Genomic DNA, 71,378 nt, shown 5'->3' with positions numbered 1-71,378 from the left:
GGAGAGAAAATGTATCAAAGGGGCCACATTGCTGTCTGAAGTGACCACTTCCATCCATTAGTTTCACCAAGGATGGTACAGAGTCCACATTTCTACACATCATCACCAACCCTTGTCCTAACATGAGGAGTTCGTGATTGTATCGCATTGTTGCTTCATTCTATACCTTTCGTTCCTGGCTATACCCTGATACCTGGACCCTGTGAAGGCACTACTCCACATGGCCAAAGAGATTTGCCAGTGTGATTCAGAAGATACAAGAGGAATCAGTCAGGGAAGACCATACCAAAAACAGCAGACAAAGGTGTCAAGATACTAGAAGCTGCCTTTGAAAGCAGCCAGGAATCACAGAATGCAAGAAATGCAGCTCTAGAAACAGAGAGGAAGGATGGATCTGCCAGCCATTCCGTTCCAGCCCAAGTCTCCCATTGTGGATTCCTGACCTCCACAAGTGTATGAGGCTTGTGCTGTTTGGAACCACCAAGCACATTGCTACTCACCACCACAACAATGGAAAGCAAAGTTGAATGCCAAGCATGCCATGTATCTGATGATCTGATACAACCTGAGCTCAAAAGTGGTGTCGTTATCACCAGGAGGGACATGCAAAGCCCTGGGGACCAGGGGATGACACCAGGATCCACGAACAGATGACCCACCAGGTAGGGCTGGACTTGGAGGACAGCGGAGAGACATGAAGTCTTGAGGGAGGATGCTGGAACCCTTCAAAAGTCAACCGGGAGTGCCAAGGGGTTGGTTTCCCCTCCTTTTCCCCACTGTTTACTAAATCCTCCTTTCTCAATGGCAAAGGAACCTATCAGCAACCTATCTCTAGGCTCAAGCCATAGAGACAGGAAGTAGATCAGTGTTTTTCGGGGCCTGGGGGAAGGACAGGGAAGTGCAGTGCCTACAACCATCAACAGATTCTGGAATTCAATGCCAACTGTGTACAGCTTTGTGAATATACTGACAGTTCAGCGGATTTTACGATATGTACATTGTATTTCAATAAAACAAAAATGATAGATGGTAGGTAGGTAGGCAGGTAAGTAGACAGCCAGACAGATAGCTAGATGACAAGAGCCCATTGCTTGAGTGGTTTTCATTCAATACAGCAGAGCTAAAATCACCAGGAGCGTCAAGCCCTTGGTGCCCTTTCCAACGAAGTATCTTTTAGCCATCTGAGTTCCCTGGCTTCCTGAGAGCTCCCTCTTTGACAGTTCCTGCGTGGAGGAGCAGCGGATGACAATAAAAAGCAGGATGGGGTATCTATGTTGACTGGTGCACTCTTAGGAGGAGGAAGGTGTAGCTGCTCCTTTGCATGCAAGGGAACATGGCGTGGAGACAGAACAGCAGCCAGTTCCTCTGGGTTGGCTCCCAACGGCAGGTGGTGGCTCCTAATTAGAAAAGAAAGCACACTGCTGTGATTTCAGAAGCAAAAAATGCAAAGCCTAACGCTGGCTGATAATCATCCATCAGAAGGAACAGATGGTACAGGTTGAACATCCCAGAGGGCCTATGCCGTGGGCAGCAGGAGTTTACATCCAGAACCTTCGGAATATGTCAGATGAGAACTCTGAGGCTGAGTAAGAGACAATTCTGCTTCTGTCTAGTTTCCATCCGCACGTTTGTGAGGCACTGAGCACCTCAGTTTCTTTTGTCTGTGGAATGGGAATCTTGGTTTCCATGAGCCAGACCAATGATGTTTGGAGTAGAGACACTGTCTCTTTGGACTGGGCTGCTAGCAGCATAGAAGAGGGCACCCATTTCTAGGTAAAATATTTGCAATTCCTGTAAATCTTATTCTGTACCTAAAGAGTTGAAATAATACTTCTCTTCTGAGGAGAAGAGGCACAGAAGAACAGAATCACTGCCTTCTGGAGCACCCGGGGAATGCTGGGATTCTGGGCCCTCACACCCCCCGCCCCAAGAGGAGATGGTTATCAGTTCCCGGGTCTCCTCTGTCTAGCAGGTCTTATGTAGAGACACTACATCCCATGAACCCCAGACAGAAGTCCAGAATTGAGGGGGTTCCCCAAGTGCTAGGAAAAATGGGGCGGTAAAAGGCCGAGATAAAACAGATGACGGAAAGTAAAAACTCCTCAAAGGCCAAAGCAATGGGAGAAAGGTGGTGGAAAGCGGATTGAAAAACCAGCCCTGGAGAGGCCTCCAGGGCCCCTCTAGCACTCCAAAGGCCACCTCAACTCTATGGTCTGCATCTCCACAGCCATTTCTGGCCTGTACTCAGCACAAGGTACCCATGGGATTGGGTTATAGCACACAGCTCACCGCACTGTCAAGTCTGCCATCTGTAAACAGAAGGGAGTGAGTCTCAGCCAAGGAGAGGAAGAACTCAGGACGTGTGGCTAGGAAAAATGGAACGCAGTGGAGGAGAAAACTCCATTACAGACTCTCAGAGGCGCCAGCCTCATCCATCTTCCTCCTCTAGCTGTCAGTGCGCTGCTCTCTGCCCACCATGGCCCCCATCAATCTCTGACGGAAAGAGAGATCCGCATCATGATTATTGCCACTTTTAACTGCAGAATTAGGGGGATTGGTGATGATGCTTTATGTCACCTTTAGCCCACTTATTCACTTGATCATGTCCTCTAAACTGGGGAAGCCCACTCCTTTAAGAGAGTTTACCCTTCATCATAACCTCTTGATCATTCATGAGTCTGTTCTGTCCACTACTGCTCTCTACATGGTCATGCTTGACATCTCTGCTGCCCAAATTCTCTACTCGTATCTTCCTAAAGCCCTGGGGATTTTATTTTTTGAGTTTCAAAGAGGACAAACTTCAAACCTCAGATCTAAGCCTCCTGAATGAAAGCCTCAGCCCAGAAAAACCACGCGGATACCAAGTCACGCACAGCAAAGCTCAACGTCAGCAAGCTGACAGGCTGCCGCTGTCCTCATGGCTACAGCAGCCTGTCTGCATGTAGGGAAGTGGCCAGGGCCCGGGGCAGGGGGGGTTGGGGGGGTGAAGGTGGGGGGGGTGTAGAGTACTCTGCAGATTCATGCTGCAGATAGCGTGTAGCCCAGGCTGGTCAGCAGTTGCGATCAGGCCTGGGTGGACAGCATTCTGCTGAGGGAGCTAACAATTGTGGCCGGGCCTGGCCACTTGATTTTGGAGGAAGGGCTGAGAACCTAACATGGAGGGTGTCAAGCCAAAATGGAGGAGGACATGCTAACACTGAATAGCTAGGATTACAGGCACCAGCCATTAGCACCTGGCTATAATGGCACCTTCTTTATCTCCCCTGCACATGATTAGTGAAGTTGGTTCCTCTGGTAAATTTTCTTGGGTGGGTACAGTTTAAGGCAAAAGATTCAAAACTGAGATCCAAGTTAAGTTCCCAGTTGGCACAGGTGTATAGAATTAGCCCCCTAAAGCAAAAGAGGGGCAGGATTGGCATCCTGGTGACCCTGAGCCCACCAGAGACTGTGATAACTGTGTGAAAGGAATTAGATGAGAATGCCAGGAGCACCTTATCTAGACCACGAGGAAAGGTGAGGCCCCACCTACCTTCACCAGTCACCTGTCACCCACCTCTCATTGCTGCCTTCACAGTTGTGCATGTCTACAGACAACAGAGATTCCTGAGAATGAATTATCCTTAGCAGGGACATGATCTTCTGAAGGACAAACGGACCCTCTCCAAGGCAGGGGAGGAACCCAGGAAGAGGAAGGCCTGTGTGCTGGGCATGAAGGGTGATTCAGTTTAAAGTCTATGGGGATCAGGGCCATAATTTGGCCCTGTACTCTCCATACAGTTCTTCAGCCCTGATCTACTTGACAACCTGTGAGGTCAATAGACTCTTATTGAACAGGTACAGATCTCTAGCCACATCTCACATGTTTATTTAAATGTTTCCCAGAATTCTTTTAGTCAGGTATCAACTCTGGCATACTACAATGTGTCAATGTGTCAACATTTTCAGCTTAATTAGACTTGTGTACTAAATGATAAGAGGAAAATCCATATTAATTTGCCATGAGTAACAAGTATCTATAAAATAGCAGGCAGATTGTGCTGTCTGCTGATCTGCATCCTAGATCCACTTTCTCCAGACAACCAGGATGCAGACAACCATCAGAGTCCCTGCTTATACAAAACGGAAATCTCTCTGTGTGTGTGTGTGTGTGTGTGTGTGTGTGTGTGTGTGTACTTAGGCTTGAACTCAGGGCCTAGGTGCTGTTCTTTAGCTATTTTTCCCCACTCAAGGCTGGGACTCTTACCCCTTGAGCCATAGTTCCACTTCTAGCTTTTTGGTAGTTAATTAGATATGAGTCACACAGACTTTCCTGCCTGGACTGGCTTGGAACTGTGATCCTCTGATCTCAGCTTCCTGTGAGCCATCGGCACCCAGCTTCAGATTCATTCTAAAAGGATGCAAAAGTAAATTGAAAAAGATTACCTTCACACTGAAATGCAACATTATCCAGTAATGCGTGTGCATCAATTAGAATAATTCCAGCTAAACTCACCTGTGGCATATGCCCTATATTTTAGAAATAACCCCTTACCTAATCCTCAATAGACTAAGAAATTGTTTTTTATCTCAGTTTTTCAGATTTAAAAAATTCAATTAGTTTTAATGATTAATCAGAGACTAATAAGTTCAAACAAAGTTTGAGTTCAGGCAGCCTAGGGTCAAGACCATTGCTCCCCGAATGACCTTGAACAGCATGAAAGAAGGACATGTCACTGATGCTGTTTGTTGTGACTTAGCTCAGCACTGAGTGTTTTTCAGTTGACTTTCCTCAATAGTTGTCTCTTTCTGCATTGAAATGATCATTTAGTGGATATTTACTTGGTTGAAGAGGCAGAAAATTTATCTCAAGCTAGATTAGGCAAATGTAAATTTGTCGACTCACATAAAATCCCATCTAACATGCACCGTTATTATTTTATGCACCACTAAGGATGCTGCCAATTAAGTTATATCAAACTATCCATTGCAATACATTCAATTTTAGAAATGTTAAAGATATCAAAACAAAATGTGGGAGATGCCAGCACAATAAAAAAACCAATAAGATAAATTCAGGGTCTCTAGGAAATCTGCCCTCTAACAGCAAGGAAAAGCAAAGTTGTCTAAAGCAAGGTTTTTTCAGGCTTGTAGAAGCTAAGCAAAATCTTATGACAACTGGGCAATATTTATTGAAGCAAAACAGCTGAATTCAGTAAGAATGTGTGGCAGTCGATTTCCCTCGCTCTTTCTTCACTGTCTAGGTTCACAGTTTCCTTGAAAAATAGAAGCCCATGTTTCCAGTGCAGACTGACAGGCACCAGACACAGCAGAATGAAGACTGTACAGGTACAAAAAGAATGCTTGAGTCTTGATAGTTGGGGAAAACCAGAAAATAATTCCCTATGCTTCTGGTGGCTAGAAAGTTCAAGGTCAAGGTTGCCAGCATCTGGTAGAGGTGATTTTTTTTTTGCTGCATCCTTAAGTGATAAGAGGTGGAGGACAAGAGAAAGTGAACCATTTGCAGAAGCACCTGTGTGTGTGTGCGTGTGCATGTGCGTGGGTGCATGCGTGCAATCTTGTGCATGCGCATACCGGTATTGGGGCCTGAACTTAGGGCCTGTGTTGTTGAACTTTTTTGCTCAAGGCTAGTTATCTACCATTTAAGCCACAGCTCTATCTCCAGCTGTTTTTTTTTGTTTTTTGTTTTGGTAGTTTATTGGAGATAGAGTCTCATTGACTTTCCTGTCTGGACTGGCTTCAAATCGTGACCCCCCAGATCTCAGCCTCCTGAGTATCTAGTATTACAGGCATGGACCACTGGCACCCAGCCCCACAGTAGTTAATTTTTTATTGTTATTATAAAGGTAATGTACAAAGGGGTGATTGTTACCTAAGTCAGGTAAAAAGTACATGTCTTTTTAGAAGATATTCCTTTCCTGTCTTTCTCTCCCCGTTTTTCCCTCTCCATCCCCACCCACAAGTTGTATAGGTCATTTTCAACATAATGTCTAGTGAGTACCATTGCTGCATTTAGTTACCCTTTGTCCCTTCATTTCTGTGCTCCCCTTATCCTCTCAAAGACAGATAAATGAATAAACAAAAAGAGAAGGAAAAAAACCCTATTGTTTCCATTTCTTGGAGTTCATGTCAATACACATTATTTTATATGGTCAGATGCACTGCACTTTTGTGTTCCTCTCCTGAGTATCTTTTTTATACTCATGGAAGTGCGGTTCTCATGACATAAACCCCTTTTAACTCTACTGTATTAAGGGTTAAGATTCCAAACTTGAATCTTAGAGGATACTTCAGACCATACAGATGTGAAGCTCTTTCAAAGACCTATTTAAACATTAGTTATCTATTATGATTATATGTATCCATCATCTATCTCTATCTTATCTATTTAAATATCAATTATCTATCACTATGATGCAAGGCTGCATACCTTGCAAACACACACACACACACACTCACACACCTATCATTAAATTGAAACACTTAAAAAAAAAAAAAACACGAGACAAGTCCAGTGTGATGTTTGAGACTGGCCCACTCCAGGGTATCAGCTGTGTGCTCAGGCCAAACCTGCCTGCAGCTACAGCTCTGCTTTTCTCTAGGCAGTGCCACGTGAAGCTGCCTGCTGGACTTGGCGGGGGGTGGGGGGGGACATCGCCCCAGGCTTGCTGTCTCCTTGCTTTGAGAAGAGCCCAAACAGAACATGACAGTGTCTGTGGCCAACCCTGAAGGAGCCCTTGTGGCCAGAAGTGGGTGGGATACACTCATCAGGCTGGGCCTGAGTTACATAATCACTTGGGTAGTTCACGGGGTGAGCGGAGAGGGAGCTGGCAACAATGGACAAGCCAAGGGCTTAGGGCATTTTTACCAAATGCGGACATGGGCAGTGACTAGTTAGAAGCAACAGAGGCTACCTAACTAGCTGTGTGACTGGAAGTAAATCTTTGCCCTTGGCTTCCTCATTACAAGATAGAAAAATAATAGTAACTATCTCCTGAGGAAACTGACATAAGGAATTAAGTAATATGAACCACCTAGAACACAGTGAGCAGTATATAGTGTTGACTACTCTTATCGTTATCATTATTGTTTTTATGTTCAACTTCATCTCTTCCTAGATTTCTATAATTACCTAAGTTATTTACTCCCTCAACAGAATGAATCTCTAGTTGTCAGCAATTTCTAGACACTATTTAGCAAGAGTCAGCTCTTGTTTTTCTGTATAAAATGATGCTAAAGCATCATTGGACAAAGCAAATTTCAACAAAAGAAATTCAATCAATAATAATAGCAGAGAATTTTTGTCAAATGGCTGGGATAGTGCTGCTCTTCTAAATATGTTTTCTCCTAAGCCTAAATTCAAGGCTTTCTTACTTTTGTTCAGGTTCCAGGCCCGCGTGCCGTCCCTGGACTTTTTTGCTCAAGGCTATTACTCTACCTCTTGAACCTCAGATCCACGTCTTTTTTTTTTTCTTTTGGTAATTTATTGGAGATGAGAGTCTCATGGACTTGCCTACCTAGACTTGCTTCGTACGGTGATTCTCAGATCTCAACCACCTGAGTAGCTAGAATTATACATGTGAGCCTCCAGCACCTGGCAAAGCATTCTTATCTTTAAAGGGTTCCTATAAACAGAATCTAGAACCCCACAGGAAGGAATGTTCTGGATAAGTACCTTAGCAACAAGAATGTGCAGTCTAGCTCCTTCTTGCAGTTCCTTACAAGCTTACCATCTCTACATGAAAGAAGCTCCCTTACCAATTCCAGGACCCTTTGATTACTAGTTTGTTTCCTGTCCTATAGGAGGACAAAGGCAGGATTGCGTTCCACGGGTCGCCTTGCATTCATGCTTGTATCTCAAGACAAGACGGATGAATCCATTAAACAAGGGAAAAGCCATCTTACGCTTGGACAACCGGCTGAAAACACATAAATTGAATTTCACACTCAAAGCACAAATTCATCTTTACAACCTAGTCCTCAAAGTGTTTCTAGGGATTATGTGTGAATAGTTTCAGACCTATGATTTCAAGATAAGACTACTTTGGGGGACAGGCAATCAGGGGAAGAGTTATTATATTAGTTTTGTCATGGTGACCCGATGGAAGAAATCAGCAACTCCGCAAAATATAATCAAGGAAACAAACTATAGTCCCTATGTGCTATGAGACACGACTGGAGGTCAAACAAGGATGCCCTGGGCTGGCAGCTCAGTCCTGTAATCCTAGCTATGAAGGAGATTGACCATTGTCGTGGAAGCCAGCCTGAGAAGAAAAGTCCATGAGACTTTGATCCCCAATTAACCAGCAAAAAAAGCCAGAAATGAACCTGTGGCTTAAATGGTAGAGCACCAGCCTTGAGGAAACAAAGTTAAGTGAGAGTGTGGGGCCCTGAGTTCAAGTTAAAAAAATAGGTGATAGAGATGAAGAACAGAACCTAATTCCTGGTGCACAGGAGTTGCCCCCTCCTTCCCTTCTCCAAAGGAGTAGATCCTCAAATCCTGAGGAACTACAGTAGTCTACAGATTCCTGTATGTCACTGGGATTGTAATAAATGGAGACCCATTCTTTTTCTTCCTTCTTTTCATTTGAGGTGGTATGGCTTCTTATATTTTGCTAAACTTCCCGTTATGATGCTGTAAAATCCAGCTCAGGAAACATGTGAGCCTTTCAGTGAATTATCTCTGAACAATTCCAGGTTCAACAGACACATCTCTGTGAGAGTCCAGAAGAGAGAGACATGCCAGAGAGCAGGTCAACAGCAGTCTGGCAGGTGGGGGCCTAGGGGTGACTGGAGCCTCTCAGAATTCAGGCTTCCGGTTATTGTCTATTAGTGTGCAATCTATGACTTTCTGAGAAGTGAACGTGAATTCTTCCTCTGGCAAGTTTGAGTTCATTTAGGCAGAGTTAAAAAATATATAGTGACTCCAGGCTCTGAGGTTCTGCTTGCTAGCCTGGCAAGAGTGTTGTTACCCTGGCGGCTCGGCTCTAAGATGAAGCTCGGTGCTTTGTAAAGTACTCAAAACGATGTTTCTCAAAAAGTTTCAAGAAAAATCTGGTTGTCTAGGCAACAGCTTTTCACTTGTCTTCCAACTGGCTCCTGGGAAGTTCATCATGAATATAAATGAAAGCACTGAGCAGAAAAATGACCTTTACCCTGCCCTGCCCTGTTGGGCCAGCAGTGGAGAAGTCAGGAATGGATAAGGTCCTAAGCAACCGGTGAGGCAGCTCAAGGCTGAGGGCCCAGGCCGGAGCCCAGTGGTTGCAATGCCAGTCATCCTGGCTGGGGAAACACAGGGTGTCCTTGCAGCGAGCCCATGCTTCCGGGAGGAAGGCCATCTTCCACGGGTAGCATCCCTGACAGGAAGTGAGCTGCTCCCTGGCTATGTCAAAGCCGCCTTCAGACAACACATACATGAACACTTCCCGCCTCTCTGCTCTTCTGCCCAGAGTCACTGCATTCTGAAGCTACCCTTCCTCCCGGATACACGGTGACTTCTCACAACAGCCGGGGAGACACCACCTTGTGCTCACATCCCTGACGAAAGGAAAGCTGCCTCTGGAGGCCTGGCAAAGGGCAAGGAAGAAGGTTCCCTGCAAGACACTGCTGTTTCACCAGAAGCACAGCACATGACAATTCCTGCAGAACCCCAGAGTGAAGAGAGAGAGAGTCCCGTGCTTGCTTTGGCAGCGCCTATACTAAAAGAGAGAGGGCCCCCTTAGGCTGGGAGGCCCACTTCAGAGTCAAAGATGTATGGCAAAGACAGCATCTCCTAAGGTAGGTGGATTTGAGGAGGGGTGGATAACTGAGTCGAGTCTGGTTTCTACCACGCAGGAGGCACAGGCAACACATGGCTAGACAAGGCACTTCAGCAACATCAGCTAGCTTAGTTTGAATGGGCCCCTCTCCTTTTTTAGTGGAAAGGGTAAGGGTCACTTTGCTGAGCAGGGCTTTCATTTACAGTCATGGTGGACTTGCCAGGGGCCAGATGGAAGACAAAGGAAAGGCTGCTGAAGCTTCAACATAAATATGTTTTGCAGTTCAATCCCTCAATCCCCACCCCTCGCTATCCCTTCCCCATCAGAAGCATAAGGAACCTTTGCCATGAGGGGCAAAGTGAGCAAATTGCTCACTTAATCCCGAGAAGCTTTCTCTTATAGATGCAGTGAGGCACAGTATAGACTTCAGTCCTGAGATGCTTTCTCTTATAGACTCAGTGTGACACAGTATAGACTTCACCTGGACAGGGGCACCTTCAACATCTTGGCTTCAAGCATACACAGAACAGCAGAGGCAGTCACACTCCAGGGTGTAGGAAAGTGTTGGGATCAAAGACTGGCCTTGTTTACAATGTAGCTCTCAGAGCCTGGGGCCTGGAGATTTCAACTCAGTATGTCTGCGTGAGACTCAAGAACCTACGATGTGTGTGCAGTTCTTTCCTGGGTCACACTGAGAAACGATGGCCTTGGGCCACAGGTGATCTTAGCTTAGGGTTACAGAAGCAGACCCAGAGCTATGATGAGCTGGAAAGTATCTCTAAGGAAAGCAGTGGGAAATGGGAACTGGGACCAAGAGGGGAAGGAAATCACGTCAGAATGCAACGTCAGCCAAGTCCCCCAGAGACTAATCTTTGGATCAACCCCGCAGAGGAACTCTGCAGTCTGCAGGAAGAGCTCCCTGGACAGGTGATGAAGGCAGATGGGGCATTCATACCCCGCCCCACTGTGTGACTTCTACTGTTGGTTAAGGGTCAGGTCCAGAGTACTGGTAGCTGAGAGTAGAAACCCTACATCAAGAACCACTGGCCACTAAAATGGGAAAAGTGGGGGAAGGGTCATGGCCAAGATACTTATGTTGTCTCTTCTATAAGAAGCAGATGGGTGCAGGCCAGACAGAGGAGACCGTATGATGTTCAGCACCCAGTTCTGGACTGGACACTATCCCATGGCAATCAGTCTAGCAACCCAGCCATTCAACAGCCTTGGTCTAAAGGCAGAGGGAGCTAGATGTGGCACTGGTGACAGGGGTTGGGTAGGATTGTCAACCATTTCTGCTGCTGTGGGGCTTCATCTGCAGCTGGTATTCCATACGGCCCGGCCCTGTCCTTCCGGAAGCCGTGTCTAATCTCTGTGCTGCTTGGAACATGACAGTCTGATGACTCAAAGGGTTGGATTTCCTGTTCTCAAGGCTCACATGCCAAGTACTCTCAGAAACGCATCTCGTTCTTACAAGTAAATAGTTTTCTCAAAGTTATGATTCATGAATGGGCTCAAAGAGATCACGTGGCTTTCACAAGGTCACAAAATAAGTGGGAGAGACGAGCACCAAACCTAGTTCTGCCTGGCTCCAAAGCCCATATCCCTCACCATTATAACACAGGTTACTTGTTACAAAGTACAAGGCAGGTAGCACCAAGTCCTGCACACTTCAGATCATCTCTCAGCACAAGGATCTAGATTTCCATAGCCCTAGACCAGCCAAGTAGCTGCTACAAGGTGCTGTGGTAAGAATGCACAGCCTTGGCCTAAAAGAACTGAGGGAACAGGAAGTTGATGGAAAAGCACAGGCAGGGGAGGGTTTTAATTATGTAGAACTTTCTGGCAGCCCACTTGAATTCTGTAGGCTGTGCTTGCAGTGGGCTGTAAGTGAATACCATGAAGTCAGCGGTTTCTTTCAGCCGGACTGTATCACACGATTACATGGTAGACTCCAAGGATTCTAGGTCACCCCGGGAGACTGGAACTGAAGGCAAAAACTCGACTGTTGCCTTCCTTCAGTCCTTCTGATGACTCGATTCATGGCTGGGCTAGGTTGTGCAAGTATTCAAGAACAAAACAGAATGATAAATGTGTGTGTAACTCTATGTGCCACATTGAGGGTTTTCAGAACCAAGATCATAGACATTGCTGTGAGGAAGAAAGCTCCCTTTCTGAGAGAGAAATCACACAGAGACACGAATGGGTCCGTATGAGTCCTTTTCTCCCTGCAGCCAAGGCTCTACGGTCAGCTTCATTGTTTTTTTTTGTGTGTGTGTGTGTTTTTTTGGCCAGTCCTGGGCCTTGGACTCAGGGCCTGAGCTCTGTCCCTGGCTTCTTCCCGCTCAAGGCTAGCACTCTGCCACTTGAGCCACAGTGCCACTTCTGGCCGTTTTCTGTATATGTGGTGCTGGGGAATTGAACCCAGGGCCTCATGTACACAAGGCAAGCACTCTTGCCACTAGGCCATATCCCCAGCCCCTAGCTTCATTGTTTTTAAGCATTCTCTGAAGTGTGAGAAGTCTGTCATCCCTCTTTTTTTTTTGGCCAGTCCTGGGCCTTAGACTCAGGGCCTAAGCACTGTCCCTGGCTTCTTCCCGCTCAAGGCTAGCACTCTGCCACTTGAGCCACAGCGCCGCTTCTGGCCGTTTTCTGTATATGTGGTGCTGGGGAATCGAACCTAGGGCCTCGTGTATCCGAGGCAGGCACTCTTGCCACTAGGCTATATCCCCAGCCCTGTCATCCCTCTTTTTTAAAAAATGGTTATTGTAGGGCTGGGAATATGGCCTAGTGGCAAGAGTGCTTGCCTGGTATACACGAAGCCCTGGGTTCAATTCCCCAGCACCACATATATAGAAAACGGCCAGAAGTGGCTCTGTGGCTCAAGTGGTAGAGTGCTAGCCTTGAGTAAAAAGAAGCCAGGGACAGTGCTCAGGCCCTGAGTTCAAGGCCCAGGACTGGCAAAAAAAAGTGGTTATTATAAAGGTGATGTACAGAGGGGTTATAGTTACATAAGTCAGGTAATGCATACATTTCTTTTTGAACAGTGTCAGCTCTTTTTCTCTTAATTTTTCCCTCCCCAACTCCCTCCAAGTTGTATAGTTCATTTTTAACATAGCGTCTCGTGAGTGTCGCTGCTGCATTGGTTCACCCTTATTCCCACCATTCCTGTGCTCCCCCTTTCCCTCCCCAAACAGATGAACTTACATATAAGACAAAAGGTACAGATATCAAAAACAGTAGCAAAAGGAGAGAGAGAGAGAGAGAAAATAACAAAATGACAAAAAAACTCTTGTTTTCATCTCTTGGAATTCATTTCCATAAACATCATTTAAATGATCATATGCACATAGCTATTAAGCCTTCATGGTCCTCTCCTAAGAATATCCTCCTTTCGTCTCATTGTGTGAATGTTTACCATCCTGTGTAGTTTATCATGTCCGTGTGTGTGTGTGTGTGTGTGTGTGTGTGTGTGTGTGTGTGTAATTTTTACTATCCAGTGTGTTTACTTGTAGATTTATGGACACATTCTAAATACAACAACTGAGGGAGAGCATACAACATATGTATGTTTCTTTGGGTCTGGCTTATTTTGCTCAATATAATTTTTTCCAAGTCTTTCTATTTCCTTACATATGGTGCAGTAACATTCTTTCTGATGGAAGAATAGTATTCTCTGTGTGTGTGTGTGTGTGTGTGTGTGCCTGTGCTCCCATGTCCTGGAGCTTGAACTCAGGGTGTTGTCCCTGAGCTTCTTTTGCTCAAGGCTAGTGTTCTACAACTTGAGTAATTTCTGGCTCCACTTCTTTTTTATATATATATTTTTTATTATTAATTGAACATAAATTTTTTTACAAGGTGTTGTGCAAAGAGGGTGCAGTTACATAGTAGGGCAGTGTGTACATTTCTTGTGATATCTTACAACCTGTTTTTCCATCCCTTGTCTAGGTCAGGTAGACCCATATGCAATATACAATGTATCAAGCACATATACAGTGTTCACAGACTTGGTCTCTACTGTCTCTCCATCTCCCTTTGTTAACAGTCATATATCAGGGAGATCATGCCCCTTTGTTTTCTATGTTCTAGGCTTGTCTCACTCAACATTATTTGTTCGAGTTCTGACCATTTCCCTGCGAATAACAATATTTCACCATTCCTAATCGCTATGTAGTATTCCATTGTGTATAAGTACCATATTTTTTGGATCCATTCGTCTGTGGAGGGGTACTGGCTCCACTTCTGGCTTTTCAGTGATTTGGAGGCAAGAGTCTCACCGGCTTTTCTGCTCAGACTGTCCTCAAACCATAATCCTCAGATCTCAGCCTCTTGAGTAGCTAGGATTATAGGCATGAGCCACTGGAGCCTGGCTCAGTCTATTTATTGAATATGTATCCAGCACTGATAAACATCTGGATAGTGGACAATGCTCGGGCATAGAAGAGAGGGCAGCACAGGTCAGCATTTCCCTGTGGCTGGTACTGTCTCCCCTCCCTCCTTCATATAAGGATCTGCCTCTGAAAAACACTGGAACACCCAGCCTTTGTCAGCATCTGCTCCACGAAAATCCACATGGGGCGTGTAGGGAGGCTTCAAGAAGGCCTCTTGGACAAACTTGCAAGAAAGTCCGTGAGACTCTTATCTCCAACAAACTATTTTAAAAAAAAAGGCCAGAGTGGAGTTATGGCTTAAGTGGTAGAGTGCTTGCAAAAGCAGCTCAAGGACAGTGCCCAAGCCCAGAGTTCAAGCCTCAGGACTGGCAAAAAAAAGGATATATATTAGCAACATGAACAAAAGCTTGAAAATAAGCTATAATCCAATGCAGTGGTGCATGCCGATAATCTCAGCACTCTTGAGGCTAAGACAAGATTGGAAGTCTGAGGCCAGCATGGGCTAGTGAGACCATGCCTCAAAAACTAAGACAACAGCAATAAAAAAGATCCACTGCCACCAAGAAATTATGAGAAGTGGAGAAAGTCAGCCACAAAACTTCAGATGTTGCAAGATCCATTTCTACAAAATGTGCAGAATAGATAAAAGAACATCAGTCATTGTTGAGGGCTCAGACAGAGAAGGGGAAGTGAAAGACATGGTAATGAATACTAATGGGTACGCGCTGCTTAGAGAAATGGGGAAGTTTTTTAAAATGTGATGATGGCTGGAAAACGATTATAAAACCCACCCCACCACCTCGTATATATGAAAAGTACCGATTTTGTGCTGCACATGAATGTCACCTCGGTGGAGCTGTGGTCTTCTCAGTCTGGGTTTTCCAGGGAGCTGGCGTTTGCTCTCTGGGCTGTGGAGTAGAGAGCAGCACTGTGAGGTTCAGAATCACCGGGTGACTCCAGTTCCACTGCTGGTTTTCCCTTCTATGAGCCATCTGATCTTGTGCATCTCTGAGAGTCTGGTTTGGGGGATCCTTGTGGTTTTAAGCGCATTCAATGAGATGATATTGATAGGTTTATCACAGTGCCCAGCACTACACAAAATGTTCAACAGTAAGGTGCCCATCGTCACCCTCACCATCTCTACACACAAACTTATTTACCAGTCATGTGTCTGGTGTGACCTTGGCAAGTTTGCCTATGAAACGATTTATTTAGGTATATATTATTTTCTTTTGTCACCCCTTTTCCTGCTTCAATCACCCAATCAGAATAGAAATCAGAACACTTGTTTCCACCCACTTTAAAGGGGGTGGCAGATTATTCTAGTTTAGCAATGTAAATAATTTAGCAGTTGCAGGATGCCCAAACTTATGTCACCAGACTTTGGAGTTCATATCAGAAATGGTAGTTTTTCAGCCGCAGATCTAAAACACTTCAGTCCTACTAAAAAGATAACTGTCCATGGTTTCCAATACTCTTCCACACTGACCAAGGCGGCTGCTTCAGAAAAAGCCATAAGAAATCCACGGGTTGCACACACTTGTACCATGGCAGTCCTACTGCTACTCTATAGTCTTACCTAATCCTTGTTCTAAATAGTAATCACATCTTTGAGGAAGCTTATATATTTAAAATGATTGATTGCTCTTTCTCCAAGAAGCTTTTTTCTTACTAATGGGATGGGATGTCTGCCTACCTGCTGCCCACTTCCGTATGTGAGTACTGACTCCTGTCATTCTGTGACAGTTCATCCTTACCCATGAAGAGTATGTGGGACTCTGGCACCATCAATACATCACTAAGGACCAGCTCTGTGATAGGAAGAGTGTAAGGTACTGGCACAGATGGAATACTGGGATTTGGTTCCTTACTGAGAGGAGCTCTTAGTCTACTCGGGCATACTTATTCCCCAGTATTACTGAAACCTAAATATGCATCAAGCTCCTTTAGAAGACAGACATATTTACAGGTAACAACAATGTTGGGTAAAAAATACTGAAGTATCAGAAAACAAGATAGAGAAATGACTTTTCATGGTCGCTACACAAACATTCACTTAAATCTCATTTGGCAGAATCTGGTCTCAGGGGCTGGCCTAGTTATAGAAGAAGGGAGGAAATATACTCATTGGATGGAGTGACAATGTGCAATATATAGTTCTCTGTTCTTAGGAAAGAAAAGAAATAAATTGGCGGGGGGCGGGGAGATTAACAATCTTTGCCAGTGGAAACTTGTAAGGATTATTAATAAGAGAATAAAAAAAAATTAAATCTACGGTGGCCTCAAGCATCTCTGGTGGGCCTGAAAATATCAGTAAGGAAGAATGTGGGGGCTGGGAATATGGCCTAGTGGCAAGAGTGCTTGCCTCCTATACATGAAGCCCTGGGTTCGATTCCCCAGCACCACATATATAAAAAATGGCCAGAAGTGGTGCTGTGGCTCAAGTGGCAGAGTGCTAGCCTTGAGCAAAAAGAAGCCAGGGACAGTGCTCAGGCCCTGAGTCCAAGGCCCAGGACTGCCAAAAAAAAAAAATGTATTTCTGTGATAAAGTAAGGAAGAATGTGGAACAAGGGAGAGAAAGGAAAGGCAGCCACAGTGAGTGACTTGTTCCAAGGAAAGAGAACTAAGACAGCACTTCTGGTCAATCAAAGAGCTAACTATATTGTAGTGGGGAAAAAGAAGATATCTGCAAATAGCATTACTGGTAAGGAAAAAAAATGTGAACAGTTGTCAGAAGCAAAATGGAGTTGCTTCTGTCAACCCAACCCCTCCCCCCCCCATAAAGAACAGAAAGAAAATGAGAAGTATTAGAAAAAAATGGAAAAGCAAATGAAAAAGTTATGAAGGAAAGGTCTTGTGCGTGGTTATCTAACAGCAGCTACTACAAAAGACTCTTCTTGCACAAGTCCACTGAAACCTTGTTCGACATCAGACGAGTGCCCCACCTTTGTTATGGACATTGAAGCCAAGGATGACTGTTTCTAAATACCTGATTGTAATCTTCCTCCTTTTTTTTCTTTTTGGTCTTTTAACAACTTTCCTTCGCCTGGACTGCTTGGCACAGGCATGGTTTATAATGGAAATGCATGTTACTATAACCGCGGTCTGCTGTTCCCACATAACTACCAACATTTTTTGAATGCTCTGTCTCTCGTGGCTTTTATTTGGTTTACCACTGGAAAGAAACCATTGCCTTACAGGCAACTGTGTTGCAAACCAAGTACTGAGGAAAGGGTCCCAACTAGGAGAGTGGCAGGAGGGAGACTGCAAAGTGCTAGCTGCTTCCGCAAGGTCGGGGTTCTGTGGCGCGTCACTCCCTAAGTTCGAAGAGAGTGTGCATTTGTTTTCCACTCCAGATGTGGCGTGTCCTCTGCATATTTGTGGACTGCTTGCTTACCCGGGGCCCGTCCGTCCTTGCATGCTCTGCAAAGCCCCCTGGGGGCGGGGCAGTTGTGGCTTTCTCATCGGTGCATGGCCCCCCGTGTCCCAAATCGGCTGGGCCCAGGCCGGGGCGACGCCGTGGAACGCGCGCCCCCGGCGCTTCCCGCTCCCCAGCTCGCGGGTCCCCGGGGCGAGGCGGGCTGGAGTGCCCGCCTGGGCCGAGCGGCGGAACGGCTTCGCGGGCGGAACTCCGGGGAGGGCGGAACGCAGGAGCCGGGGGACCTGTTCGCCGCGGAACGTGGGAACGGCGGACCCCGCCCCCCCGCATCCGGCGGAAGCCGCGGGCGGGGGGGAAACCTCGGCTGCGGCGGAAGCTGAGCGCAGGACCGCGGGGTCGCGGGGCCGCCCGGACTCCCCCTGCCTCCCCCGAGCGCCGCGCCCCGCACGCCGCGCCCCGCACGCCGCGCCCCGCACGCCGCGCGGCGGTGGCGGGAGAGCGCGCCGTCGGAGCGCCGCCATGTTTCCCTTCACCGTGAACTTCAAGGTGTCGGCGCGCACCCTGACGGGCGCCCTCAACGCCCACAACAAGGCGGCGGTGGACTGGTGAGGGCGTCGGCCGGGCGTGTGCGGGCAGGGGAGGCCCGGCGGGGGTCGCCGTCCCCGGAACCGGGCGCCGCCCGCTCCGCCACGCCCGCCGCCGTCTCCTCCGGGAGCCCCGGCGCGCTGGCCTGAGGCGCGCTCGCCTCGGTTCCCGGCGTTCCTCCCCCCCACCCCCCGGCTCCGCCCGCCGCTGACCCCTCGACCTCGCGTGACCTCGCGTGACCTCTCCGCGGCCCTCCCCCTCCGCTCCCCACCTGTCCTCCTCTCCCTCACGTGGACTCGCCCCGCGGGTTCTGCACGGAGCCAGGGGTTCGAGCCTCCTGTCTGCCCCGTCCCCTGGCCCCGGCCTTGTCTGGGGGAGGCTTCTTTCCACGCCACGCCGGCCTTCTCCCCGTGAAACTGACCGTCGTATTAACCTAGAGCCGAGGTCCGTGGCGGCCCCCCATCCCCCGGGCGGGCTGTCACCACAACACCCAAACTGCTCACCTTGTCTAAGGAAAGACCAAGGGTAGTCGCACTTAGTTGGCGCCTGGTGAATGCTTCACTGTGGGAGTCAGCGTCGTTATTGGGAGCTGAAGAAAGTAATCTGGAGTAAAAGAATATAAAGAGTCAAACATTACGGGGAGGCTGTGCCTCCAGCGATGAGCAGACACGGCAGGGGCCGCCTTGTGCATCCCAGCAGCCCTGCCTACCGTGGGCACTCGTGTCCGAATGAGAGATGTGTCCAGCAAACAGTTGTAAGCTTAGCTACACCTTTTTAGATGGGGTATTACTATAGGCCTTTGCGTTTCGTTTGTTCTTGTCCGGGTCCTAGGGCTTGAACCCCGGGCCTCGCCACTGTCCCGCGAAGCTTTTATGCTCAAGGCTGGGGCTCTGTCACTTCAACCACGTCTAGCTTTTTGGTCGTTGGTTGGAGGTAAGTCTCACAAACTTTGCTGCCTAGGCTAGCTTTGAACCACAATCCTCAGATCTCAGCGTTCTGAGTAGCACGAATTAGAACCGTGAGCCACAGGCTCCCAGCAGGCCTTTTGTTTAAATAATAAAAACCTTATTCAGAGTCATACATATGAATTAGATTTATCGTTCACTTAGGATTGGCAAGAGAGAAGTTGAGACTTGCTTTGTATTCCAGTCATAATATTGTGGTTTCTCTAGGGGCTGGCAAGGATTAATTGCTTATGGATGTCACTCGCTTGTGGTGGTAATTGATTCCACTACTGCCCAGACTCTTCAAGTTTTAGAAAAACATAAAGCTGATGTTGTGAAGGTAAGTCAAGTCCCACCTTGACCCGGTAACACACTGTTAGTCTAAAGATTAATATATCATTAGCTTCTCATTAAGTCGTAGATATCAGTGTTGAATAGTTTTTAAATATAATTATGTGGGGTTGGTAGCATTTACATGTATAATGAATTGTCAATCAAGAGTAAGTTGTAAAACTAGACTACTCATTCATTCATTAGATTTTTGAGTATTTAGTGCTGCGGAGCAATTTATTATTTATTGGGTATTTAAAACCCTGGGGCAATTTATTATCTTGTGAGAAAGATTCTTAGGTAGGTAAGGCTTGCTTAATATGGGAAGGATAAGGAGCTATATGTCACCTAGATGTGGGGATGAGGGAGTCACAAAAGCCTTGAATTAGGCAAATGAAGAATGGGGGTGGGGGAAACATTTCAGAGAAAGGGGAAATGGAAGAATATCATATATATATACCATATATATATGGTGTGTGTTAACATGGCATAGAATGGATGAAAGAGGAGCAAATTGTACTATATCAAAATTCTATGTACGAAACATGACTTGTTTTAGAGAAAAATCATAGGTTTTGTGTGTATGTGTATTCTGGTACTGGGGATTGAACTCAGGGGCTTATATTCAGGATTAATTTTTCACTCAAGTCTGGTGCTCTACCACTTGAGACAGCTCCACTTCTGGGTCTTTGCAGGTGAGTTGGAGATGAGAATCTCATGGACTTTTCTGCCCTGGCTGGCTTCTGACTGATATCCTCAGATCTGAGCCTTCTGGGTGTCTAAGATAACCAGCCACTAGCATCCAGCATATGTAGCATGCTTGTGAGAGATACAGCCAGAGATTTGTGTGTGCCTTTGGTTTCCTTTGTTTAGGGATTTTTATTGTTGTTATTGTTTTGGGTTTTTTTTTTAAACTCCAGGTTGTTTCCTTTTAGTTAAAAAAATAAAATACAGAAAAAAGTCTGCTTGAGTTCATCATTTTAGATCTTTTGTTACAGTTAGATTTTAGGAAAACTGAATTCCAGGGTGTCTCTTTTTCTTCTTCTTGTCGTCTGTGGGACTTGAACTCAGGGCCTGGGCTCTGTCCCTGAGCTCTTTTTGCTCAAGGCTAGCACTCTGCCACTTTGAGCCACAGCTCCACTTGCAGTTTTCTGGTGGTTAATTGGAGATAAAAGTCTTACAGGCTTTCCTGCCTGTGCTGGCTTCAAACTGCAATCCTCAAATCTCAGCCTCCTGAACAGCAAGGATTACAGGTGTGAGCCCACGGCCCACAGGTGGGAGACCCCAGCCCCCAGCTGGGTTTTTGTTTCCTAACCTGAATTTACCAGAATATTAAAGCCATGTATCATTTTTCACAAACAGAGGCATAGTGGTATTTTCAGTGCAATGTTTTAAAATAATGAAAGTAAATAAATAGGAACACTAATAAGTATAAAAATGACTGAATAATGAAATACAGATATTAAGTAATGAAAATGTCTAAGTTCATAATGAAATCCAGCTTCCTATTTAGCCATGCAAACTTTTGGTTTTTTTTTCTAATACCAGTGTGTCATGAGTTCTGGTTGGCGTCTTGTGAAAGCGATGTTTCGTTCCTCTCGTGTGAGGATTAATGTGGTCTGATTTCTTCTTGGTACCAGGTGAAATGGGCCAGGGAGAACTACCACCACAACCTCGGCTCTCCGTATTGCCTGCGCTTGGCCTCCGCTGACGTCAATGGGAAGATCATCGTGTGGGACGTAGCCGCAGGCGCAGCTCTCTGTGAGATCCAGGAGCACGCCAAGCCTATCCAGGGTGAGGGGAGTGCACCGTGCACAGCCTGGGGTGTACGTGTCCTGGAGGGCTTTGCTTTTTTCTCGTTCATTTGAGTTCATCACTTCCAAGTCAGCCCCAAAAGGTGTGCAGCCTCTTCTGCTGATCTCAATCCATCTTTTCTTTTCCTTATCAATGCATAGTTCTGCAAGCCTCAAATACGTCACGCTTTGGTACAACTCATTAATTTTAATGTGGGCTTCAGTCAAGCATGATGAGAAAATTAAGTGCCTACAGTCTGGAAATCTAAGCCATCCCGGAGGTCATCTTGGCTGAGCTGCTGTTACCGAGTAGCCCTCGGTGTTTCCATCAGTAGAGAGGAGCAAAACGTCATTGTCATTTTCACGTGCACTGCTTGCTCATTCCTTTATAGTCCTCACCTAGAACCAAAACATTATTTACACACAAGTCTTTGAGATTCATTTTTTGTGTGTGTGCTGGTACTAGGGCTTGAACTCAGGGCCTCACGCTCTCACTTGGTCTTTTCTGGTCAAGGCTGGTACTCTATCACTTGAACCAAATCTCCACTTCCAGCGTTTGCTGGTTAATTAGAGATAAGAGTCTCACAGTTTTCCACCTGGGCTGGCTTAGAACTGTGATACTTAGGTCCCAGATTCTTGAGTAGCTAGTAGTATAGGTAGGAGCTTTTAGCACCTAGTGAGATTCATTTTTGACTGAGTAAATTTCTAAATGTGGATTTAAAAAATATCTTTACTAATTACTGTTCACTAAGCTGCATCTTCATTCTATTTTATCCCTTTTGGAAAATCATGAAAAACTGTAGTCTTACAGTAGTCTAATGTAATCTAATGTCTTTTATAGTCTATTGTAATGTTTATTGTATAAAAGACATTAGAGCTATGTAACATCTTGATCATGGCTGAGAGAGTCTCATGTCATGATTTCAAAGTAATGTTTAGCTCAAATTATCTTTCATTTCCTTTAATATTTCATGTTACTTGAGCTTTTAACCAAACACTCAGTTTTATATAATATTAGTTGGACAAGCATGCATGTATATCACATCTGGGAAAGGATGTTAAGATTTTTAATAATTATACTTAAAAAAAAGAAAACACTAAAATCCAGGACAGGTAGCCAAGTGAACAGAAGTGGACATTTCTGATTTTGCCTTTCTTTTTTCTGGTCTCCAAAGATGTTCAGTGGTTGTGGAATCAAGATGCTTCTCGAGACTTGCTGCTTGCTATCCACCCGCCAAATTACATTGTGCTTTGGAATGCAGACACTGGCACCAAGCTGTGGAAGAAGAGCTATGCGGATAACATCCTGTCTTTTTCTTTTGACCCTTTCGATCCCTCACATTTAACCTGTGAGTTAAACTCATTGAATGAGGCACTAATAACTTAATTAATGGCTTATACATATACCACAGATGATAGACATCTGCAGTGTTAAAATGTCTGAGCTAACTGAGGAAGCACATCTGTCGAAGTGCAGTGAACCTTTGTACTACCTGTACAAGGTTCTGAGGAGAGGATGGCTGTTGTTGAAGTGATAGATTTGTTCAGAGGTGGTGTTCTTTTTGCCTTGAGAGGATTCCCATCACTGGGCCCTTGCTCTGTGGGAGGCAGATTTGCACAAAGTTAAGGGCAGGGAAACATTCAGCAGGATCACACAAAGATTTAAATGCACAGCAACAATCAGCTGACTGGAAACATCTTGTCAGTTGAACTGTACAATATGTACACAAGAATTTAAAAGTTTTGATTTAAGGGGCTGGGGATATGGCCTAGTGGCAAGAGTGCCTGCCTCATATACATGAGGCCCTGGGTTCGATTCCCCAGCACCACATAAACAGAAAATGGCCAGAAGTGGCGCTGTGGCTCAAGTGGCAGAGTGCTAGCCTCGAGCAAAAAGAAGCCAGGGACAGTGCTCAGGCCCTGAGTCCAAGCCCCAGGACTGGCCAAAAAAAAAAAAAGTTTTGTTTTTGAAATTCTTTTAATTTTTATTTTTCTCTGATCACTCTTTTTTTTTTTTTTTTTTTGGCCAGTCCTGGGCCTTGGACTCAGGGCCTGAGCACTGTCCCTGGCTTCTTCCCGCTCAAGGCTAGCACTCTGCCACTTGAGCCACAGCGCCACTTCTGGCCATTTTCTATATATGTGGTGCTGGGGAATCGAACCTAGGGCCTCATGTATCCGAGGCAGGCACTCTTGCCACTAGGCTATATCCCCAGCCCCTCTCTGATCACTCTTGATCAAAAATCATATAATAAAGTCCTTGAACAGGTGAGTTTACTGTATCTTCAGGTTCCAATACACACACTAAATCTTTACCCAATATCATTTGCAAGTATGGCAAGAATTTGCCTGGAAGTCATACCTTTGCTTGAATTTGTGAATACCATTGGACTAACTAGGGGACGGAGTTATTGAGAAGTTCTAATTCAGACTTAAAGATTCCCTTTAGTCTATGGCCCTATTAGGTTCTTGTCTTCCTAATTAACGATATTTGTATCAAATGTCTTAAGCTGATGCATACAAAGAACAACAAACCCAAGGGAAAGTTTTCTTAGAGATACTTGATGTTTTGATGTTTGCCAATATTTGATATTTACTGATCATATGATCTTAAAATGAGAAATGTTTTAGGCAGATATTTATGGCACTGAATTATTTAGAAAACATATTCTTTGCTCAGTTATGCAAAAGATGTTTTGAGCTATTAGTACTGTTCCGGTATCCAAGACAAAGGTGTTTGTCTGTAGGCCTGCACAGAGAGGCATTCTAATGAGAGGCTGCCAGGCCATGAGCTGTGACCATAATGAATCTATAAATTCTAGTGTAAGAAGAGAAAATAAACCAGGTGATACAGAAAATAAACCAGGATAAAGGGGATGAGGAGAATTGAGGACTGAGAGTGTGGCTGAATTGTATTAAAGCGGTCCAAGTACCTTCCTCTTGGTAGTGGTCAGAAGGTTGAAGGAGATAAGGGACTTAGTATGGTCAGGAATGTCTTCCCTGGGTTGGAATGGCTGGTGCTTACATCTCCACCCACACTTATTGAGAGGTGGGGTCGAGGAAGGAAGAACAGATGAAATGGGAAGCGTGCAGCACTGTCTACAGGATGGCATGTCCCCGCCTTTGTGTCTCTGTGTGCACTCATTCTCCAGCCTGCAGACATAGAAGGTGGTGCTGTGGGAGCACAGTGGAAGGCTGGCTGGGCACAGCAGGAAAGGAAGGCACCTCCAACAAGGGAAGGAGAAGTTCTGGAACCTGGAGAGCAGACAAAGGTTTAGGCCAACTTGATAGTGTAACTCTGCCTCTTGGTGGTTTTGCTGGTGAAAACTATGTTTTGAAGAGCCAGCTGTCCTAACATTTTTATTTCCTTAACATGGAATGTGCTAGAGTTTTCAGAGCTCGAATGCCTCCTTGATCCTTGTGCCAAGGGCAGCTTCCCTCGCTGCAGGACTCCCATGGGGATGAGTTATCCTGCACAGCCAGTGTTGTTGATTATTTCTACATCAAAAAAAGGCCTAATTACAAAACATGATGCTAAAGCGTGTTTATGCTATGAGCACTTAGCCTTAGTTGGAAAGACTGTTTTTTTAATGTGAGGGAAAATATTCTCTCAACTTATTCCAAGGTTCATTCTGATGTTAGTGAGGTAAAAGGAAATACATTTAGATGGAGTAGCTCATAATAATCTGATAAAGTTAGCATTGTCAAGTCAGATATTTGAATTTAGCTAATTGTCATGTGCAGAGCCTGAGAAGTGTTTGAGGTTGAAGTTATGGGATATAATAAGGAAAGGTTTTTAATGAAAGTCTTCATGGAATTTATCTGAAGAACAAACATTTGTTCTTTGTGCCAATTACTTTCTAGAATCTTTTTTAATATAAGACATTTTTTAGGATGCTCAGCCAGAGGCCTCTGTGAACTGTAATGGGCCCTGTTTCTCTTCAATTTGGAGAATGTTTCTGGAATGTTATGACTGTATAAAATTGCCAGTTCTATATCATTCAAATGATCATTATCTTGTTCTCAAATTGTATTGGAACAAAAGTCTGTGCTAAACTTGATTAAACTTTAATCAAAGCATTACTTCTTTCTGTAGTACTCACCAGCGAGGGCATCGTGTTCATCTCCGACTTCTCTCCATCCAAGCCTCCCTCGGGCCCTGGGAAAAAAGTGTACATCTCCAGTCCCCACACCAGCCCGGCTCACAGCAAGCTGGCCGCGGCCACAGGAGCCAAGAAGGCACTGAATAAAGTCAAAGTTCTAATCACGCAGGAGAAGCCTAGGTCCGTTACAGGTGTTAGATAACGTCATTCATCAGGAATTGTGCTGTGATGGATTTTTTTTCTCCTGCGTGTCACCTCTTCTCATTCCTAATTTAAAGTTTATTACAGGGGAAAAAAAACCCTGTTTGTCACCTCCTCTGAGAGGAGCTCCAGCATTGCTGGTCTCTGCTTCTGCTGGCTAATCCTCTGATGGATGATTTTATTGATTAAAATTTTTTTTTTTTTTTTTTTTGGCCAGTCCTGGGCCTTGAACTCAGGGCCTGAGCACTGTCCCTGGCTTCCTTTTGCTCAAGGCTAGCACTCTGCCACTTGAGCCACAGCGCCACTTCTGGCCATTTTCTGTATATGTGGTGCTGGGGAATTGAACCCAGGGCCTCATGTATACGAGGCAAGCTCTCTTGCCACTAGGCCATATCCCCAGCCCAATTTTATTGATTAAAATTTTTACCTCTGATTTTTACTTCTCTTCTGTGAGATTAAGCTGGGTGCCAGTGGCTTAATCCTAGGAGGCTGTGTTTTGAAGCCAGCCCAAGTAGATTCTTACCTCCAGTAAACTACCAAAAGAGAAGAGCTTCAAGTGGAGGTGTTTCTCAAGTAGTAGAGCACCAGCCTTCAGCAAAAATGACCTGAGCAGAAAGAGCAGGAGGTGTAACTCGAGCAGTAGAGCACCTGCCTAGCAAGCTGGAAGCTGGAGTTTATACCCCAGTTTTTGCAAAACAAAATTAAGCTTTGTCATGATTTGGATTCTGGCTGTTAGTAGAGATATGAGTTTCAGATTCTAACTCGTGTTGGTCATTTCAGGAAGTTTTAGTACATTTCAAATGTTAACCTTTGCCAGCTCTGTGACTCCAGTTCCGATACTGGTGCTGAATCAGTTCTCTTGATACTTCTTCCAGTGCTGAATTTGTAACTCTGAATGACTGCCTCCAGTTGGCCTATCTGCCCTCCAAAAGGAATCACATGCTGCTGCTGTATCCTCGAGAGATTTTAATCCTTGACCTAGAGGTGAATCAGACAGTGGGTGTCATTGCAATAGAACGAACAGGAATCCCATTTCTGCAGGTATCCACAGTTTATCACTTACATTCCTGAAGCTATTATGATGCTATTTAGAAACAACATAATCTTGCAGACTCATTAGTTCCACCTTGTCTGTTTATTAAATAATCAATAGTGTTATTTTGCTTTCCTTATTTTTTGTACTTCTAGTTGGTTTGATTTACCTAGAAATTCTTCTGACTGATAATCACTGAATTACATAGATGAAGATGACTTTTGGCAGGATTACAAGTGGATTTTTTTAATGCACATTTAGCTTTAAAGGTTTGGGGTGAGATATATAAACTTTTTCTTCTTTTCCTGTATTCTCTTAAGTAGGAGTTTAGAGTTTTACAGTATATTCTTTTTTTTTTTTTTGGCCAGTCCTGGGCCTTGGACTCAGGGCCTGAGCACTGTCCCTGGCTTCTTCCCGCTCAAGGCTAGCACTCTGCCACTTGAGCCACAGCGCCGCTTCTGGCCGTTTTCTGTATATGTGGTGCTGGGGAATCGAACCTAGGGCCTCGTGTATCCGAGGCAGGCACTCTTGCCACTAGGCCATATCCCCAGCCCCCAGTATATTCTTTATTTGTAAACATTTATATATTTTTTATTTTACTTTATTGTAGAGGTGATGTACAGAGGGGTGACAGTTACATAAGTTACCTTTCTTTTTGAACAGTGTCACTCCCTCCCTCATTCTCACCACCCCCTCCAATGTCCCTCCCCTATAAGTTGTAAAGTTCATTTCCAACAGTGTCCAGTGACTGTCGCTGTTGCATTGGTTCACCCTTTGCCCCATTGCTTCTGTGATTCCCCTTCTCCAAATCAGATAAACTTATATACATGACAAAGGGTCCTGAAATCAAAACTAGTGACAACAGGGAGTAAACTAAAGGAAAAAACACAAGAAAGAAGAAATAACTGCAAACAGTACACTAAAAACAAACAAACTCTTGTTTCCATATCTTGGAGTTCATTTCGCTTAGCATCATTTTATGTGGTCATATGTACATAGCTATTGAGCTATTGTGATCCTCTGCTAGGACTGTCCTAGACATATACTAATTATGACAAATGAGGGAAACCATGGAGCCTATGTTTCTTTGGGTCTGCCTTACTTCACTTAAAGTGATTATTTTTCTAAGTCTTTCCATAGCCTTATAAGTGGGGCGATGTCATTTTTTATGATGGAAGCATAGCATTTCACTGTGTATATGTACCACATTTTCTTGATCCATTAATCTACTGAGGGGCATCTGGGTTGATTCCATATCCTGGTTATGGTAATTACTGCTGTCGTGCACATAGTTGTGCTGGTAGCTTTCGTGTGGCCTTGTTTGTGGTAGCATATAGTTTAATACTCTACTGTGTTCTTAAAAGCAAATGTGTCATGTGTTTACAGGTAATACCCTGCTTTCAGCGTGATGGTTTATTTTGCCTGCATGAAAATGGTTGTATAACTTTACGTGTTCGAAGATCTTATGATAGCATTTTCACCACTTCAAATGATGAAGCAGGTGAGTGTAGAGCTCACAGTAATGTTAACTATCTTTTTTTTTCAAAATGGTTTTCTAAAGCTTCATGTGACAAATGCCAGCCAAATGTTAATGCTAGTCCTCACCTGGAAAAAATGTTAGGATATAGTTATATCATGAGACATAAAAAACACAAGCAAAGATTAATCTTTAGAGACTATAACGCTGCCCCTCCTATGTACAACAGATGTTTATTGCAATTCCTTCTTGATTGGCCCAGGGACAGATTAGATGTTATCTTTCGTGAGTCCTTCAGTCTAAGTCTAAACTGTGTGCCTGTAGTGTTGGCATACACGGACTTCTTGGCTATCAAGAGTTTTCATTGTAAAATGGCAGAGTTCTTAAGAAGTTAGAAAGTCACTTGTCAGATGTGCCTTTTGGGGAGCTGAAATAACACTTTTGTGACATGATGTACTAGGAATAGGTGAGCGTGCTTTTCACACCTTTTAATAGACTACAGGCATTTTTAGACTTTGTAGACCACTGTGTATGTGGTAGAGTATTGCTCATGATCGAATCCGATGTCACTGATGACCCTTCTATGACCAGTTTATTTAGAAAACAAGGTACCTCGGTCACATTGTCTTTGCAGAAGTTAAGCCTGAGTGCACTCATTAAGTGATTACCGTTTTCTTCTGAAGAAGTTAGAAGTCATTGTAAACAGTGAAACTTGTCCTGATTGCACTAGTGATGGAACCATGTCTTCTTAGTAGAGGTTTTAGGAAGTTGACACAAATGCTGGTGATTTTGACCTGGTTGTTTCTGACATTGAAAGAAGACAATTCTGTGTTAAGATCCAGATCCTGTTCAAGAGCTTACGTATGATTTACGAAGCCAGTGTGATGCTATCCGGGTGACGAAAACAGTTCGTCCCTTCAGCATGGTGTGCTGTCCCGTCAATGAGAATGCAGCCGCCCTCGTTGTGAGCGATGGCCGGGTCATGATATGGGAGCTCAAGTCAGCCGTGTGTACTCGAAGTTCACGCCACAGGTGAGCGAGTCCGTGGATTCAGGCTTTCCTGGGTGCTTTCTATTTTCTTTTAAAAAGTTACCAGAATCATGTAAAATTAGCTGGGCCATGTTTCTATAGAGTATTTTAAAGAGATAATTAAGGCTTTAGACCATTACACAATTATGTAAAACTGACAGCCGTTCATTAACCTACGGATAAGAACAACAAACACTACTGTGAGAGTAGAATGCCATGCCTTTGAGTTGCTGAAGTGCAATTGTATGAAACCGTGTGGTGGTTGTGTCGTTGCAGCAGTTCTGGTGTGTCACCTTTGTACTCCCCAGTGTCATTCTGTGGAATTCCTGTAGGAGTGCTACAGAACAAGCTCCCAGACCTTTCTCTGGACAACATGATCGGTGAGCTTGGCTTTTTCCTTCTCACTTGCATCTTACACATTCCTATAGAAGGGCAACGGGAGAAAATTACCATCTAGGACCGTTTTGTCCTAAATCAAACAGAGGATTATGAACTGTTTAACTAGAAGTGCTGAAGTGGCAGAGATAGGAACTATCGTGGTTAGACTTATGGAATTCTGATCTCAACGGCAGCAATGCCAGCAGGCACCTGGATGCTGGACTCAGAGATTTAGGCCCTGGCTGGGTCACCCCTACCCTCCCAGAACCCGTGTGCTCGCTGGCCATGGCTTGAAATTCAGTTCATACTTTCATTCTCTGTCTTTCTGCTGTTCCTCATTCAAAATTCAAGTCAGATTTTGTGCTCCATAATCTCCCAAGGCCTGATTTAAATGTTCTTGTTTTGTGGGCCCTAATAGCTATCAGCTGTACTGTTATTGTGGTTCTATTTCTGTTTCCTCCAGTAAATTACAAGCTCCACAATGGTGGGACAATGTTTGAGTCAGTTTTGTATTTCATGGGCTCAAGCCTCGTAGATATGCAGTTAATATTGTTGAATGATAAAGTAACCAAGCAGTTTTAGAAAAAAAAGATTTCTACTTTTGTTACTAGGGATTAAACTCGGGACCTTTTGTTTGCTAGGGAAGCTCTCCTCCTTGAGCTGTGTACCCAGCCCGCTCCTCCTTTTTTAAAAAAGACTATATTGTTAACTTTGTCCAGGATGGCCTCAAGCTTGAAATCCTCCTGCCTCTGCCTCCCCAGTAGCTGGGATTACAGCCATGTGCTACTTTACCTGACTTTTCTTTTTGAAGAAACTTTGAATGGAATGAGTTGTGGTGACAAATATCATAAAACCTAAAATTTTAAGACTATGCCAAACAATTTTCACATTTCTTTAAAAAGTCTGAATGTGGCTTACACAGTTTTCCATACCTTAATTCTATATAAATGAGAATGGATATTATATCTTTTTGTTTAAATGGCATTTGTTGATGTCTTAATTCTTCATCAAGTGCTGTACTACTAAATGTGTATTAGTATAGCTCCACAACATGTGGCACTGAGGACTAGAGAACAGTACAGAGACTTGCCCCGAGCCATTCAGCAGTAGACGGAAGGGCCAGCCTGGGAGCCCAGGACTCCTGGTCCTGGAAGCCAGCTCCAGGCTACCAGTCCTGCCTGTTCCAAGGTCATGTAGGGCAAGACATTCAGTGTTCTCATGATTCCTTCCAGCAGTAGATCCTTTGACCAACGGGGCTAACTTCTGTACCTAAAGTTTTGTGTCCACCATTAGACATGAATCCACGCGAGGAAGTCTAGACACACGTAAGGGTTTTGCAGAATTTTGTTGGTAACACCGTTTTCTGAGTTAATTGACCTTGTCTGTTTGTAATATAAAATATTAACGTGAAAAGTGTTATAATCACATATGAAACAGAAGTAACCAGTAATATGAAGCCTGTAGGAGGTTGAAATTTTATGTTGTTAAGGTTGCTAAGTGATATAAATTACAGTATTTAAAAAGCAAAACAATACAGATTATATAGCAGTTCTTGACAAGGTAGTACAATTATGTGTTAAATAAATAAAGCTTTGTCACTTGAAAACATTTTAATTAAAACTTTTAATTTGAATTTCATTGTGTACTTAGTGATAATTGAAGGCAATTCAGTTAAATACAGAGGCTGATTTGTATTCATTGGATAAAGGCTTCTCCTGTTAGAGCTTAATCTGCTCTACCTTGCGCATTGCCTCTTATAGAAAATACTTGAAAGTAGTGCAGTTTCCGGAGTCAACCTCACACTAACTGATGGTGTCAGGAGGGTGTCAGGAGTGCCTAGCCGTTAAACTTCCCTTCCTTACTATCCCTTTTCTCTTACCAAAATAAGCAGAGACATTGCTATCAGTTTTGTGATCAATCCTAAGGGATCATCTAAGTAGATTACGTTGTTAGCTCATTTTTCTATATAATAAAATTAATACGTTGTTAATTAGCATTAATAAGTTATTAATAACATTATTGAAACAGCTTCATGTAGCGCCAAAAGATTGTAGTCATAGTCTTATCCCTGTGGAGCAGTTTACCTTTTGCCTTTCACTGTGTGTGTGTGTGTGTGTGTGTGTGTGTGTGTGTGTGTGTGTACGCATGTGGTCACTTACAGACTTTATTGTGTACTTTTGGCAAGTTCATCCCAATATTGAGTAGTGGTGCAGGGAGGAAGCTTTGTGCCTTTGCTAATGGACAGAATTGATTTCATTGTACTCTTATTCATGTTTTGTTAGAGTCATTTGTAAAGGAGACATTTTCTAGTTTGAGACGACTTATAACCAGTATTTATACATGAAAATAAAGCTATTTAAGATTTAGCTATGTACAGCAGCAGTTTCTATAATAGATTATTTGTTAGTATGTTTATACATTGTGTTACATAGAAAGTAATAATAAAAAAATTTCAAATTTTGTAACACATAAAGGTTCCTTACTAGACATCTTAAGTGGGTTCTTTGAACATGTTCTTTTGTGATTACCCATTTTGTGCCCCTTACAGAGGACCTAGGCTGCAGATAGCTCTGGAGCAGGAGGGTGGGGGTTGGGGAGGGGGGGCAGGGGGGCCGAGTAGGGAGGGTGGGAATGCTGCAAGCCTGTTCCTCTTGCTTTGTCTGCAGCTCAGGTTGGTGCTCTCGTACCAGGAACTTCAGGTGAAATAATTGTTTAGGAGACACAGGGCCCTGAATCCTGGGGATCCCAGTAAGCTATCCTTTGAGGTGTTGATGCTGCTGTGTGTGGAAGGGTGTGACCCCACTAGCCACAGCCACTGCAATGATACATCATACCTCTGCTTCTAGACCCCACACGTGTGTCCACGTAAAGCTACTTTCCGTGTCAAAGGTCAGCATGCCCTGATAACTCATGGGTTGTATATTTGATGGCAAATTAGGGCAAAGTGCAATCGCTGGGGAAGACCATCCCAAAGGCTCCATTCTGCAGGAGGTGCACCTCAAATTCCTGCTCACAGGACTGCTCTCAGGACTGCCCTGTCCTCAGTTTGCCATCCGCATGTGCCCTCCACTGACCACAAAAAACATCAAGATCTATCAGCCACTGCTGGCTGTGGGTACGTATTTGACCTGCTCTTTTAAACTCATTGTATAAAATGCTAATAACCCTTTTATCTCTGGAGATGGGTCAAGTGGCTCAGTGAACTTGTATGGATACTAGATACTAGTGTTTTCCAATAGTGTATTTATTTGGGGAGCATTTCCTCTTAAGATGCTTTTGGTGAACTTCTGGCTTTCTCTTCTAGTTTACAAACATATGACTTAAGATTCTTTTCTTTTTCTCCTTCCTAAATGAAAACCTGACCCATTCATTTATATTTAATGTTTTAGTAGGATAAATTCATTGTACAAAGGGCTTTCATTGTGATATTTATGATATGTATGCATATACTTTGATCAAACTCACCCTGCCCCTATCATTCCTGCCTAAATCCCATTCTCCTCTCTTTGAATGGTTTCTGATAGGTTTCTTGTGTTGTTGCTTGTTTGGGATTTTTTTTTTTACAGGTTTCATTATGCTATTTTCATGCACATTTAATATACTTCCACAATATTTATAACTCCTTTTCCTCTCCCATTGGTTCTCTTTTTCAGCCTTATTTTACATTCATGCCATTTTTTTAAAGTCTGTATTCCACATATGAGCAAAAGCACAGAGGATTTGCCTTTTTGAGCCTTTGTTACATCCTTTAACATGGTGATCTCCAGTTCCATCCATTTCCTTGCAAATGACATAATTTTGTTTTTCTTTATGGCTGAATAATACTCCATTGTATATAGGTAGAACATCTTCTTTATCTGATTATTGGCTATTGGGTACCTAGGCTGGCTCCATATTTTGGCTCTTATAAATAAGTAGTATTCATGGATTTTGTATGTTGATTTACATTTCTTTAGATATAGCCCCTAAAGTGGTATAGCGGAGTTATGTGGGAGTTTTATTTTCAGTTTTTTTTTTGTTATTACTTTTTTTTTTTTTTTTTTTTTTTTTGCCAGTGCTGGGGCTAGAACTCCAGGCCTGAGCACTGTCCCTGGCTTCTTTCTGCTCAAGGCTAGCAACTTGAGCCACAGCGCCACTTCTGGCCGTTTTCTATATACGTGGTGCTGAGGAATCAAACCCAGGACTTCATGTATCTCATGAGGCAAGCACTCTTGCCACTAGGCCATATTCCCAGCCCCTTATTTTCAGTTTCTTAAGGAATCTCCATCATAGCTGAACTAATTTACATTTCCAACAGCAGTGTATAAGGGTTCCTTCTCCCCCACATCCTCACTAGATCTGTTGTTGTTTGTGTTCTCCATGATGGCCACAATGGCTGTTTTGACATACTGCCTGAGATCACAGAAAGCTTTAGGAAGAGTAATGACTGCAGACTGTTCATGACTGTGATAACAAACACTAATTAACCAGTCAGTACTGGTAACCAAGTGCTTGCTTTGTGCCAAGTGTTGTGTTAAGTGTTTTACATGTGTTTTCTCATTTAATGTGTAGCAGATTTTCTATTAACCCTTCTTTTATAGAGGGAAAACTCATAGATTTATTTAGTACCAAGTAATTCACCCAAAATACTGAGCCAGGTCATGAACCCAGGCCGTTTCAACTGCAGAAGTCAATTAACTTCGATACTTTACTGTCTTGCCATGACTTACTTAGTGAGGCAACACAGAAGTAATTTTTAACAAATTGGTAAATAGAAACAGAAAAATGTGGTCTGTGAGAGCAAATCTATCAGTGATGTTGGGTTGCCTTTCCAAGGGACCACATATTCCAAATCTCCATTGTAGAAAAGCTCAGGAAAGTTACACGTACTGATTCAGGTTTCAAAGTCTTGTAGTTAAAAAAAAAAATCTAGCTATAAGCCATTTTTGTCTAGGAGAACCACAGAGGAATACATTTTTAAAGCACATAGTTTGGGTTTCTTTCATAAGAGATAAATGTAAAATGACTCACTCCAGAGAAGAGACTTTTGTTGGAAAGAATTGGTGCTCCCACTAACTTTGTGCTCTTCTTGCGCTTTGTCATTTGATAGGCACCAGCAGCGGCTCTGTCCTGGTGTACCACCTCACCAGTGGCCTGCTGCACAAGGAGCTGAGCATCCACTCGTGTGAGGTCAGGTGAGCGTGCCCCTGGGACGTCAACGCCCAGGACATAAAACGTAACATCCGCTTCGTATCCGCAGCCCTGGCTAGTCACTTGAACAATCTCCATCACAAGCATACACATCCGGCTATGGCCACATTAATTAAGAATAGTTCAGGGTGCTTGCTTTTGAAGTTCTTGAACAGCGAACATTTTGCCATTGCTTCATCTTGTTTATTTTTCCAAAAGTCTAGTCTATCTCTTGCTGCAGATCATTGTGCTGCCTTGCTCAGGTTTGGTTTTTTTTTCAGTTTGATCATGATTCATCAGTAACACTGCTCACAACAAAGTGGAATAGTCATCTTAGTTGTTAATTATCCATGTTTATTTCTTTAAATGTGAAGCACCTTTATTTCTTTAAAAATCTTTCTTTAAGATTATTTCTTTAAAAATCCTCATTTGTATCTTTAAAAATGTGAAGTACAAGCACATTGTCATGTTGTGTCTGAATACTGAAATCTTCAAGAACTGGTTTATTAGTCAAATGTTAGTGTTAAGTAAAATTTGCAACTGAATCAGGCAGGTGAGCATCCCCATTAGTTACACGACTTGCCTGTGCTGTGCTAGCAGCAATGGTTATGGAACACTGAAGTTACTCATAAAGTGCTAGCAGAATACTGAATGCTCAGAGATAGGCTACTCACACGGGCAAGCACTGGGAATACCGAATGCCTGGGGATAGGCTACTCACACGGGCAAGCACTGGGAATTACTGAATGCTCAGGGATAGGCTACTCACACAGACAAGCACTGGGAATACCGAATGCCCAGGGATAGGCTACTCACACAGACAAGCACTGGGAAAACCTAATGCTCCAAGGGGATAAACTACTCACAGAGGCAAGCACTGGGAATTACCAAGTGCTCAGGGATAAGCTGCTCACACAGGCAAGCACTGGGAATTACTGAATGCTCAGGGATAGGCTGCTCACACAGGCAAGCACTGGGAAATACTGAATGCTCAGGGATAGGCTGCTCACACAGGCAAGCATTGGGAATACCTAATGCTCCAAGGGGGTAGACTACTCACAGAGGCAAGCACTGGGAATACCTAATGCTCAGGGGATAGGCTGCTCACACAGGAAATCATTGGGAATGAGCAGATACAGATGCTCCAGTTTCATGAGTTTCCTTTTAATTGCCATTTTCAAGATAATTCATTTTATATTCATAGATGCCACCCAAGAGGATTCTAAAATCCTGTTATCTTTATGTTTCAATTAATGCAGTTTTAGTATTTCAATTAAAAGCTATTATAAAATCTTCACAGAGGCGTTATAAAAACTTCAGAACTGATTAGCAATAAACTCGGTGCATTCTAGTTTTTATTTGATAATAATGACTACCTTTTGGAAAGTTATTTTCCCTACACATGAAGCTTGTGCAGCCCTGTGTCCAGGGACGGTGTAACTGCAGACAGTTGCATGGGTGGGCTCCCTTAAAACTGTACAGGTTGTTTTTATTATTATTTTTGTAGGTTGTGGGGCTTGAGCTCTTTTGCTCAAGGCCAGTGCTTTACCACTTCCAGTCACCATGTCACTTCCAGTTTTTTAAGTAGATAATTGGAGATAAGAGTCTCCTTGGGACTCTGCTGCTCAGACTGGCTTTGAACCATGATCGTCAGATCTCAGCCTCCAGAGTAGCTAGGATTACCGACCTGAGCCACCAATGCCCAGCAAAACTGTACAGCTTTCACCAGGGATGCTGAAAAGCTTCTGTGTCACTGTAGACAGAGCTTTTGAGGCTTCTAATCTACTGAAAGATACCTGGAAACAAGTGTGAATACATGTGGCACTAAACAAAGATAAGGAGCGCTAAGCTTTTCTTGAAGCCTTCACAAAGAGGCTGCATCCCCCTCACCACAGACAGAAGCGCCGTGTGGCGCGGTATTTCTCTGCCACCCACACTATTGCCTCTGGTGGTCTGGCAGTCTTTTTGGGGGGGGTGTCTCAGCTTTAATGGTCCTTACCTTTAACAATCCCTGCCTGGCCTTGGAGATCCGATTGTGTGTGTCTTTTACACAGACAGCTCCTGTTCAACACAGCACCTATCTCTGTTACAATGGATAATACAAAATGCACTTGAATTCAACACAGCACCTGTCTCTATTACAGTAGATAATACAAAATGCACTTGAATAACGTCTCCTCTGCCAGATTCTAGGCTCCAGAAGGAGGGCAGCTATAGCTCTCTCATTTATAGCCGCTCTAAGGGTAGGGGTAAAGTCACTAGCACAAACTGGTGCTTAACATGTCTATTTAAAAATAATGAGTGAAGAGCAAGAGGCCAGATAGTGGCATCACTACACTATTGCTTCATTCATTTGGACTGCCTGCAGCAAGACTTGGAAGGCGGCCCTCAGGGTTTCTGTGGACAAACATGAAGCTACCAGACTTACAGAAACTTAAGTGCAAAAAGATTCCTTTCTTCTTTTGTTTACTGTAGTAAAAAAGCAAAACAACAACAAAACACATTATTACCTGCTAGGGGAAAGAAAAGCAAAGTGAAAAACAATGGGTTTTCTACAGAATAATTAACAAGATTGTATGGTTTTTCCCTGTGGGTGATTGAGTTTAGTGAATGGGGAGCTGATGAAGAAAATGAGCCTGAATGAACTCTTGGATTAGGAACTACTGGTGATGATAATTACCAGTACACACAGTGCTTACTCCACTATGTACCATTCCTGGTGCACTCGGTATTGTTATTTGTGCCAAGAACTCAGTTGCAGAGACTTGCACTGAGTTAGGCCTGGACTTAACTCTTCTGAAGACCAAAAGAGAGAGGTCATTCCAGGAATGGAAATTCCCAAGAGCCCTTAGTTTAAGCTACGTAGTTGGACTCAATTTTTCTTTCAGATGGTTAGAATCCTAGATAACTGGAGCAGTTGCCTTCTGTTGGAACTATTATTTTCAGTTCTCCTCAGATTATATTTGTTTTTCTGCCATAAGACAGAGATACATTGGTAAATAGGAATCACTGAGGAAAATTACGCTAATTAAAATAGCAAATGCTTACACCTGTTTCCTAGCTACTCAAGAGGCGGAAACCTGAGGATTGAAATTCAAAGCCAGCTTGGGCAGGAAAGTCCCTGAGAATCTTTATCTCCAGTTAACCACTAAAAAGCCAGAAGTAGAGCTGTGGCTTAAGTGGTAGGACACCAGCCTTGAGTGAAAAGGCTCAGGGAGAATACCCAGGCCCTGAGTTCAAGCCCCAGAGTCAGCACACATGCATGCACACACAGAGTAAATCAGGTGTACATGATGGAGTGGAAAGCTTAGGTGGGATGAGGCAGGTAGCTGGCCTGTCATAAAGGAATTTGGATATGATGTCGGACACAGTTGTGCTTCTCGGATAAACGAGAAAGACCGACAGTATTTCATGCCACATCTAGAAATTGCTTTCCAGTAGACACAGAAATGGGAAAATGAATTGAGGCGTCAGTGAACCTTTTCTGTGACGGGTCTAAAGTACATCGTAGGCTTAGATATTAGGCCCAAAACCTCTGTCACAGCGACTCAAAGCTGCCATTGTATTATTGGAGTGGCCATAGGCATTGTGCTGACGCATAAATGCTAATGAGCTGCGGGTGAGATTTCTCTCCTGTCACCTCGCCTGCAGCTGGCAGTGCAGATGAGTTGGTGGGGAAAATGTGCCATCGCCTCCATCAGGCCTGCACCACCCAGGCTCTGGGCTCCGCACGGGCGCCGTCTTTGGAGGCTTGTACTTTTCCCTAATTGATAAATGCCACTTGGAATGTTTGTCTACCTCCACATCTAACAACTCAGGTTGTAGCGTTGTAGGAATTTCTGCCTTCTCACCAACCGTTTACAACATTTGCCAGAATTCCTAAGGGGCCCAACTTTAAGGATTTTGCTCAAATTATTTCTATACCACTTATTTTTAAGAAGCTTCTCAGAAATATGCTAATGTGACTCTGGACAAATTTTAATAGTCACTTTTAATGATTGTATGAATCCTGGATAATTAAAATGTCACTTTTGGAAATAAAGTCTTAATTAGAAACAATCTGAGGTATGTTGCCATATATGATAGTGAACTCTCAAAAGGTACTAGTGATATTTTAATAGCCAGGTGGTGGTGGCGGCTTAGGCCTGTAATCCTAGTTACTCAGGGAGCTAAGATCTGAAGATTACAGTTTGAAGTCAGTGCAGGCAACAAAGTCTGCGACTCTTATGTGCAGTTAATCAGCAAAAAGCCAGAAACTTGAGCTGTGGCTCAAGTAGTAGAACACTGCTCTTGAATGAAAAAGCTAAGAGACAGTGCCCAGGCCTTGAGCTCAAGCCTCATTACCAGTGTGTGTGTGAACATGCACACACACACACACACACACACACACACACACACACACACACACACAGCTCAAGCCCCAGTATTGGCACACAAATAGGTCGTAGAAAAACCTATTTTTCAAATTCTTCAAACAGAAAAATGTATTTGGATATCTTTGTTTGATTTTAGGGGTATCGAATGGACAAGTTTGACCAGTTTTCTTTCTTTTGCTACCTCAATACCAAACAATATGGGATTAGTAAGAAATGAACTACAGCTGGTTGATCTTCCAACAGGTTCGTATATTTAGATTATCCCAAGCGCCAAAATAATTTGTCATATTGATCAAAGAGATGCTGCTTGTGGGGGAAAAACAAAACTTGTTCTAAAAGATTTCTTTTGACCTTGGTGTTTTTCCTGCCATTCTGTGTGAGTGTCCACTTTGGAATTGCCCTAGAAAAAAGTCTCATCCTTGTTTATATAAGTATTATTAACAAATGTACATAACATTAAACAGCTTGATTCATACAAAAAAAACAGTGCCTAGTTTGTTTTTAAGAACAGTGTTTCACACATAACCAAAAGATAATTTAAAATAACTCCTGTACTTAGACTTTTAGATTGTTTAAATGTTTTCTTTCCAGGAAACTCTTGAAAGCCATAAATGTTAAAGATAGTTTTTTTTAAAGAAATATTTATTGTAAAGGTGATGAACAAGGGGGTTACAGTTACCCAAGTAAGGTAATGAGTACATTTCTTTTTGAACACTTACCCCTCCCTCATTTTCTCCTGCTTACCTTCTCCCCTTCCCCCCCTCCCTTCCCCTCCCCTCCCCTCCCCTTCCCTCCAAGCTGTAAAGTTCATTTCAACAGTGTCTAGTGAGTAGCATTGTTGCATTTGTCCCGCTGTTTCTGTGATTCCTTTTCCCTTCCATGGATCAGATAGCTTATATTCAAGACAAATGGTACGGAAAACTGAAAACAGAATAAAAATGACTATAAACAACATAATCAGAACCTCTTGTTTCTAATTCTTGGTCTTCAGTGCTCTAATTTAAAACTTGTGATAGTTTTTAAATAGCAAAACTTAATTTAGGAGTTTGAAAATGACAATAGAAAATATTCTAGTAAAATAACTTGTTCATTGTTTGTGAACAACGAAATGAGTTTCACTAAAAAGTAAAATACTTGAAACTATAGCAGGGTGAGAGTTATATATTTTGTATAGAAAATACTATATATTATTAGATGTGATATATACTATATATTATAGACTACTTTATATGTTCTATATATTTTTCTATATGTGTTCTCTCTATATTTTTATTATATATATTCCTAAGTTATCTACACACACACACACACACACACACACACACACACGCACAACACATAACTGTATTTCTAAGCTCTGAAAGGTACTGTTGTTTTTAATTTAAAGCATCAGCTCTAGTCTCGGTAACTGATCTGCCCTGTGTCCCTGAGCCCGTTTTGCTTGCAAACACACTGGCACTGCTCTTGTGAAAGGCACTATCCCAGGTGAAGGGCTCTTTTGCTCTGTTATCCACGTTTGTTTTTCCCAATAGGCCCAAGACCAGGACAGCAGTCTTGACCTTTCACAGATTACTTTTACCTATAGTAATAGTATGGACTTCTTTAACCAATACAAACCAAAATGTCGTTATACAATAGATACTTGAATATGAGTGATGCATTGTTGATTGTTGCCTTGGAGTATTTTAATGTTTTTTTTTTTTAACTTAATTAGGAGTAGCTTAGAAACAAAACAGATGAATAAAGGAGGTGGGGACAGAGGGCAGGAAGGGGACGGAGCAGGGGTGGTCGTGTAACATTGGTCTGCCTTCTTCATACAGCTTGCACATGCCACCTTGCAATTTAATATTTACAATTACAGGTAGAAGCATTGCTTTTCGTGGTGAACGAGGCAACGATGAGTCTCCCATTGAAATGATTAAAGTGTCTCATTTGAAGTGAGTGTCAACCTCAAGAATTCTGTGCTGTCACTGTAATGGAATCTTTAATTTCCAGGAAAGTGAAAATTTTAATTTCTTAGTGATAGGAAATGGTAATATGCATGCAATCCATCAAAAAATTAGACTGCAAAATTAAGGAGCTACCTTTTTTTTTTTATTTTCCATGTCTAAAATGGTAATATAACCTTTTGAGTAAATTTTAACCTGCCCTGAGAATGGTAAAGCCAAAGTCTCAGTTTGTATTGTTGTAGCAGAATGGTTATAAGTAGACATTTATATCATAAATATTATTTTTTAATCTTTTGAGATGCTTTTGTATTTCCACTTAAGCATGGCATTATTAAATGAAAGATTACATTTTCCTCATAATTTAGACCCTTTCAACTTCCTGTACATTTTTTTTAAGTTTTTTTTTTCCTGCAACAGAAAATACTTGGTAAAGCAGTATTATTAGAAACAGTAACTGAATGAAAACCAAACAAAAAGAGTGAGTTTTCTAAAGTAGTTTGCAATATTGTTTTGCATTTGTTGGGTACTGTACATATGAATTTTTAAAATCAGCATAATAGGTTTACCACAGAATTGCCTAAATTTTGTTATTGTTGTTCTTGTTTGTTTTGAGGCAAAATTTTACTCTATAGACCAGGCTGGCTTTAAACTCAGTATCGTAGCTTAGGAGATCCTCTTGCCTCAGCCTCCTGAGTTCAGGGATTACAGGTGTGCACCACTATGCCTCTATAATTTTTTATAAGGCATGTTTTTGTTTTACTAAATAGTATTTTGATATTTACACCACAGGATATTCATAAAAGCATGTCTTAAACTCCAAACTATTTGGTTGTTTTCCAGATACACCTTGCTGAAGTTTCTGATTTATGTTGTCATCAGAGAATATATTTTATGTACTTCCGTCTTCTTAAGTTTAATGCAGTTTGTTTCATGGTCCAGCGTATGGTGTTTCTTGGTGCATGTCAGTTGTGTCTACTGATGTTGATTACAGTATTTCACAAAGGCCTGTTCTCTAGGGTTGGAATTATTATTTAAGTCTGTTCTTACTGATTATCTGCCTGTGTATTCTGACTTTCTGAGAAATGAGTGCTGACGTCTCAGCTTTAGTTGTGGATTTATTTATATTTGTTTTAAAGAACTTAAGCCCTTGCTTTAGGCTTTTTGAGGCCTTGTAATTAGAAATACACATATTTAGGATTGCTTGGCCTTTCGGTTAATTAACTTCTTAAGAGGGAAGATCCTCTTTCTCTTTATATTTGTCTAATACTAATAGCCACCCTGGCTTCATTTGGTTGGCATTTACCTGAAATATTTATCCTCAGGTATGTGTCATCTACTCTACTCATGTCTTTTTTTTTTTTTTTTTGGCCAGTCCTGGGCCTTGGACTCAGGGCCTGAGCACTGTCCCTTGCTCAAGGCTAGCACTCTGCCACTTGAGCCACAGCGCCACTTCTGGCCATTTTCTGTATATGTGGTGCTGGGGAATCGAACCCAGGGCTTCATGAATACGAGGCAGGCACTCTAGCCACTAGGCCATATCCCCAGCCCCTACTCATGTCTTTTGCTTAAAATTGTTTTCTTGCAGAGAGGCTGTTACTGGGCTTGTCTAGTCTGATAATCTCAACCTCATTATAGTGTTTTAAGTTATAATTAGTGTAACTTATAGTATGGCTGGGTTTAGATCTAACATCTTAGCTATATTCTACCTTTTTCATTTTATATGCATTAAGAACTTTAAATTTATTAGGTTTGGTTTCTAATATGCAAAATATTTACTACAATGTACATCACAAAAGCTCTTTGGAGAGCCTTCTTCATATCTTTTAAGAATGAAAAAGAGCTTGAGACCAGAATGCTTAAGAATTGCTCAGACATGTCCAAATCTTGATTGCTAACTCTGCACATTCCTACTAAACTCATAAACCTGAAACGACTGGTCCCATTTCTTTCACCTGACTTCAAACCCTTCAGTATAATTCACTGTTGTCTGTGGAGTGAGTCCCCAACCGACTAGGTAGTTTGCTGTCGGGCAGACGTTGTGGATCATACCTGTTTTTCGAGCTCTGTGGGAAGTAGAGATTGAAGTTCAAGGCCAGACTGGGTAAAAAGTTAGCAATACTCCGTGCCAGTTAATAAGCTGGTGCGATGGTGCATGCGTGGCAGTATGGCGGCACAGGAGGCCAGAGGCAGGAGGAGCTGAGTATGAGGCCAGTCCTGGACGGAAGTGTGAGATCCTACCTGAACAATCACTTAAAGCAGAGAGGAGCTACAGGTGTGGGTCACGTGTTTACAAAGCCTGGGGCCCTGAGTTCAAAACCCTGATAATGTCAAAAAGAAACACCACATGTTCCAAAATTTACATTTTAGTCACCCTGTCTTTTTCCACTTGTCATATTTGTAACTGGAATGCCATTTTTCTGTTGTCACAGTGTTTCACATATCTTCGACACAACTGTCACATCTACCTTACATTAGATATTTATAAGCCTGCCTTTATATTAGATGTAATAAACAGAATAATATATAATCTATCATAGCATATAATTTCCTTGCGCTGTCCTTTTAACATGTAGGGAGGTAAGTCTGGCAGCTTTTATTAGCCCAATTTTAAAGATGGAACAAATGTCAAACGGGAGTTCCCTGGCTTGTCAGAAGTCCCCCAACTGTGCAGACTGAGTCCCTTGGTGTTCTGGGTCCAGGATGCTCCTGCTCTGTCGCATGTCCTTGGCGTCAGCCCTCGCCCTTCTCAGTGCTTACTGAGAAATGGAGGCTCAGCTCCTGTCTATTGAATTGGACTTTGTTCCAGTGGCATTTCTGGCATGCTGGGGCAGGATGGTAAGAACCTTGCATTATTTTTATCTAATTTGTACCAAAACCTGCATCCCAGTTCATCAGTGTAGGTTGTCTATATTCCTCTATCAGCTGTGAGAAGTTGAGCGCATTAAGGCCAGTAGTGGCACAGGATTTGAATTCTCAGGCCCCTCTTTCCTCTAAGCTGGACTGTATGCTTCCATCCAAGGTCACCCCAGAGCTTTGGTGACAGGTAGCCATGGGCACTGAGTGTGTTAGTATACCCACCTACACTGCACTCAGGACTTGCCATCTGAACTTTCAATTTATGCTTATTTGAATACTCATTCAATTTATACTTGTTTGTACGGAAAGGACTTTTGGTAATTTTCTCTCTTGTTATTATTTAGGCAGTATTTGGCAGTTGTCTTCAAAGATAAACCCTTGGAGTTATGGGATGTTAGGACTTGCACCCTTCTTAGAGAAATGTCCAAGAATTTTCCTGCAATAACTGCTCTGGTAAGTTTTGCTTAAGAATTAATTTTTTTTTTGTATGTGTTGGTACTGGGTCTTCAACTGAGGCTCTTGACTCTGGGTTGTTTTATTTTCATTGAAGGCTGGTACTCTACCACTTGAGCCTTACATCTACTTTTAGCTTTTTGCTGGTTAATTAAGACCTGAGTCTGACAGACTTTTCTGCTTGAGCTGCCTGTTTAACTAGGATCCTCAAATCTCAGCTTTCTCAGTAGCTAGGATTACAGTTGTGAGCCACTAGTGCCTAGTATAGAATTAATTTATTTAAATGTGTATGTATGTAGATGTTTTTAGTTATTTGAATTGACATCATTTCTGTGTGCTTTCTTTTTCTTTTTTTGGCCAGTCCTGGGCCTTGGACTCAGGGCCCGAGCACCGTCCCTGGCTTCTTCCCGCTCAAGGCTAGCACTCTGCCACTTGAGCCACAGCGCCGCTTCTGGCCGTTTTCTGTATATGTGGTGCTGGGGAATTGAACCTAGGGCCTCGTGTATCCGAGGCAGGCACTCTTGCCACTAGGCTATATCCCCAGCCCCTCTGTGTGCTTTCTTGCTAAAAATGTGTGTTCAGACAAGATGGTGTAAATAAGCGGAGTTCACTTTCATTTTCTCAGATAGCCAATCTAGTATTGCATTGGTACATTTCCATTAGGATTTCATTTTGATACTTTGAGGAACACAGTGAACAAGTTTATAAAAGAAGGAAGGTTGAAAGGTGGATACCCCATTCTTGAAAGTATGAGTAACTAGGAAGTGTGGGACCCTTGCTACCTGATGTTAAGAGAGACCACAAACCAATGCCATATTGACACAAGAACAGGAGGAAATGGAGCCACCTAATGAGGAGCTCCAAACCAGAGCCGTGAGCATGTAGCACTTAATGTACAGTAAAACAAATCACGGTGGACAGAAACACTGATTGATAGACAGTGTCGGGAAAGCTGTCCCGTCTTGTTGGAGAAACATACTGGATTCTTCCCCGATACCGTTTTCAGAAATGGGGTTAAAGACCTAAATTTTAAAAAGAGGGAAAAAAAAACCAAAAACATTTACTATAACTGAATTCAGAAGAGTGGTTTTATAACCTGGAGATGAGAGGATAGCAGAAGCTCAAAACAAGAGGAATAAAAATAACAAATCTGAAGAGATTAATACTTTCTTATTGATGAAGGATGTGATCATCAAAGTTAAGTTGGTTTTGGAAAAGAAACTTTTCAATGTCTGAAATCAGCCAGGAGCTCCTGCAGTCACCAGTGAATAAACACACTTCAGTAGGGAAAAAGTGGACAGGGTTTGTCAACATTTAATAAACGCAGAGAAACCTAAAATACCAACAGCATGTGTAAAAGCTCAGGCTCATTGGGCATAGTAGCTCGCACCCGTAGTCCAGATGTTGGGAGACAGGGAATGGAAGGATTGTGATTTAAGGCCAGACAAGTGGAGGAGGGTGCTGCATATTTGTGATACCAACTACTCAGGACGCTGTAGGTGAGAGGATCACAGTCAGGCCAGCCCTATGCAAGACACTAGCTGAAAAATAACTGAAGCCAACATGGCTCAAGTGATAGAGCACCTACCTAGCGAGTCCAGGGCCCTGGTTTAAACAACTAGTGGGTACCCTTGTGGTGTGCTATAGATCCTGCAGAAACAAGGAGAGAACTCAGATACCTTAGACACAAAACCATAATAAGATGACACATAAGTCAGTAGTATTTATATAACTTAGGAATGCATGCATAAGCCAACTACGGTGAGAATGCGTGTAATCCCAGCACCCAGGAGGTTAGTGGAAGAAAAGCGTGAGTTTGAGGCCTACCTGAGCTTTGTAGTGAGTTCTGGCTACCCCAGGCTATGTAGTGAGATTCTTAGAAAGCAAAAGAAAATAAAATCTTAGAAATACATACATATGAACTATCTACAAGGATATTGGATGAGACTCACTGGAACAGGTGGAACCATAGAATAAGTAAATGAAGTGAGCAGGGTTGGGTGTACCCCTGCCTGATGTCAGGCTCTAACTCACTGTGTGCAGGCAAGGGGGCCGGGGGACCCAGGAGATACTGTAATTGAGTTCACTGTTTTCATTTTGTAAATGAGAAAGCATAGGAACTTTCTCTTGGAGGATTGCTGATACGCTTTTTCCCTTGAGCAGAGCAGCTTGCATGCAGGGGTAAGTGGCACCGGGCAGTGGCGAGTGTGCCAGCTGTTCCCAAAGGTGCTGTGGCACAAGAAAGCCTGCCACTTGTGGGTGTGTCTGCCTGTGCCTCACAGGAGTGGTCTCCATCTCACAACTTGAAGAGCCTAAGAAAGAAACAGCTGGCCACCCGAGAGGCCATGGCGCGCCAGACTGTGGTCTCGGACGCGGAGCTGAGCATCGCTGAGTCGTCTGTGATCAGGTAGTGTGCTGTGGCTTGTGCTACTAGTGTGCTGTGGCTTGTGCTACACCAGCACATTGTGTTGCACAATGTGAAGTTCCAGTATTGTGGCTTCAAGCTGAGAAGTGCCATCCGCAGGATTGGAGGTGGGGGGGGGGTGTGCGGTAAGCAGCAGACTCGGCTTTTGAGCACACCTGGTTTCATACGGAGGCCTATCCGGACACTAAGAGGTAAGGATTGCTTTGTTGTGCAGTGCTGTCAGTGACGTGCAGTGCTGTCCACCCACCAGCATCCATGGCTGAGTGTGACGGTTCCAGCACCTTTCCGCCCCGTTACCCCCAGCTTCTACACCTCCGATGAGTGCAGATAACCCTGGAGATGAGAGACGGCACCATGTGTTGGGAATTCTGGGTCGAGTGCCACCCCGACGACACCAAGTATACAAAGACAGGCCCCTGCTCCCCTCTCCTGTGGAGTTCTGCAGCAGCAGTGCTCGTGCTCAGTTCACATGGCTGCTTTTCCTTGGGCCAGTAAACTTTGTATTTAGGAGTGATGTATGTTTTTCCATTACTAGCTGGGCAGGATGAGTTTCGGACATTTTTTAGGTAGTTTTGGACTTTCTGTCAATGGATCTGTAGTGTGGGCAACTGAGTTATAGGCATTACCCCCAGAAAAAGAGGATGTCTTCATCTTGTTTCCCTCTGTCCCATAGCTTGTTGCAGGAGGCAGAAAGTAAATCTGAACTCAGCCAGAGCATCTCTGCTCGCGAGCATTTTGTCTTTACGGATAACGATGGCCAAGTCTATCATCTCACGGTGGAAGGAAACTCTGTGAAAGACAGCGCTCGGATTCCACCCGACGTAAGTCTGATTCCAGTCAGATCTCCATTAGGAGTTTCTGTCCTGGAGTTTGTTGCCTGTATCCAGGCATAGTTACATTGAAAAGCTCTAGAAAAACTTACCAATAAGTGCGATGTAAGGAGACATTAGCACTGATGGAACTGACTTCCTAGTGCTAGAGAATAACAAGGATTTTGGTTAAACATTTACCAGTGTTGCTCGCGTTTATTGCCATGAAAATCCAGGAGGAATGACCTCCATTTTATTTCTAAGGAAGCCAGAGGAGAATAAGTAACTTTCCCTGGGTTGCTGGCTTAGCAGTGTGGTTGAGGGGTGTTTGGGACTCAGCTCTAACTTCTGTGTCATCTTGTTTCCATCTCCTTTGTTTCCCTGAGAGATGGGATTTAGAGTCCAGGACTGTTCAGAGTCATTGTAATCTGCTAGAAGTTGTACTGTGGTCTGTGTCCTCCTTAAAGTTTTATATCAATAATTGGTGTCCGTATACATGCTGCAGGCTGTTTTTAATAGATAATGAAATGTTAACCTATGCAGACTCCTAGAATTGTTAAATAGAGATGAAGAGATTTTTAAAATGTGTGTTTGAAATTGCCATCTAAAATGAAATGTTCTAGTAGAAGGCTAACCCTTGTGTAGGTGGCCCAGGGTCTCCTGGGGTTGCAGGGGGGAGGCTGGTGCCCTGCAAGTAGGTCCGTGTCCAGCACGGTGCGTTCGTGTGGCAGCAGTGAGTTTAATGTAGGCTCGTGTGAGAGGCCTGTGCTCTTTCTCATAGGATCCCAGTGACTAAGGCCTTCACCTTTCTAATGTGCTAGCACTTACAGGAGCGCTTCACGAGCTTGACTTTGTAAATGAGAAATCCAAGATTAAATAACAGGATAGATAAACACCAGCAAGTCCTCTGCCAGTGTAAGTGGTAAAGCTCCGACTCTGCCCCGGCTGCTGAGATTCCTGATGCTTTGGCAGGACTGGGCTAGATTTCAGTGTAATCAACAGCACTTCCTTAGCATTGTATACTGCAGAACTCCCTGGAATTCATACTGCCAGTGTCCTTCAGAAACCTTATCTTTCACCTTCATTATGCCAGAAGCTCCCAAAAGACACCAGTAAAGCTCTGGTAGTTTTTTTCGGTTGAAAACTTGCTGCACAATTAATCTTGAAACTGAATGTCCCCTGGAATTCATTTTTGTTTTTTAGCAGTGAGAGATGAGGTACAGCGAATTCTCTGAACTTTCCATTGTTCTTTTCTTTCTTCTTTTAGATTTCTTTTTTCTGATTTATTCCTAAAATTCAACCCTTCTCCACAAATCTAGCTCCAATAACAATGTTTAGCAAATTGAAATCTTCTCTTCAGAGTTAAAATTGATATGCTGTGTAGCTTTCAGTGTCTGTATTTTATAATCTGATATCATTCATACTAAACTGAAAACCTTTATAATTAAGCTTAATTAAAACATCTTCATTATATCATCATGGTCATCGAACAAAAATATTCCTCTGTTCCGATGGCCTACCATTTGGCCTACCATTGATGGCCTACCGTTGATGTCTGTCGTTTTATTTTCTAGGGAAGCATGGGCAGTATTACCTGTATTGCTTGGAAAGGGGATACGTTGGTGCTTGGAGATATGGATGGAAATTTAAACTTTTGGGATTTAAAAGGCAGAGTATCCAGGTATGAGCAAGAATGAACTCTGAAAAGAGAAGTACCCTGTTGATTATGGCTCCATTGGAAGCTTTTGTCTTGTATGCAAGACCCATAAACATGGCCAAGCTTGGCCACAGCTTGGCTCCTTGGTCCCTTGTTACCTGAACTCGGGAGGAAGGGCCCTGAGCCAAGCTCCGGGTCCCTCACAGTAGGCCCCTGTTGGAGGGGGCCCACACAGGCGCCCCGGACAGTGTTCTAGCACACGTTAAAGAGCAGGTTCTTGTCTCAGATGCAGCCCCCACCATACAATGTAAGCAGCTCTCCCATCATCAGACCATACCAGGAATGGAGCCAGGGACACACTAGATACAGCTACATCCGTGCACCTCATGTGCATGTATTTTGTGTGCTTATCCTCAGAGGAATACCCACACACCGAAGCTGGGTGAGGAAGATTCGCTTTGCCCCTGGCAAAGGAAACCAGAAATTGATAGCAATGTACAACGATGGTGCCGAAGTTTGGGACACTAAAGAGGTAAGACACTGAGAAGACAAAACAGATGCTGCTGTCAGCACCAGAGCTGGTTTTGTTTCCCCCTTTTTTCCTAAGTTAGAAAAAGGAAACCATGAGGTAGAGAGGTCAAATTTCTTAAAACTTGTTATTTTTGTCAGTGGCTCTCACCTGTATTCCTAAATAATCAAGAAGCTGAGATCTGAGGATCATGGCTTGAAGCCAGTCTGGGCAGGAAAGCCCAGCCTCTTATCTCCAGTTAAGCACCACAAAACTCAGAAGCAGAGCTGTGGCTTACATGGTAGAGTGCTAGCCTTGAGCAAGACAGCTCAGAGGGAGCGCCTAGGCCTTGAGTTCAAGCCCAGGACCAACACACAAAACAACTGGTCTATAGATTTTTGCTTTTTAGGGCTGACAGCATGGCTTAAATGGTAAAGCAGTGGCCTATAAACATGAAGCCCTAAATCCACATCCCAGTACCAATAAAACAAAAACCAAGAAGGATTGCTTTTATAATACTTCTATTTAACTGACTGATATTTTCATTGATCTTGTAATTATGACCTTTAAAATATGGTCTACATACGCAGATAGGTTGGTTGGCAAAGATAGATTGTAGACGTGCTCTGGGCACTGTCTTCTTTGATTGTTACTTCACCATGTTAAACATGGTTCTTTTCGATGCATCCTTCCAGGTTCAGATGGTAAGCAGTTTAAGGAGTGGGAAAAATGTGACCTTCCGGGTATTGGACGTGGACTGGTGCACGTCAGATAAAGTGATCTTGGCCTCAGACGATGGCTGCATCAGGATCCTGGAGATGTCTATGAAGTCTACGTGCTTCAGAATGGATGAGCAGGAGTTAACGGGTAAGGTTACCCCCACTCTTCCTGAGTGGGTGTTTGGAGCTAGTGCTGCCGGCCCTACAATGCTACTTCCAGGCCGAGCTGCTGCCCTTTCATTCCAGCCTTATACAGTGAACTTTTGACTTTGGGCACGCAGCTTTTGTTCATCTTTGCAAGGTTCTTGTGGAGGGAATGGTGATTGATTCTAGTTGAGGCGGGACTATTCCCCCAGCTTACCTTTGGTGTACCAGCCCAGGCTGTATGATTTATAAAAAAATCCTCAAGAGACTCATGTAGTCATTTTATGGGAATCACCTGTCCCTTTATAGAGTCAGAAGTTGGCCCTTTGAGAGACAGTGAGGTGTTGAACCCTGCCCTGACTCTGGATGTTCCTGCTCTAAGCGCTGCTAGTTGGGCAGGTTGCCTGTGACTTAGGTGGTGTGGGCTTTGGCTTTTATCACCGCCCACTAGCGTTGGGTACCAACGCTTGTGACTCCGCAGAGGTCTGCCGTCAGAGGCAGCGAGCTGTGCCTGGCCTGACCTGGGCCGGACCTGGCCTGGGGAGTGCGGCCTCTGCAGGATGGCGAGTGAGGGCTCCCCCGGGGAAAGGCCAGCCGAGGGGCTCGCCCCAAAGCCAGGTGACCTGGGAGGCCGAGGGAACTGTGGGGTGATTTGCTCTTAATTCAGGTCTTAGTTCTAGGTGAAGAAGTATAGGAATGTAGTCTGAATGTTTAAAAAGCTTTTCTTTCACTGTATTTAAAAGTTGAATCATAAAAGTCCAAACCCATAGTAACTTATTCTTAAACTCAGTACAGAATCTAAGTTTCAAAGTAACCCATGTTTAACATCTCACCAGAACACTCATCCCACAGCCGATTAGATCGCATTTTCCTAGTAATCATGCTTAGAGAAGTAAAAGATGCAATTGATTTTATCTCAGCTGATATATTAAAAATTCAGCATTTCAGTGTATAATCAGTATTAATAATTATGAATGAAGTTTTTACCTCTTAATACTTAGTCTTCAAAATCTAGTAGGCATTTTACATTTATTACAAAGTAAATCACTTATCTTCTCAGTTCAGGGGACAGATTTTCAATGGAAATGCTTTTAGTTGTATTCAGATTTTTTTTTTAAATTTCACTTGAAAAAGAAGTTACGTATTCAAATTATTCCAAACATACTTGAAAACTACTTAATGACTGAATTGGGTATCAGATTTTTTATTTATTTATTTTTATTTTATTTTTTTGGCCAGTCCTGGCCTCGGACTCAGGGCCTGAGCACTATCCCTGGCTTCTTTTTGCTCAAGGCCAGCACTCTGCCACTTGAGCCACAGCGCCCCTTCTGGCCATTTTCCATATATGTGGTGCTGGGGAATCGAACTGAGAGCTTCATGTGTAGGAGGCAAGCACTCTTGCCACTAGGCCATATTCCCAGTCCCCAGATTTTGTATTTAAATAAAATAAACATTCACTCCCTTCTTTGTACTAGCTGCTTTTCAGGGGTTTAGTAGCCAGTAGTGGCTTTGTGTTAATAGCATAGTCTGCAGTCTGTATGAATCACTTAAGTAAGACAGCACCATTGAAAGACTCAGGCCACTTTAAGAACTGTATCTGAGCCAGGTGCTGGTGGCTCACTCCTGTAATCCGAGCTACACAGGAGGCTCAGATCTGGGGACTGCCGTGTGAATCCAACCTGGCCAGGAAGGTCCATGAGACTCTTAACCAGAAAATTGGAAGTGGTGCTGTGGCTCAGAGTGGTAGAGCGCTATCCTTTAGCAAAAAAAAAAAAAGCTCAGGGACAATGCCCAGGCCTTAAGTTCAAGCTCCATGACCAAGAAAAAAGAAAAAACGAACTACCTCTGTTCAAGGGTCATAGAAGAGAGGTCCTGCAGGAGCTGGTGGACTGTGAGGCTGTGTTGCGGGAACCTCGGGTGCTGGGCATGTTGAACCAAGGGCGGGAGTTCTGAGGAGGCACGGCACAGCTGCTGGGACTGGGCTTTGGTCTCCTCCGTGTCCATGCAGGCATGTTGCAAGGCAGACAGCTCTGCTTCCAGGAGTGCTGACTGAGCCAACCACAGGCTGTGGATGACACAGCACCCTGAGTTGACAAGCATGCTTGGAAGGCCAACATTCAAATCAGAGGCCACCCACCCCTTCAGTACTTGAGGCCGTGGGCCATGTTTAAAGTCTCAGAAAAGCAAAAACATGGAGTGGTACAAGTGATGCAAATCAAATTGTTTTAAGTTCAATTGGTATCTGTAAGGCCGTTACTATTCAAGAAGTACTAGAGTTTTATGTCACATGAGATACTTAAACTTTAAAAAGAGGAAAGAGAACGTATTCATCAGACCTGAATATAGAGAGCCTCTCTGCTCTTCACCCGTTTCCCACGTGGGCACGACCTCCCCCCCCACGGTACCTGGCTGCGCTCCCCAGCGGTGGCCTGGAGGTGGTCTCCAGCCAGAGCTCCTGCCAGAGGAATGAAAGCTCCTGTCTTTGTCGTCCAGAGCCCGTGTGGTGCCCGTACGTGCTCGCCCCCAGGGCCGCCCTCGCCCTGAAGGCCTTCTTACTGCACCAGCCGTGGAACGGGACGTACTCCTTGGACATTTCTCACATGTGAGTGATTGCACTTTTGTTTTCCTCCTGCATTTTACTGGAGGTTGAAAGGCACCTTGAAAATTGGCCACAGCCTGTTCCTGAGCTTAAAACAAATGGACCCTAAACACGAATCCGAGAAAAGCAGCTGCTCCCAGGGTCCCTCCTCAGCCGCTAGTGTTCCCTAGACCTTGGTGGAAATTGGAGGTCAGGCAGCATGGAGTTGCGAGTCGGTAAGCTTTCCCCAGGTGCGTGGGGAGCTTCAGGATGAGGGCTGCCGGAAGCCAGGGAGACTCCGGCCTTCTACAAATGTGATGAGATGTTTATTTCCTCAGAACTGCCTACTTAGAGAAACGAATGGCCGTTCTGCTGGGCAGAATCTGCAAATTCCAGTACTCAAAGTAGATTCTGAATTAAAAGAATGAGAAACCTGGTTTTTAGATCCTGCTAGTAAATTTCCCTGGTCTCTTAGAAGCCAAAGAGACTTTTTTTTTTAATGCATTTCTTTATTTTGACTCTGAAGGTAAGGCAGTTGGGAATGATGATTGGTGGGATCCTGGCATATCATTGTTACATTGGTCTGTAGCCAGCTTTTGAACCAAACTACAAAGAGGTTATTTCTTTACTGAAACAATGTTTTTCTGGCAAGAAGTAGGTATAAATGAAAAAGTAATTAACTCATTCCGAATCTTCTCTGTACAGTGATTATCCAGAAAATGAAGAAATAAAGAACCTCCTTCAAGAGCAGTTGAATTCATTGTCTAAGTAAGTACTCTATTTTATTAAAAACAAAGACTGTGAGGAAGATACACACATTGTCTTTACAAAGTCAAAATAATTCGTCTTAAAAGCACTAATGGCCCAAAGAGAAGCCATTGTAGTCACAGGAGTTTGTTTCCCTTCACAGTACTTGTCCTATTGGAAAATCATCTACTTGACAGTTGTAGGGACGTCCTGTTTACAGTGACTGGGCTACTCTGATCTGTGCTCTAAGTGTGTCCCTGTGCTTCAGCGCCCCTGCCGTCCCTTCCCCGGGAAGCCCTGGGCTGGAGAGCACACGAGGGAGGGTTCTCCATCTCCTCCCCTCTCCCAGGCTGAGCTCTACAGCAGGCGCTGCGTGCCTGTGGCTCTGGTGTCATCATTAATACGTTCCTTTAAGCCAAGGGCATTGGGAATAAGATAAAGGAAGGAGAAAAGTATGACTCTACATGGAGTTGGTAAAATATAACACATTTTTGCAATCCAGAGTACACCACCTGCAATCATAATACCTAACAAATTAAGCATAACAGCATGATGAAAAGTTCAGCATAATTACTGTTTTCTGTTAATCCAAAGATTTATATTCAAATGTGAAACCATTGACTTAGAGAATATCTTCCACTGACTTGTGAATATTCTACATATTCTACATTTATCCATCTTAGAAACACCAATATACACAGACTAGCCATTCTTCCTTAAATATCTTACTTTAGAAATGTTTTGAGAGTTGTGAATGCCATCTTTTTTTAAAGTATACACTGTTCTTAGGATTACCAAAATAACGTAACCAGCCCTGGCATCCTTGCTCCTGTAGTCAGGTCACTGGGGTACTTGAGAAGCAGGGGTGAGCCCCACACGCAGCCACCTGCTGGGTTCTGCTCATCGATGCCCAGTGCACCCCCAGTCCCTCCGCTTTTCTAATGCTGGGGCATACACAACCAAGTCGCTCGGCTTTTGTAAGTTCTGCAGCTGTACTTTTTGAGTGAGATCTTCCCTTTCAAGAATGTATTGGATATCTTGCTTTAGTGTTTAATTCAGAATGTTCATTTTACCTCTGTCTGGATTTCTGTCCACAGCGACATAAAGAAACTCTTGCTTGATCCAGAATTCTCTCTTCTGCAGAGGTGCCTGCTTGTTTCAAGGTAACACTGTGGAAGTATGTTGTAAGAGATGGGGAATTGAAGCTAACTTCTTTCTCTTATTAAGGGTTTATACCACTTAGGATCAAACTCTCCTACATCTTAGAAAACGAGTTTCTTCTTTCGATTTGACTTTCAAGTAATCTTAAGAATAGTAATACAGGGGCTGGGGATATGGCCTAGTGGCAAGAGTGCCTGCCTCGGATACACGAGGCCCTAGGTTCAATTCCCCAGCACCACATATACGGAAAACGGCCAGAAGCGGCGCTGTGGCTCAAGTGGCAGAGTGCTAGCCTTGAGCGGGAAGAAGCCAGGGACAGTGCTCAGGCCCTGAGTCCAAGGCCCAGGACTGGCGCAAAAAAATAAAAATAAAAAAAAATAGTAATACAAATAATGGGAACATCAGGTTATATTTCAAACATGAGATCTGGTATTGAAAGGACTTTCCCCCATAGCAGCTCTGTAAACTATGTTGTGAAATACCAGATAAAGCAGTATATAGTTAGAGCCATTAAATCACATTTAAAATCCTAACCTATGCTTTTCTCACTGGACTGCAGAGCTCTCATTTAGAAGAAAGACATTTCTTGCCATTCTCCAGAGAATAAACAGCAAATTACTTTTGCCCATTCTCTAGCCCACTTATCCCAGAGGCCCTTCTTCCTCCTGTGGAGCTGCTGCCTGAATCACGTGCCAATGGCAAACAAGCTAGCTAATGGATCTTGACAGAGCGAGGCTGTTGGGGTCTGCAGAGCAGTATCCCTGGAAACCAGTAATCAGGCTGGAGAACTTGCCACTTCCCCCTTTCCCTGGTGTCAGGCCCTGCACAAGTGTCCCCATGCACCGTGAGGTGCCCATACTGTGGCCAGTGCTTGAGGCCACTGTGACGCTGGCCGCGAGGGTGGTGGTGACTGTGTCTCAATCCCCCAGGCTGTATGGCGATGAGTCGGAGCTGCACTTCTGGACAGTGGCGGCCCACTACCTGCACAGTCTGTCCCAGGCCAAGTTGGGGAGCACAGCGGAGACTAAGGAAGCCGCTCCTCGGGACAAGTTGAACAACCCACTGGACATATGCTACGACATCCTCTGTGAAAACGCCTACTTCCAGGTGTGCTTCCATGGCTTTGCGGGTGTTATCAATATCATTCCTGTCTACTTCCAGGTGTGCTGCCATGGCTTTGCGGGTATTATCAATATCATTCCTGTCTACTTCCAGGTGTGCTGCCATGGCTTTGCGGGTATTATCAATAGCATTCCTGTCTACTTCCAGGTGTGCTGCCATGGCTTTGCGGGTATTATCAATAGCATTCCTGTCTACTTCCAGGTGTGCTGCCATGGCTTTGCGGGTATTATCAATAGCATTCCTGTCTACTTCTAGCTGTGCTGGTGTGGCTTTTCAGGTTTTGTCACCATTATTCTTGAATTTCCAAGTGTCTTCAACTCCATAGACTTTCCAGCCTAAGTTAAAGTCCCTATCAAAGCAAAAAGAGTCTTCTGGCACATTCGAGTAAGAAATGTCTGACTCGGGACTTGAAAAGATCACAAGCACTGTTTTGTTTTAATAAATAGACATTATATACTTATTTTTTCAATTAAGATTTCTGAACATAGAAGGTTCATTTTAATTCTCTCACTGAACTTTTCTACAAATGTGTTTTTTTTAAGTTGGTTTAAGTTTGCTATTTAAAGCCTAAAAGTAGTTTATTTTATTTTTTTAATTTAGTTATTTTTGATTCTTGGTTTTTTATTTGGGGACAGAGAGCCCAGGCTGGCCTGGACTCAGTCTCCTGCCCAGCCGCCCGAGTGCTGGGATTACAGTGTGTACTACCATGCCCAGCCTGGGAGCTTCATAGGCTAATCTCCAGCAGAAGGCTTGGGTGCACAGAGGACTTTCTCATTCGTTCTTCTAAGTGTCCATTTCTGTAAGCAGGCAAAGACATATATAAATGAGAGTATGCCTCAGCATGCTTTCTTCTGATGTTTGTGTGAAATTTGAGTTTCTATAAAGTTAACTAGTGAATTCTAAAGTCACAATAATGTTTCCTAAGATGACTTTATTAAATATAATCAAGTTTAAATAGTTCAAAAGTCTTACAATTCAGACTTAATTTTCCTTTGTGTTTTTTCCTTACTACAGAAATTTCAGCTGGAAAGGGTTAATCTACAGGAAGTAAAACGGTCAACTTACGATCACACCAGGAAATGTACTGACCAGCTCTTACTCTTGGGTCAAGTATGTCAGTGTTTGTGCTTCTCTTTATGCTTCATAGAATTGCTGGTTCGCATCTCATAAAGCATCATTATGTACACACAGATATCTGTATGTGTGCATATCTGCATATTGATGTGTGTATGTATCTACACACACATGTTTCATATGTGGTAGAGTTTCTCTCGAGTGTATGTACTTCTTGTACAGGCAGGCTTTCTTTAAAAATAATACCACTAGATTATTTTCAGCTCATCCAAGTAAGATGTACTGTTAATGTGTTTAGGAGTGGGCATTTTGCTTTGAGACCTACCAGAAGCCAGCTCTAAGGCTTTCGTAATGTCTGATGAAGGCCAGGTATTCATCTGGTTTCGCTTCTTTTGTGTTGGATGTGTTGAGCACTGTACACCGACCTGTTCACGGGCCAGGATTGATGTTGTCCTCGGAGAAGAGGTGGAGGACTCTGGGTTAAGTGTTATATATGCGAATAAAGCATTCGGCCATGTGTCTTTGAAAATGACTGTCTTTCTGAAGCTGTACACTTTGGTGTTATGCAGTATGAATTTTAAGAGGTTATGTTGCAGGGAAATGTTTTCCTCATTACAAGACTGTTTCTCTTACCAGACAGACAGAGCTGTGCAGTTGCTGTTGGAAACAAGTGCAGATAACCAGCATTATTACTGCGACTCTCTGAAAGCCTGTCTGGTCACCACTGTCACCTCCTCAGGCCCCTCTCAGAGCACCATCAAGCTGGTGGCAACTAACATGATTGCTAACGGCAAGCTGGCAGGTAAGGCACGCCGAGTGGCAGCGCACAGTGGTGTTAACGACTGAGGATACATCGTCTTTCCTTTTTATGTATGCTGAAGGAAAAAAAAACAGAAACAAATATTGCTAGCTTTTGTAAGATGATAATCATTTAGATCTAAACCAGAACCTTTGGTAAGCATGAAAGGGATGCTCTTGATTGTGAAGACAGTAGGTATACATTGGACAGGCCTGAGCAATTGAGAGCAGTAAAGCCCGTGAGTAAGGGAGGTGTCCCTCGCCTGTGTATGCACAGGACTGTGCTTCCTACGCTGCTTACTTGAATGCTAACACTATAGAGCTCTCTTTTCAAATCTAAGTCCACAACATCTCCTTTGTGTACAGATTGAGTGTCCTTATCTGAAATGCTGAGCCCAGAAGTGTTTAAGATTTGGGAATATTTGTGTGTGCATATAATGAGGCAGGTATTAGGAGTGGAACCCAAGCTTGAACATGCGACTCATTGTTTCGCATATATCTGACACACTGAGCCTGCAGTAGCTTCAGTAATTTTGTGCATATAACAAGGTTTCCTGATGTGGAATTTATTATTATATTATTATAATGTTCCTGTGATGTATTTTATTTATTATATTGGTGCTCAGAGTCTCAGAGCTTTTGGATTTTGGGATAAGGATGCTCGCCCAGTGTAAAATGCCCAAGACTAAGTAGAGTCGCATGGTGACTTTTCTTTTTAATGAGTTGTCAGCGAGTGCTGCTGTGGCATGTGATGGGCTTCTGTCTTCCAGAGGGAGTTCAGCTGCTCTGCCTGATTGACAAGGCCGCGGACGCCTGCCGCTACCTGCAGACCTACGGCGAGTGGAGCCGGGCAGCCTGGCTTGCAAAGGTGCACGATGCGCTCAGATGGTCGGCAGCATTTGGGATACAAAGATCAGTCTTGAACTCTGGTCCGTGATTTGGGATGCATTCTTGGGCTTGCAAAACTGCTTTGTAAATATTTTCTTGCAGCGTGCCTCCTCCTTCCTGTTCTTTGAATATGAGTTACATTTCTTCCAATGGGAAATGGAGCTTGCATTGGTAGTAATTAAGTAAAAGCAGCTGCCTGCTCTCAGCTACAGCCTGCTCAGCCTGCAGCCCAGGGGCACTACCGTGCCCCTAGTCCTGCAGGCCCAGGTCCTCCCCACTCGCGGTAATGGCTGCCTCCAGGTTGTGGTGTCCATGTTTGTCTAGGAGGGACAGCCCTCTCTTTCCGTCTTAGCATGCAGGATGATTTTGTTGGTGACACTGGCGTCTTTCTCAGGTCCGATTAAATCCTGAAGAGTGTGCAGATGTTCTCAAGCGCTGGGTTGACCACCTCTGTTCCCCACAAGTGAATCAGAAGTCCAAGGCCCTCCTGGTCCTTCTCTCTCTGGGCTGCTTCTCCAGCGTAGCAGAGACACTCCACAGGTATACCCATGCCGTGGGCTTCTTCACACGGGCTGCTCAGGATCGCAGTGGAGGGTCACGCGGGCCGCTCAGGATCGCAGTGGAGGGTCACGCGGGCTGCTCAGGATCGCAGTGGAGGGTCACGCGGGCCGCTCAGGATCGCAGTGGAGGGTCACGCGGGCCGCTCAGGATCGCAGTGGAGGGTCACGCGGGCCGCTCGGGATCACAGTGGAGGGTCACGTGGGCCGCTCGGGATCGCAGGTGTGGGGGTCACGCGGGCTGCTCAGGATTGCAGGTGTGGGGACTGTGAGTGGAAGGTCACACGGGCTGCTCAGGACAGGTGTGGGGGTCACACGAGCTGCTCAGGATCGCAGGTGTGGGGGTCACACGGGCTGCTCAGGATCGCAGGTATGGGGCTCACGCGGGCTGCTCAGGATTGCAGGGCACTCTGGGCAGGCTGTAGTGGAAGGTAGTACCAGTAGGCAGTGAGTGGAGAAGTGTGTGTCTCACTAGGGGCTGGGAGCTGTCTGTATTTATAATTCTTCCTTTGGCCCAGGAGTCTTGGTATTTTTGCCTGCTAGGCTAAGCCTAACAGGTACTTAATTTTAAATGAATAGAAAAATCTTCAGAGAACTGGGGAAGATCAGCGTTGAGAAGGATAGCCAGGGGAAACCCAGAGGGGACTAAGACAGGGTACAAATACAAAGTAAGGCCAGGTGGGAGGGATTTCCTCTCTGAACAGCTCAGAGGGGAACGCATCCCTCCTGATGGGATGGTGATGTAACGGATAGTTTATGAGATCTGGACGGTGGGTGCGTGGTCATTGCCATGGCTCTGGAGACGCCTGTGACTGTAGCTACTCGCCGGTGTTCTGAAGTATGGTCTGTCAGCCTGGGCTTCGAGCGGGGTGCTGGTGGGACTCAGAACTCGCACCCCTCCAGGGAAGTGTGAACATCCTCCGACGTAAACACCCCCTTGGGTGCGTCTCCCTGCCAGGACAGGAGTCACAAAGGGTAACTCTCACCTTCTCTTGAGCAGCATGAGGTACTTCGACAGAGCGGCCTTGTTTGTGGAAGCCTGCCTGCAGTGCGGTGCCTTTGAGGTCAGCGAGGACACAGATATCCTTTGTAAGGATGTTTTTACACCGAATAGCACGAATGGGTTTGGATTCCCTTCTAATAGATGAGCTGCCTGGGCCCATGTTCTGATTCTCCAAGGCCAGCAGGGAGGAACAAGCAGGGAACAGGGGAGTTTGGGGCAGGAACCACACTGCTGGCAGTTCTGTGTGCTGGAATAGAGGGGAGTCCAGGGGATGGGAACGGCAGGGGCCCCCTTTCCACTGTGTGTGTGTGAACATAAAGGGAAGGCGAAGGACTCCCACTTTAGAAAGGCCTAACAGCATGTACTTCAAAACAGGACATTGCGTGGAGTAAAGTATATATTTATCTGGAAAATGCAGAGAACTCCCACTGCGCTAGAGGGACAACCCGATACAAACAGGCCAGCGCACCCACAGACGCCCCATGTTTCTGGCTGTCCCTCAAATCTCTTTGTTTTCTTTGATAGGAATGAGCTTGAAAATGTAGCCCCTATCTCTTGTGTTTGCATGGCCCTCCTTTTTCTCATTGCACTTTTTCTTGTCCTCCTACACTTGGCCTCATTTCTACATGTCAGATCTTTCATTCCAAGAAAATGTGTTTGTTTGTTTGTTTTTATGCCAGGCATTGGTGGCTAGCGCCTGTAATCCTAGCTACTCAGGAGGCTGAGGTTTGAGGATCATGGTTCAAAACCAGCCTAGGCAGAAAAGTCAGTAGGACTCGTATCTCTAATTAACCACCAGAAACCCAGAGGCAGCAAGCACTATGGCTCAAAGTGGTAGAGCCCTAGCCTTGAGCTGAAGCGCTCAGGGACTGCGTCCAGGCCCAGACTTCATGCCCCATGACCGACAAAAGAAAAAATGCTTTTTAAAGCTGAAACTAAACTGAAGCTTGTGCTTAAACTCAGGACCATACATCTAGTTACTTGTGGCTTTGATTGGCTCATTGAGGATGTCAGAACATGGCAGAGGAACTGTCAAATCCTAGTGCACAGATAGGTGGTGTCCCAGCCTCTCAGAGCCGATCCGGAGCCACGCTGAGCCAGTTGCTCTTGGGTCAGCTTCCTGTTCCCGGTCCTCAGTTGAGGGTAGGTGGTGGAGGAGGGTGCAGGTATGGATACCACCTCCCCCACAAAGGGGACCTGCACAGCGCCCCTGGCGCTCCTGCTCCCTGTGGCGCAGTCAGGCCCATCCCCCGCCCTCGCCAGCTTGTGAGGAGGATCAGCTGCCATTCCTGCTCGTCTTTTCCTTAATCGGGGAGCACAGAGACTCATCACTGCCGTATACGCAGATTACGCCCGGAGCCTGAAGAACCTTGGTTTTAAGCAGGGAGCGGTTCTTTTCGCTTCAAAAGCTGGAGCGGCCGGCAGAGACTTGTTGGACGAGCTTGCGTTGCACAATGTCGAGCTGACGGAGGAGTGACGGGCTGTGTGCTGGGGCTGCGGACGCGGTGGAAGTGCAGAGGGATGTGGAAGGCAGGGTCCTCGTGGGCTGTCCACCCCCTGCCAAGGCCGTGTGTGCACAGCACCGTGGGCATTCGGTATTCCCGAGACAGGTGGAGCTCCGTGACATTTTATGCCCTGGGAGAGAGAGTTTTAAGATCCCCGGAAATACTTTCTAACTTTTTCTTTCAAGAGATTGAATTAATCTTCTTACTGGCTAAATGCAAAGCGTTTGATAATTCTACAGTAGTGGACGCTCATGAGACCAATTTTCACGTACATGATGTTATATACAATCACTCAAGATACAAACAAGACAGAAGTATTTAAGTGAGCCCACCAGAGCGGCTTTCATTGTCTTACCATGGTTGACTCCTTCGTTCAGACACTCACTGAACTTTGTAATTTTAGGCTCGTGGGCTCGTGGGAAGGTTCAGCTTTGTGTCCAGTGTCAGGATGTGTGGGTGGCCTATGGCATTTAGAATTTCACTCCTGTGATGCATTCCAATAACCTCCGGCAGAAAATCTTTTTTGTCCTTGAACTTTCTGTCTTTGTGTTCTTCCAATGGCTGAAATCTATGAGATGTAACTGTCATAAATTATTGATGAGAATTTAAATGTTTCTATCCACAAAAAAATCATCTAAATATAAAGGTAACTCCCCCAGGAGCTCGCTGGTTGTGGAGGTTTGGAGTTGTTTTGAGCCGGGGTCCGGTTGCCCGCGCCGGCCTCGGCCTCTCGGGTGGCGGGATTGCAGATGCGCTTCTCCAGCAAGGCCTTCGTAGTCGCTGCTCTGTACCGAGGCCAGGCGGTGACTGACTGCAGGAGCCACCCAGCCGCTCAGCCTCCACAGTCAGCACGGAGCCCAACCGACTCCCACCCGGCCACGGCTGCCCCCAATGGCTCAGTGGCAACCTGGCCTACCTTCAGCTCTTCGCAAGGCAAAGACACTTCTCCATCCCTTGCTGGGCCTGCATAGTGGCCTTGCACTCACAAGGAGGCATCGCTTTTAGATCGACATACTCTTTCCAGCCTTAGGAGCCAGCCAGTCTGCCCCTTTCTGCCAAAAACATGGGAATGGCCTGCTTTGGAATGCTCCTTCCCAGGCAGGCACACAGTGCTGAACGAGACCCCAGGCTTCATGCTTGGTCCTCTCCTGGATTCCCTACTGCTCCTTTCTCGGCCTCAGCAGGACACATTAGAACTTTTAAAGGCCATGAGTATCACTCCAGGTTACAAGGCCGTGGGGGTGTCAGTCCAGGTGACAAGGCCGCGGGTGTCATTCCAGGTGACAAGGCCGTGGGTGTCACTCCAGGTGACAAGGCCACAGGTGTCATTCCAGGTGACAAGGCCGTGGGTGTCACTCCAGGTGACAAGGCTGCAGGTGTCATTCCAGGTGACAAGGCCGTGGGTGTCACTCCAGGTGACAAGGCCGCAGGTGTCATTCCAGGTGACAAGGCCGTGGGTGTCACTCCAGGTGACAAGGCCGCAGGTGTCATTCCAGGTGACAAGGCCATGAGTGTCATTCCAGTTGACAAGGCCCGCGGGTACCACTCCAGGTGACAAGGCCGTGGGTGTCACTCCAGGTGACAAGGCCGCGGGTACCACTCCAGGTGACAAGGCCCGCGGGTACCACTCCAGGTGACAAGGCCGTGGGTGTCACTCCAGGTGACAAGGCCTGCGGGTACCACTCCAGGTGACTGCTTTCAGATGGATGTGACTTAGCCATCGTCCAGGCAGCGTGTCCACTATAACTGCACTGCACACGGGCAGCTCACACCACACACCGTTGTTTCTCAGAGCCCCGGAGGCTTTCGCCACGTTCAAGGTGCCTGTACATGGGCTTCCTGGCTCAGGGCCGTGGCCTTTCTGTGCACACACCTGTGTTCCCCAGGGCCCTGGTCCTCTGTGCAGGTCCAACTTCCATCCTGATCTGCACTCCACGTGCTGCACCCCCTCCCCCCCCCACCACCACCAAGCCCAGCAAGCAAGGAGCCAGAGAACATTTTATTCCAGAGTAGTACATCTTGAAAGTTAAATTGGTATGTTCTGAGGCCAGGAGGTACTGCCTCGTGGAGACGGGGAAGGACCCTCACTGCGGAGGTCTGTTGGTGTTATAGGCTTTATTTTAATGTTTTTTTTCTGTGCCAGTCCTGGAGCTTGAACTCGGGTCCTGAGCACTCTCCTTGAGCTATTTTGCTTCACTTCCAGATTGTTTTTTTAATCCCACAGACTTTTCCTGCTGCACTGCCTTTGAACTGAGATTCACATCTCAGCCCTCTGAGTAGCCGGGATTATAGGAGTGAGCCACCAGCACCTGGTTGGAGCCTTTGTTTTTAACTTTCTGAGACAGAAGATAGAGGGGAGCTTCATGGGCAGGTAGGACTATGCCACAGGAAGCAGAATTTTCTAGAAAGGTCTTGTCTACAGATATTTTGTTTCAGGCACGTATATATAGCAGGACTACCCCATCCCATACCGCCTCCTCTAGCACACGTGCAGGATGTTTCCTTGAAGCACACTTCCCAGAACATGGAATGTCTGGGTGACTGTCTAACAGCATGTGCCCACAGGACACAGTGTGCTTTCAAGAAAGAAAAATGAGGGGTTATCACTGTTGGCGGCAATCTGTTGGCAGATAGGAAGTTAGGAGGTGGAGTATTTCTGTTCTGTGCGGTGTGTGAATCCTGGAGTCTGGAAGGCGGGGAGGGGGGACGGGGGGGGGGGGACTGGAGGAGAATGAGCTGCCAGGACCTTTCCCTACCCTGCGGCCTGCTGGTTCTGCCCGTGGGTTCCCTCCACGGCTCTGCAGGTGCCCCCTTCCCGTCCTGCCTTCTGCCTGCCCTACTTCTTCATGCTCGGTGTGTGCTTCGGGGTGACAGTCTCCTGGGGTGCACAGGGATGTTTTTCTGGGCATCTGATGCCGTTCCAAGCAGGGGATAGAGCAGTGAGTTTCTAAGGCGTCCAGCCTTGTGGCAGCAGTGACCTGGGGGTGTCCCCTCAGTCCTTCCACGCCTCGCCACTTCCTGGAACACCTGCTCGGCGTGGCCACACCGCCGCCGGGCCCTTTCCCTTCGTGCTCGCTCGGACTGCCTTCTCATCCTCTGTGTGCTTTGATCCTTCCAGTGCCATCCAGCCAGACTTGCTTCTCATTCCAAGCACTCAGCCATGTATACAGTGGTGTCACTTCTGCTACTCAGTTCAGTCTGCCATCGTGTTTGTGGTTTGCCCAATGTGTTATGCCCCCTTTCCCTTCTTTCTCATCTTTTGAGTTAGTATTTTCATTATTGCAGTTCTCCTTTCTCTGTTGTTGTTTAGTGTTGCTCTTAGATCCTTTTTCTGTCCATTTAGTTATTCCCTGTGCCGTTACATCATGTGCCCTTTTGACTTATTAAAGACAAGTATACATGGGTTGTTTTACGTATTTTCAGAGCAACAAAAGGAGCTTAGAACCTTCTAAATCTATCCCTCTTCAGACACGTGATTGTTACCATGCATTTTAATTCTCTGTGTAGCTCAGGTCCCGCCTGGAATGTGTTCTTCTCCTGGGCAGTCAGTATCCATTTAAAGTGGCTCAGATCTGCGCCCACGGCTTGGCGGCCCCGGCCGCGCACGTCCTTGCTTTGGGCACACTGCTCCCCTCTGCCGCTCCCCTCTGCCCGAAGCGCAATTCTCTTTGGTCCACAGCTACAAGTCATACGTTCTCTCAGCTTTTCTTGCCTTCACTGCCTTTGTTTTGCTTTCCTTTCTTAAACGTGGAGTGTTTTCAAGCTCATAGAAGAAGGGAAAATAATGTAGTAGCCCTCCCAACTCCTCACCACCCAGCCCTGAACCATCTCAACCCTAACATTTTGTTCAGTGCAGTTATTTTTGTTCTGTGCTTCAGAGATATTCCACCCACTGTCTTCCAGTGTCTACTAGTTCTGCGGAGAAGTCAGGAGCCAGTCCAGTTCATTGATGCTTCTTTGAATATGCCTGGGAAGTGTTTACGTGTTTAAGTTAGACGGTGAGAATTGCTCGTAGGAGGAGCTACGTGCGCCTTTTGCAGGCAGCGGGAGTGGATGATGCATTAGCAACCCCATCCACGACTGAGTGGCTGAGATCTTGTCCCCCTCTGGTGCCCCCTGATATTTCAAGGGCAACTTTTGTCCTCCGTGTTGGTTCTCGCCCACTCGGTCACCACTTTTTCAACCTAAGCAAACACATCTGGCCCCTTGAGGAGCTAAGACTCCTGAAGCCCTTGTACTCATCTTCCGGTTCTAGGCTGCAGCCTGCTGCTCTCGGTCTCCCACAGGCTCCACCTCTACTGGTGACCAGAGCGACCGACACACAGTCTAACAGGGAACTTGGTGGTGGCCAGTGGTGTTGCAGCCAACAGTTTTCTCCCCCATCCCTCCATGTGTTTGTGATTATGTATGTTTTTAAATAAAGCCGTACAGTAGTGCTCTTATTTTTGGCGAGGTGAGTGCCGTTGGTTGGCTAGCTCCTGAGATACAATAAGGGGTCAGCCTTCCCTTCCCCAGGCTTCTGAATCTGAGGACGCAACCAACCACAGATGGAAAAGTATTTGAAAGTGACACAGGGCTTGAAATGCAGAGCAGTGACAGAGCACTTGGTCGCAGTGAAAGGCAGTGGTAGAGCAAGGACCCAGGGTTCATCGTCAGCATTGCAAAATTATACTGTTGCTTGATGTGAACTGTGTAGTCCGGCCCACCACGGTGGGGTCTTTGCTGAGCGTGCCAGGACTTTGCTGGATTGATGTCCTCTAAACCACTGTGCACACATTGACATTGTGTCAGGATTGGAGATGGTTTAGAGGACACAGAAAGATGTGCGTTAGTCACCTGCAAGTCCTCTTCTGTTTATTTAGATAAGGATGATGAGCATGGACTGCGTGGTGTGCATCTTGGATTTGGGGAGGGGCTGGGGAACCCAAGAGCCCGTGAGCTCCTTCGCTTACGTTGCCTGATTAGGGTCTGGGCTCGGCCCAGGTGGCCCCGAATGTGTCCATTGATAGATAATTTGATCTGATGGCTCCAGAGCAAGGCAGAAAGTCACATGCCAGCGGCGGGGCTGGGACACAGGCAGGGTGCAGGGCTACCGCTCTGGGAGGACAGGCAGTGGAGCCTCTCAGCTCTAGCTGGCTTCTAGCAGAAAAAAAAAAAGCACAGCAGGACAGTGATCTGGCCCCAAGTATCAGGCCTTTTGATCTTTCAAAAAGAGATGGAAGTTCAAAGAACCATGTGATATATTTCATTTTTTTAAAAAATATTGGCTTGACTAGAAAGAGCCTAATGTAAGCCAAACAAAATACATCTCTGCGCCAAACTCAGCTCATGCTTGGTCAGTCTGTGACCTTCCTCTTCTCCGCGCCTGCGCTGACACATGTCCGAACCTGGAGCACCTGGGGTCCCCGGGCTGGGGCCCACCCCGGCCCCACGCCGGTCACCTGACCTCGTCATCTGAGCTGCGCGCGCCATTTATTTTTCAAAAAGGTTCTATGGCAGCCTTGCTCTGGGACCCTGCTGAACTCGGGGTGATTGCTTCGGGCGGCCAGGGCTGTGCTTCTCCTGCTTGTCTTTCCATGTGGTCCTCGGTGGTGCTCTGTGGTGCTCTGTGGTCCTCGGTGGTGCTCTGTGGTGCTTGGTGGTGCTCTGTGGTCCTTGTGGTGCTCGGTGGTGCTCTGTGGTCCTTGGTGGTGCTCTTTGGTCCTCGGTGGTCCTCCGTGGTCCTCAGTGGTGCTCCGCGGTCCTCCGTGGTGCTCTGTGGTACTCTGTGGTCCTCCGTGGTCCTCGGTGGTGCTCTGTGGTCCTTGGTGGTGCTCTTTGGTCCTCGGTGGTGCTCTGTGGTCCTCGGTGGTCCTCGGTGGGGCTCTGTGGTCCTCGGTGGTGCTCTGTGTTCCTTGGTGGTGCTCTTTGGTCCTCAGTGGTCCTCCGTGGTCCTCGGTGGTGCTCTGTGGTCCTCCGTGGTGCTCGGTGGTGCTCTGTGGTCCTCAGTGGTGCTCCGTGGCACTCTGTGGTCCTCCATGGTGCTCGGTGGTCCTCGGTAGTGCTCCGTGATCCTTGGTGGTCCTCGGTGGTGCTCTGTGGTCCTCCGTGGTGCTCGGTGGTGCTCTGTGGTCCTCAGTGGTGCTCTGTGGCACTCTGTGGTCCTCCGTGGTGCTCGGTGGTCCTCGGTAGTGCTCCGTGATCCTTGGTGGTCCTCAGTGGTGCTCCGTGGTCCTCCGTGGTGCTCCGTGGTGCTCTGTGGTGCTCCGTGGTGCTCTGTGGTCCTCGGTGGTGCTCTGTGGCACTCTGTGGTCCTCCGTGGTGCTCGGTGGTCCTCAGTAGTGCTCCGTGATCCTTGGTGGTCCTCGGTGGTGCTCTGTGGTCCCCTGTGGCCAAGAGGACCATCTTCCCAGCAAGATGTCTGCAGATGTCCCCGCTGCTCTCCGCACGCACCCCAGACGGGAAAGGCCACAGCCACCCACCCCGCGGGCGGCCTTCCCTCCTTGCTGGCTGGACCGCGAGCTTTCCTCCATCCTCATCTTCTCTGGGCTCTGGGGAGAATCGTTACGCAAGCATCTGGGAAGGGAGGCGCGCACAGGGCATTGTGTAGGTCCCCGGGCCCCTGGGACTGTCCCCTCTTCCAGCTCCCCCCCCACCCCATCCTACCCCCTGCGAGCCCCCGCCCACCCTTGACAAGGCCATACCCATCCCAGGGAGCCCACCCACCTCCTGTCCCGGGGTCACCATGGCACCATCCCCCCTCTTCTGAGCCTAGCAGTAGGGTTGCGGCTCGTCCAGGACAGGTGGCCGGTACGAGACCGCACGTGTACCGCATCGCGTCCGCTCCTAACGCGCCTGCAGAGAGCCCGGTGGGCAGCGTGATGGCCGCCCGGCCCCTGCCCCCTCCCGGGCTGCAGCGGACACGCCTTCAGCGTGGACACCGCACACGGATCCCCGCTTTCCACACGGGTTCCATCTGTGCAGGGGCTGCTGCACCCCCTTCCTTCTCCCGAGGGTCACCCCCCCCACTCTGATGCCCCCCAGGCCCTGGGGACCTGGCATCTCGGTGGGCGGATGAGGAACGATCACCCGGGCAGCCTGACGCCCTACCATACAGCCCGGCTCCCACCTTCAGTGCCCATCGACACCCCCATGGGCATGTGCGGGTGTGGGGCCGCTGGCCCCTGCCCCCCCTCCTGCTTCACATCTCCCCGGTCACCTGCCCAGCCAGGCACCATTTCCAGGGCCGGGAGGGGACATCTCTCAACTGCCCTCTCCTTCAGTCCTTTACCTCCCTCCTTGCCCTCCTCAGGCTGGGGCTGGGCAGGGAGATTTACCCCCGCCCGACCCTCCCCAGGACCCACCGCCCCTGCCACCCCCCCAGGACTCCCAAGACCCCCTTACCCCTGTGTTTAAATGCAAACGTGAATTCCTGCCCCACACCACCGGGGCTTGGCTGGACCAAGGTGCTGTGGCCTCCATAGCCGGTGCTTGTTGTCTACCTGGAGGTGGGGGTTCGAGTCCCCCCCCCCCCACCCGCAGGAACGCCATAGCCACAGCCCAGCGTCTCACACCTCCATCAGCAGTGCCCCGCCCCCAGCACAGGCCACGCCCCTGGGACCTGTCACCTCAGCACCCTGAGTAGGCCTCGTCCTTCCCAGGCCGCTTTGCCTGCACCCTCCGGGCAGTTTCCGCCTCTCCGTCTCTCAGAGGGTCTCTAGGCCCTGTCTACGTTGGGCCTTTGCTTTCTTTTCTCTTTCCTTTCCTTTCTTTCTTGTCTCTTTTTCTTCTTCCTTCCCTTTCTTCCTTTTCTTTTTCTTTCTTCTTCCTTTTTCATTTTTCTTTTTCTTCCTTTTTCTTTCTACTTTCCTTCTTTCTTTGTCTTTTTCTTCTTTTCTTTCTCTTTTCTTTTTTCCTCCTCTTCTTCGTTTCTTCTTCCTTTCTGTCCCTTTTTCTTTCGCTTTCCCTTTTCTCTTCTTTTTTTCATTCTCTTTTCCTTTCTTTCTCCTTTGTCTCTTTCTCTTGCTTTTTTCTTCCTTTCTTTCTTTCTTTTGTCTCTTTCTTTCTTTTGTCCCTCCCTCCCTCCCTCCCTCCCTCCCTTCCTGTTTCTATGAAATATCCACAGCAAATCTGTGAAGAGGGTACCCTTGGTTTTTTTTTTTTTAAACTGGGTCTGTCCAGCATGGAACATTTCACAAGCTTCCTTTATAATTGGTGCTCAATAAACTTGTGAGGAGAAAAGAATATTGATGTTGCACCCTTATTAAAAAGCAAATTATAGCCCCAATGTGCCGCATTCTGGTTTGTGTAATGGTGCAATGCGATGTGTCAGGATACCATGTCCACAACGAGCTCCTGTCAGTGGCTGCGTGTTCCTGCGGAATTATGGGTGGTTTAAAATCTTGTCATCTGTGTTTTCTAAATTTCCCAACTTTTCAGTGGTTTCACAATACAGTTATCCCACAATAAAACAGTTGAAGTTGTGCTTAATTCTAATTAAAAGAGTGAGTCTCCCCCAAGCCAAACCCCTTGTAGAGGGCTTTTCCCAGGCCCTGTCCAGCCCTCCGGGAGGGCCTGACGGTGTCGGGGGCCTGCATTCGAGACCCCGGATGACTTCCTTGGTCCTGACTCCTCAACTGTGGCTGATTGATTTCACGTACAGTTCCCGTCTGCCTCCCCGTCTCCCCGTCTCCCCTGGTTGGGAGCATTTAGCTCATTCCCAGGCCATGCTGGCTGGCGGGTGTGGAGGTGGTGGGCGCGCTCACCTGCCCTGTAAACCGGAGACCAATGTCTGCCCACCCTGACCGTGTCAGCATGTCCTGCCGGGCCTGGGCAGCAGAGGGCAGCAGAGGGCAGGAAATGGAGCCGAATGGGCTGCCTGGCTACCAAGGTGAGCTCCCAGCATTGCTGGGCTGGGAGGGCGGCTGGCTCTGGAGGCAGGCCCTCTCACCCACTCCAACTCCTAACTCCCCATTTCTCTAACTCGGGGACACCTGTTCCAAAAGCGGCTGCCACGCGCGGGCTCTCTCCGCCACATCCCCCCCCCCTCCGATTTTTTTTACTGCAGGCACCAAAGAACTCGGTTGTGCATTTGTTTTATGCATTGATTTTACTTGTTGCAGTGTCTTCCCCTTCAGAAAAAGAAGCGCCCCGCCAGGCCTTGAGCACAGATCCTGACCCCCCCTCCCCCCTTTCTCCTGAGATTTGGGGTGGGGGGGCTATAAAGTACTCAAGGAATCATCTTTGAATAACACACGAGACCAGGCCCACCTTGCGATTCAGGTCCTTTTCCCACAGGGCAGCAGGGACAGACACCTGCTGGAGAAAGGGCCTTTGGAGAGGTGGGGGGAGGAGGGGGGCTGTGGCAGGGGCACCCAGGAACCTCTTGCCCCCCCCACCCCTGTTCCCTGTAGAGGAGGCCCAGGAAGATGAGAGAATTAAACATCTCCAGCACACACTTGAGGGGGCCTGACCCCCCCCACCCCCCCAGGAGCCCACTGACCCCCGGG

The 71,378-nt window shown here is 45.6% G+C and overlaps 1 protein-coding gene across 1 annotated transcript; it reads left to right on the top strand.

Annotated features, from left to right (window-relative positions):
• Positions 1–18,026: 18,026 nt before the first annotated feature.
• Positions 18,027–62,551, top strand: Wdr11 (WD repeat domain 11). The gene is made up of 29 exons (XM_048338111.1): positions 18,027–18,127; positions 19,280–19,391; positions 21,022–21,175; positions 22,350–22,523; positions 25,268–25,454; positions 26,351–26,516; positions 27,895–28,009; positions 28,822–29,017; positions 29,291–29,394; positions 32,331–32,512; positions 34,487–34,566; positions 39,074–39,180; positions 40,799–40,874; positions 44,087–44,195; positions 46,478–46,602; positions 47,294–47,441; positions 49,004–49,110; positions 49,504–49,618; positions 50,290–50,461; positions 52,951–53,059; positions 53,741–53,803; positions 54,880–54,945; positions 55,873–56,050; positions 57,080–57,175; positions 57,776–57,941; positions 58,708–58,805; positions 59,220–59,365; positions 60,383–60,462; positions 61,705–62,551. Exons 1-29 carry the CDS (start codon positions 18,042–18,044, stop codon positions 61,860–61,862), a joined length of 3,675 nt encoding a protein of 1,224 aa, XP_048194068.1. The 5' UTR covers positions 18,027–18,041; the 3' UTR covers positions 61,863–62,551.
• The last annotated feature ends 8,827 nt before the right edge of the window (positions 62,552–71,378 follow it).

The sequence above is a fragment of the Perognathus longimembris genome, chromosome 2 (assembly GCF_023159225.1).
Source record: "Perognathus longimembris pacificus isolate PPM17 chromosome 2, ASM2315922v1, whole genome shotgun sequence".
Taxonomy (NCBI): domain Eukaryota; kingdom Metazoa; phylum Chordata; class Mammalia; order Rodentia; family Heteromyidae; genus Perognathus; species Perognathus longimembris.
The sequence above is the reverse complement of the archived record's forward strand: the minus strand, read 5'-3'. Positions and strand labels throughout refer to the sequence as shown.

Coding starts and splice junctions, on each gene's coding strand:
- Wdr11 (XM_048338111.1), top strand. CDS start 18,042: ATGTTTCCCTTCACCGTGAACTTCAAGGTGTCGGCGCGCACCCTGACG. Junction 29,395..32,330: donor TTCTCTGGACAACATGATCG/GTGAGCTTGGCT, acceptor ATGGCAAATTAG/GGCAAAGTGCAATCGCTGGG. Junction 39,181..40,798: donor GCTGGTTGATCTTCCAACAG/GTTCGTATATTT, acceptor TTACAATTACAG/GTAGAAGCATTGCTTTTCGT.